Here is a 72,089-nt window from a genome sequence, read left to right as displayed (position 1 = left end):
GGGAATCAAGGATGATGTAGTTCTTAAGAAATTATTTGTTAAAAAGTGTTAATGTTCTTAATTTTGAAATTTTATATTTTTTTGTGTTTTTGAATTACTTGAAAATCGGTGTCACACGACGCGAGCGGCACCAAAAGATATAAAGAAATATTTTTCATTTTTTAATTTTTTGTATTTTTATAAAAAGTGTGAATGTGTGAAAAGGGAATACAATTAGAAGCAGGGATAAAAAGTGAAATATATATATATATATATATATATATATATATATATATATATATATATATATATATGGTTGTGCAACCCGAAATGTGGTGCAGGAAATAAATACATGGCCCAACCCAAAAATAAGATGTGTGGTGTACATAGGAATGTGAGAGGTGTTGTGAATGAAAAAAAAAAGCCCAAATCAAACAAACAAAAACTAACTAATGTGAGGTGTATTCAGCGGTGTGGCATTAGAACATCAAGGAGGGGGTTTCTTCCTGCACCCCCAATATATCTTCTACACCTCCAAATATTCATGCTCTTCCATTTATGCCCTTGGAAAATTAAATAAAAAAAATTAATTAGGTAGACACAATAATTAAACAATTATGAACTGACAAAGTTAGTTGGTTGCGTGAATTAACTACCTTGCACCCCCTCTTCTTTCACTTTCACTTGCTCTGCAATTCTTTCACTTTCACTTTTTCACTTGCACTTCAAAAGAAGAAATTTCGTTGGTGGTTGAGGTGTGAATTTTTCAGTTGAGGGTCCACACGTATTTCATCATTTGCTTCATTTCTTCACAGAAAAAGGTACGCGCATTAGAATATAAGTTTATATTTGATAAGTTTATGTTTGAGGTAAATGTTATAGGTGAAAAAAATAAGAAAAAACTGAGCTGCGTTTTTAATATTTCATGCTACATTTTACGGAAGTCATTTTTCATGCAGCCATTTCAGAAGTCGACTTCCAAAATTGACTTCCGAAACAAAAGTGAACTTGTGCGAAACTCAAGTTATTTTTTCCATATACGGAAGTTGACATCCGGAAGTGTATATGTAAAACAGAAGTCAACTTCCAGAAGACAAGTGAACTTCTACGGAAGTCAAATTATTTTTTCCCTTATACGGAAGTCGAATTTCGGAAATGTATGTGTGAAACGGAAGTCAACTTCCGGAAGTGTATGATTAAAACGGAAGTGACCTTCCAGTGAAGTGAATTTTTTTTAGTGTGACGGAAGTAGACTTCCATTCTTTAAGTGAATTTTTCACAACGGAAGTCGAGTTCCCAAGAGTATTTTTTGTTGTTATGGTCAGTAGCTTTTTGTTATGGTGAGTAAATTTTTTCCACTTCCGTAGTAAGATGGTTTCTCTTCTTTTTCACTTTTTCCACCTGTAGAGAAAGTTATGATCAAAACAAGCAGCAAAGGTCAATGCTGAAAAATCAGCGTTTTTTCGCCAGCGCCTGGTGGCAGTAGGGTAGGGCCAGGCGGGAACGTGACAGTGGAAAATGGTCCTTTAAGATGCGCCGGGCGGTAATGAATACCGTCAGGCGATACTGCAGCTTCTGAAAACAACTTAAAATATCACATTTTTAAGCTAAGATTGAAAGATAAAGGAAACTAAAATGGCAAGTGAGTGCAATAAGCTTCAATATGAAGGTATAGAAATTGAGTTATCAGTGTGTAAGTGGACATAAATTAAATAAAATGAAAAATAGGATGACCAATCTATAACTAGAAATGAATTAAATGATAAAAAGAAGTAGGACCTGTTTGTAACTAGAGATAAATAAAATGAAAATAGAGAAATAAACAAGATTGTTCCTGCAGAGAACAAATAAGATGAGTTAGGCACAAGCGTCACCTTACCATGTAGTCCGCTATCTCCTCAGTTGGCTTCTCCTTGGTTGATACATGTCAGCTTGGACCCAGGGGGGTTACCTGCAGAAGAGTCTCCGAAGCTCAAGTAAGTCAAAACTCTCAGAAGGTCAAATCAGTGATTAATGAATGCGTACCTTTAATTACTGGGGTCCACGCGTATTTATAGAGCATTAATGATGTCTAGTTATCTCGTGGGCTGGACCTTGACTAGGGCTCTAGCTTGGGCTGTGAGTGGGCCTGGGCCCTAATCCAGGCCCTTAAGGCCTATCGAACGCGGGGGCTTCCATTTTACTAAGTCTTCGAGAGCGGTATGATCCGTTTACTTCTTAGCTTGTCAGATGTCATCCTTGGCCGCACACTGTCCTAGGTTGACTGCTTTGCTGTTACCTTAGCCCTTATTCAGTTATGAGTTTGATTTCATGGTGGCTCAAGTCGTGTACTTGTGTTGTTTCCGGCATGTGCGTGAGAGTTGTCATTTATATGGTTAAGTTTACCAGATTCGATATAAGTTAGGCTGACCCGACCTAGGCTGAATACTTGAGATATAAGTGGACATAAATTAAATAAAATGAAAAATAGGATGACCAATCTATAACTAGAAATGAATTAAATGATAAAAAGAAGTAGGACCTATTTGTAACTAGAGATAAATAAAATGAAAATAGAGAAATAAGCAAGACCATTGTGTAACTACACGTAAGTTAGATGAAAAAAATAAGCAAAACCAGTGTGTAACTTGAGATACATTAAATGAAAAAAAAAGTAGGACTACTGTATAACTAGAGATATTATCAAAGTCACACAACACTTATTACTACACATACTTTAATTCGAGGCTTGGGATTGAATCTTACTCGATGAATGCACAAGATTGAGTTTCACACTACATGAGTTCTGCAATCCATTTATGATTATTGCAGGCTTTTGTCAATGTCACACAAAGCACTCCTTACTCAACTGCTTTAATTCAATGGTTGAGATTGAATATTACTCAATGAACGCACATGATTGAATTTGAGATTACATGAGGCATGAAAACCATTTATGACAATTGCAAATGGTGAACAGATTATTAGGCCCACAATTTTTGATTGGGAGGAAATTTGCAACAAATATTTAGGTGTAACACTAATCAAAGGTGAAATATTGATTGGTTCATAGGTAAAACTAAAATGGTTCAGACAAAGTATTGTCCAACTAGGTGATGAACCCACAAAACAAGACTTATACGTCTATTGTCAAGCATACAAACTTGCTTTGATTGGCAGAGTTATCATGCTTGATAAAACAAGTAACAAAGTTCACCTTATGTACTTATTATTCTTGACTAATATGTGCAGAACTAGACAATATAGTTGGATTTATGCTTATTATATAGGGAATTATGCAGGGCAGCAAAAGCCACATAAAAAACAATGGGTGGTTGTGCATCGCTTCTACAATTGTTGGCATGGCATTGCATGCCCTACATCACACCTATTTCCTCTCAACAACCTTTGTACCCCCTATTTTGTAGATGGAGTGGCGGTATAGTTTTGAACTTCAGAAGTGTCCCTCACAATGACCTTTTGGGATATTGGTCCATGATTGACCACATACAATCTAATAAGGTAATGCAAACATGAAAATATTATGTCAAATTCCATGCATACGTGTTAACTATTGGTGCAAAAACAACCATATACTATAGTTTATATCGAATCCATACAAAGAATTTGAAACATTAATCCCACCACAAGCATAAAAGGATGTTGAATTATGGACAACATGCATTCCCATTATTTGTTTTGCAATTTTTGAATGACATGAATCTAATAAAGTGAAGATTCAATTTGGTTTTTTCAAGACACCCTTAATGTGCCTAACAACTTGGACAAACTTTAAAAGTTGGCATACGAGGGCGACCCGACAAACATTGGCAGACTAAACATGCAAAATGGAGTAACATGTGGAACAATCATCAAGAACTAACATTGTCTGGTCATCCAATGCACGAACCATTGTTCCATACTCGAGAATATATAAAATGGTACATGGCAAATTCCATACATTGCTTGTTAGCACCTTAACTATTGTTGGATCCTTGTGCACAACAAAATACACAATCACAAACATTGTTTCCAAATATAGCTAATTATTATCATCCACAATAGCAACAACAAAGAACACAAAAGTCATCGCCACAAACCACATTCATATATGGAAATAATTGTTATAACCCACACGATGCACAATTCATGACACCTTTAGCACAACCTACGATGGAAGACCCAAGATGGTTATTTGCATTGAGTTTAACTGATTTCGTGTAACTTGTTTGCTTCTAATCTTAGCACCCCGCCTTCTGCCAATACTTACATGTAATATATTCATCCAACAAACTTTGATAATAGGGTTGGGAGTACGTATGCTCCATTTCAAAGCACCACACAACCACTGTATTTTCATTTGATGCATATTAGGGTGAAGAACGTGCACAACAAGAGGAACCACCACCTTTAGAGGAAGAAGCACATTGACAGTCCAAACAAAGGAAGAACCCACTCGAAACAAGCAGCGACCCCGACGTGGAACAGGACACCATTATGGGGATTGAATTAGAAACATTAACTTTTAGTGTTTGATGTTGTTATTTAGCCAAGCTATTTTCTATATACAATGAATGCTAAACTTTGTTCGATAAATAAAAAACCTTCTTTCAATATATGTGGATTATATGATTCTATTGCATTCAATGGAAAAAAATACTTGACAAAACAATGCTTAACATATTTTTGTAACATTCACAACAGTCAAATACAGGTGCAAAATTCATAGTGGTGTACTTATTTTCACCCTTAAGTAAGGTTGTTGGTGGTGCTTTTTACTAACTTTCATAACAACTAACTTATTTTTTATGCTTTCTGAAGTGATTATGTTGTGTTCAATGGAAAAAATACTTAATAAAAGAATGCTTATCATATTTTTATAACATTTAAAAAGTGGTCTATTTTAGTAAAAAATTCAAAATGGGAATGATAGAAAAAGTTAGGAGTGCAGATATAAAACTATGGGGCGAAAAGTAAATTGCCTCTACTAAACTTATGAGGGTAGAATAAGAAACCCCTACCCTGAAGCACCATTATCTATAGTGAAGAAAGTCACCATGCTAATCAACTCTTAGAATTAATGGACATAATGAGTTTTGAGCATATATTGCATTTATTCTATAATAACAAAATTTGGTTGCACTGCAATTCACATGAATTGAATTCATGTTCTTTATTATATGTTTATAGATCAATATGTTTCATTCTCAACTTCTTATTTATTAGTTTTTATATGTTATGTCTGACATTTTTCCTAAATGATGGCGATAGAGGATATTTTAGAAAAGTTGTATTCTTAAAATCTTATCTTACCCATCTAACTAATAGAAATTTTAAAGATTTTTCCAATATCAATGCATTCATTTCATGCTAAATTTGATGATCTATTTATAAAATTTGAGAATTTTTTAACACAACCCTTCAATTGTATGGTAGTTTTAATGACTTATAGGATAACCCTTCACAAGTTTAATTTACATCATCTGTTTTTCATTTCATTCTACAATATATATTATATTATAATTAATATATGGAAAATGATATAGTGACACACCAATTCTTACCACTTCTCTCATAACCTGACGTGTCATTGCCACTTTCTATTTTATTTTTTTTATTTCAAAATCCACATTGGTTCTCTTTGAATGCTAGTGGGAGGAGATGCATGAAGGGAGAAACCCCGCAAATGTTGATGTTGCAGTGGAAAGCACGTTTTTGTCATCCTCAACCGTGACACACTTTCTATTGAAAAGGTGATCAATCTTCTTTAACCTTTAATTGGATATTCCCTGAACTACAATGTAAAGCTTAGTCTTCAATGAAATTGTTGTCATTATAATGTTTTTTGCAGCATCATTTAGAAAGGGAGTAGTATATTGATACCTGATACGATCCTATCCAGGAAAGAGTATGATCGTTTCTGAATTTGAATTCTCAAGTGGCACGACACGAATAAATTAAAGAAGAACGCAAAATAAGAGAGAGATGGAGGACGTGACAATCTAGTAGATTGATAAGTCAAGTGTAGATTCACCACAGATGTTAATCTTTGATAAGAACCGGAGGCCTAAGCCAAGAATAAAGAGAACCCTCTCTTTAATGAAATAAAATTCAATATATGATTAAAAATTTCCACATCAGTTTTTGTACCTCTATTTATAGGCACATAAGTTTAAGAAAACCTAAAAACCCTACAAGAAGGCCCAAGCCCAAAACATAAAAGCATAAACTAATTTATAAAAGAAAGCTCAAAGCCCAAAAACAAAGAATATAGCTAATTTCTAAAAGAAAACCCAAAGGTTCATCTTCAAGTTCTTCTTGTATGGAATCTTAGGATAGTCCTCTATCATTCCCTCCTTCTTGAAAAGAATTTATCCTCAAATTTGTACCACTTGAAGTTTAGGAGATAGTCTTCTATCATACCATCCTTCTTAAAGAGAAATTGTCGTCAAATTTGTCTCACTTGAAGATTCTTTATCATTCTCCCTTGTTTGTAGAGAATTCGACCCGAATTCTGAAAGGTCCACCCGGGTCAAATACACACCTTATAATGATATACATGATGGCTTTGTAGTCATTGCAATCCTCCCTAATCTATCTTACATGGGTACTAGAATTACTAGAACAACACATGAACTCAAACTTTCCCAAACCGATCCTTTTCTCATAAGTTGTTCCACTTGCTTCTGTAACTCTTTAGTTTCTTCTGGTTTACTCCTATAGGTTGGCCTATTAGGAAGGGATACACCCTGAATGAGATCTATATTATACTCAATACCTCTTTTAGGAGGTAAACCATGAGGGATGTCTTTAGGAAAGACATAATCATACTTCTTTAGACCATACTTAAAGACAAATAAGCTTGCACAGAAGAGAGACAAATATTGTTAGGCATAAGAAAATATAAGGGTTGTTTCTTAATCAGCGCTCTATTTATCTTTTTCTTTCTCAAGAAAAGGCTTTTATCACTCTTTATTTTTTTACCTTCCTTTTTCTTGCCTTTTTCTGGAATTTTCTCTCTTCCTTCTTTTCTCTCTTGCTCTCTTTTCACTTTCATCTTAATTTGATCCTCACAAACCTCTTTAGGAGATAAAGGTGTTAGGGACACCTTCTGCCCCTTAAACAGGAAAAAATACTTATTGGTTAGAGCATCATGGGTTACTATTCTATCATATTGCCAAGGCCTCCCCAACAACAAGTGACTCGCCTCCATAGGTACCACATCTCATACTACCTCATCAACATATTTACCTATAGAGAAAGCATGTTTAGTTGCTTATCTACCACCAATTCTCCATCCTTACTCAACCATTGCAAAGTATAAAGACTAGGGTGCATAGATGTCACTAAACCAAGCTTTTCCACTAGCCGTTTACTTGCTACATTTGTACAACTTTCCACCATCAATGATGAGTGAACACACCTTTCCCATAACAATACATCTAGAATGGAAAATATTTCTTCTTTAGGTGTCATCTAACTCCTTATTCATACTACCCAACAATCTTCTAAGCATCAAGAGATCTCCCTCCAAAGGTGGTACTTCACACTCTCTTTCCTCCCCGTCACTGCTAGATGATTCATATGATTCCCTTGCAGAATGCTCACCAATGTACTCATCATTTTCCAACAACATCACAGTTCTTCTATTGGGACATTCGGCTACTATATGTCCTCTACCTAAACATTTAAAACATTTTTTTGAAGTAGAACGTGAAGAATCATCATTATTAAATTGAGAAGTTACTTTACCATTTGAAGACTCCTTCTCCCTAGATTGAGGAATGGCAGATGTAACTTCCTTCCTCTTATATTTCTCCTTATCTCTCCATGAGGAGGATGACTTCCTGTAGGCGTTTCTTCTCTTAAGTTGTTGTTCCACTTTAGTGGCTTGGTGAATAAGATCTTCCAAAGTCTCATAATGGTGCATTTCCACCACAACTTGAATCTCCCTATTTAATCCATTCAAGAATCTAGCCATTGTAGCCATAGGTGGTTCTTCCACTTCAACTTTCATCAAGATTACCTCCATCTCTTGAACATACTCTTCAACACTCTTATTTCCTTGTGTAAGTCTTTGTAATTTGTTGAAGATCTCCTCTTTATAATAAGGAGGCATAAATCTTTCCTTCATAGCTACCTCTAATTGCTCCCATGTAGAGATTGGCAATCGCCTTCTTCTAGCTATGTCCATGGTGATTTGATTCCACCAATCCATAGCATAACCTTCAAACTCCAAGGAAGCCATAAGAACCTTATCATCATCTTCATAATCGTAAGAGTTGAAGATTTGGTGAAGCTTCATTTCCCATGTCAGGTAGGCTTCCGAGTCATTAGCTCCATTAAATTTAGGAGTTATAATCTTCCTCCACATCCTATCTCTTCGAGGTGTGTGGTTCCCAAACTCCTCTCGTCTTTGGCCTCGCTTTGGTCTAAAATCATGCTCCTCTTCATCATTATCCCTCCTAAGCATGTGGTTCCTAAATGCCTCTCGTCTTTGGCCCCTCCTTGGTCTAAACACATGCTCCTCGTCATCATTATGAGAAGAATGGCCTGAATCATCATGTCTACTTCTTCTTCTCTCCACCCCCTCCAATATCACGCTCACATCTTCATTAGACTTTTGGAGCCTTTCAAACTGTTATTGATTTTGTTGTTGCATTTGATTCATTTGTAATGTGAGCTTATCAAGTATAACCATAATTATCGCAGTCTTAGGTGATAAAGGATCACTATTCTGGGAAGAAGACATGTCCTGTAAAATATATGTTAGTAATAAGTTTTTTTTTTATGGACCTCGCCACTCTTCTAAGTGTTTCACTAAGTTTTCCACTTGTGTATCACACTTATAGGCTTTTTCTTAAATGTACTTTCTTGCCTTTTATCCCTCAAATTTCCTTTAGGGCTTGGCAAAGAACTCCAGTAGCTTAAGCAAAGAGTGACTAAACAAAGTGAAAAGCATTGCGAGATCTAAGTCCTGACTCAAGAGGTTAAAGAAAATACAAAACTCTGGATAAAACTTCAAGGAATTTTAAAACTCAAAATAAGAAAATTAAAATTAGAAAATAATAGGACTACTAAAGAGAATTAAAGGAGACAATACAGAGACTCTAAGAGAAAGACTTATGGAAAGTAAATATCAATAAATCACAAATAAAATTGCAATAAAAGCTTGTGTTGAACTCCACCTCTCTTTTTTTTTATCCTTTTTTTTCAATATATATTTGTTTCCTTTTGACTGTGATTCATAATTTTTTTTTGTAGTTCAACACAAAAACAAACTGAACAATTTATCCTTTAAACCCTCAGACTCATGTAAATCAATGTAAGTACACTTGTAAATCTCAAACACAAAAACAAAAAATTTCCACAAATCAAATGTAGAAATACACAATTTAAATGGAGAATAGAAAAAAAAATATGACAAATTAACAATTCAACCAACAAACAAAATTCAAAACAAAGCACATAACACACAAACATTCAAAAATTTTAATTTTTTTTATATGATAGACAGAAAAATAAGACAGAAGAGAAAATTCAAATCAGAACTTTGCTCTAGATACCAAATGATACAATCCTATCCAGGAAAGAGTTCGATCATTTCTGAATTTGAATCCTCAAGTGAGACGACACGAATAAATCAGAAAAGAACGTGGAATAAGACAGAGATGGAGGATGCCACAATCTAGCATATTGATAAGTCAAGTGAAGATTCGCCACAAAGATGTTAATTTTTGATAAGAACCGGAGGCGTAAGCCAAGAACAAAGAGAATCCTCTCTTTAATAAAATAAAATTCAATGTATGACTAAAAGTGTCCACATCAGTTTTTGGTGCCTCTATTTATAGGCACATAAGTTTAAGAAAACCTGAAAACCCTACAAAAAGGCCTAAGCCCAAAACATAAAAGCATAAACTAATTTATAAAAGAAAGCTCAAACCCCACAAACATAGAACATAACTAATTTCTAAAAGAAAATCCAAAGGTTCATCTTCAAGTTCTTCTTGTGTGAAATCTTGAGATAATCCTCTATCAATACAATTTGTCTTTCTTTTTATATATATTACCTTATGTATAGGTTGGAACAACCCAATTGTCCATTTTCAATATATTTATTTTTTGCTGAAAAAAAAGAAGGATGAACAAGTTTATATAAAACAGATTTGTTCAAGGAAGGTCATAGCTAAAACTATCTATACCATGTTGACCTCAAAAAATTTCCCCTCGTATTGCTAACCATGACATTATTTAATAAATAAAAAACAACATTGTAATATTGATATAATCAACCAATCAACTAGCCAAGAAAGTCAGAATAAATGAATAATTAAAAGCAAATTCCCATCACCACCCGTCACTGTTCACTTCCACCATCACCACTGCAGACGGAACATGAAGAAAAACTCGTTTCGAAAAACACATTCTAAAACGTGCTTAACCTGTATCAAAAAGTTTGTTTCAAAAATTCTATTCCAAAAAGTTTGTTCAAAATGCATTTCATATATATTTCGAAAATTCTATTCTGAAAATCTAATTTTGAAAATTGTATTCCAAAAGATTTTCAAGATATGTAATACACAAATAACTTTTACAGAAGAGAGATTCTTTTGAAAATTTGAAGCGTACAAATTGTGGAGTAAATTCTCGGTCCTTACACTATTTCTAGCCCATAAAACAATAATCAGTAGCCATAAGCCCTAAACCCATTTCATAAATTAAGAAGTCAATAAATTCAGTAAATAATTCATGATTTTTTTTCTTAGTGTGATATTTCTAGAAACTTTAGACTTGAGATAGATAAGTCAATGAGTCTTACCTTTTAATATATTTGAAAAGACATAACTATGTCCACACGTAAAATAGACTTACAAAAAATTCAAATACTGAGGTAAACTAACTAAAAAAGAATTAAATATAAAAATCAATGAAGTTATTATTGAAAGAATGAAGAGCCAAGTACAATCACAAGTACAACAACTTCCATAACAATAATCATGTTCAAGACATTTATAAACTTCTAGGTATCAAATGGAGGTTAATGGAAGTTTTTATTTTTCAAGACGTTAGCCATCATATTTTACATTAGGTTTAAGTATGTTTTTAGTCCTTGAAATTTGACTTAAATTTGAAATTTATTCTTGTTTGAAATTTCGATACATTTTAATTCCTAAACTTTAAGAATGAATGAATATAGTATTTTTAACTCAATTACATTAATGTTTTTTTAGGTGTCAAACGCATTTCCTAACAGATATTGAACCAGGAATATGTCAAACAGTGTAAACAACTTTAATACTAACTTGAAACACGTTCGACACGTAAAAAAAACGTAATTAGGTTAAAAAAACTAATTTATTCATATTTAAAGTTTAGGAACTAAAATGTATCAAAGTTTCAGACATTAACGAATTACAATTTTAAGTCAAAGTTCAGGGAGTAAAAACATACTTACATTATTATATATAAGACATAGTAAACATTTTGTAAAACCAATAATATATTTATAAAATATTTACTTCTCTTACGTAATGATAATAAATGAAATAAACTCTCTTAGAACATATCTCTTCAACATTTTATCCTTTCTTTTTCCTTAGTTGTTCCCTTCCTTTTAATTTCATATGACATTTTATGCTCATCTTTACCTATATTTATCATTTATACGGCGTGATTCATGTTAATTCAATTAAGTGGGCTATTTGTATGTTTCGTGTATTTAGATCCACGGCAACAACTATGTGAATAACTTTAAGCCATCAAATTTGATAAAATTCAAAGCTGAGATTTAGTTGAGATTTCGTTAAAAGTTGTTTCAAATAGTTGTGATATTGTATTAAGTAAATTTTAAATCTAACTCAATTTTACAAAATCAAATAAAAAAGTCTTACAAAACTTTACAAAAGCGACTAATAAAGTTTTACAAAATCGACTGTAAAATGAAATTTACATCCACTTATATAATATAAATCTGTCTTATTTCAAATTAATGTAAGATGTACAAAAATTTCTAAGTGTTTCTAATCAACTTCTCCAGAGACCCTACAACTAGTGTAAATGGATCCCAACGCCTCATTAAGTATGCCCCCATAACCTGAACAGGATTAGAACTTGGATATGACTGTTCAACTGGATTGAGACATGCTGAAAACTGAGCCAAGCTCAATGGTCAAGTGATTTCAGATTAGACCAAACCTAATCGCATCCAAACCAACTCAACATTTGCTGGTGGTTGGTTTGAGCAGGTCCGGAGTTCAACCATATCACTGTAGACGCCAACATAGGGAAAGAAAAAGAAAGGGAAATAAGAGTAAATTTAGATATATGTCTGAGGCTTTTTCACCTAAAACGATCTAAGTTTCAGTTAAAATACAAATCACCTTACAGTAGTGGTAAAATGACTTGCACTCTAAAGTCAACATTTTAAATTCGAAGAATTTTCAGCCAGATGGTTCTCAGTAGTCAAATCATGCAAAAAAAAAAAAATACTGGAATGAGGAATAACCAAAATTGTCATGCCATATTATTTCCTAACATATATACGAATACAGTGTCATTCAAGAGTAGTATGCAGTAAAGACTCAAAAACACGTATCCATTGAAAGACAATAAGAGAAACACAAAAACACAATTACTGCAGTAACATCCGCATCACCTTCATAAACATTAATGTTTGTCCTCCTTATGAATGTCTTTAGGAGGAACCTTTGATTCAAGTTCTTTGGGAGTGGACTTCTCCATTGACCTATAAAGATGACACAAAAATTATGTTACAACATAAGCATTGAGACACTCTTACTAGTACAACAATTACACGTTTAAAGCATTATTTTATTAGGCAAATGCGTAGGGTTTTTTCTATGAATTCTCTAACCTTAAGATCAAACATGGCAATCTCGGCCTCCACATATTTTTTTATCATCTTACCCACAAATCAATGACTCATTAAGGCAAACATATGCTTCAGGAATCATTCCATACAGGTTCTTTCTTTAATATTTAAACATCATATTATAGAAAGTACAATATATATTATTAGTACTCCTATTATTGTATATACCTAAGATGTGCTAGTTTGGGATCTATTAATACTTACCCTACAACTTCAAATAACAGATACAGACGCATACCATGCTCATTTTTCTCATTTTGCCTATTCCTGCTAATTGGGTTTTTAAAGAGTTATTGCTTAAGAGACTGTTATCTTTTGGTATTTCAATCTCAACCATACTGTTTTCTCGTAAATTGATTATTCACACTTCACCTACCTCATGATAGAATTACATCTCACACAAGTGCGTGCACACCGAAATAGCCACTCTGCATTGGAATTACTAGATTATACTTTCAGTAACTAATCACTTCTTACTCCAAGATCACTCATGCAAGATTTAACAATCATAGCTACTTTTAAATTACATCACAATGATTTTTTAATTTAAAATTTGTACTTTTCAAATGTTTGGGTATGGTATCCTTTCACTCTAGTATGACCGACACGTTTATGGGGCTCTTTGATCAAGATTTCCTCACTCTCACTAGACTAAATATGCCCAAGTAAGTGGCCCATACCAACATAAAATATGTGTACATCACCCAAAACAACTTTTGACAGCATATCAATCAGAAAACTATAACATCCATCCCTTACATGACTACCTTATACAAATAAACTTAAACAATACCTCACTTGTGCTTTCACATTAACCTCTCAATTCAGAGATAGAGAGAGAGAGGGTGAAGATCAGAGAAGGATACAGAACAAAAGTCAGCTATTTTCAGCACAACACCAGCAACATAAATCTGTCCAACAATACAAACTTTCTAGTGCTACATTGTATGCATTACACACACTAGTTACAAGCTCTAATTGCATGCAAGAAAAACAAGTGCCTTGCAGAGTTACTAGGTTCACATTACTCTCTGATAAGTGTTACAAAAATGGATATGCAGTGCATCACTTTGAAAAGTATGCAGTACAAGTGAGGTATATTAGCTAGTACTCTGTTGGGGTTTATATTAAGCTTTTGTACTTGCCTCACAATCCAATTTCAGAAGTTTGTGAATAAGTGAGTACGTTCGAATAAGTTTCTCCATAAGAATTTTTAGGAGAGAAATAAGAAGCAAAAAAATGAAATGAGCTCACTTGTGCACAAGTTCACAATAAGAATTTAGAGAAATTATATGAAAAACTTGATCAGCTCACTTATGGAAATTAGTTTTTATTAGTTCAATATTAGATGGCTGATTCGATGAGCCTAATTAGTGGATGGACCCAATAGACTTAGTCTATCATATAAATAGGTTTATGTTGACCTTTAAAATCACTTTACATTTTGAAGGAAGTAAGAGCTTTGGTGATAGAAATTCACTATAAGTTCTTGAATAGAACCCTTGATTCTTATCTTTGAACTACTAATTCAAAGTGACAAATCTTCCTCAACTTATCAATCTTAATTGTGGCATCTTCATTTCTAATCCCTCCCGTGTTTTCCATAGTTAAGTTAGGCTTAAAATCTACTTTCTAAAATGTTCTTACATGTCCATAGAATCACAATCAAAGCTTTTCTACCTAAAATGTAAAGAGTCCATCATGGCAAGAAGATGAAATCTAAAGAACGATGAATATATTGAAAAATGAAAAACGATTACAATAGCAAGCGCATGACACAATACCATATAAAATGAATTAATTATTTTCACGTAAATCCTCTTTAGGTGAAAATCATGTTCGAGACACAATCAGACAGAAGGGAATCGAAACTAAAGTCACCACGTTGAGAGAAACTAATCCCTTATACTAGACACCATCTCGGGTTAGTTCAGTTCAGCATCTAAAATCAGCAGCATCATCATTGCAAAGCACAAATGAACGTTCCTAGTTGCCATCAATTCCATGCTCTCTATCCTTGCTAACACACTAGCCCCAAAGCACATCCATACTAATTAATATGCTTGCATAAAAAAAAAAACACCAAACCCCTAAAATGTTTTACTCAACGATTTACGATTTTCAATCTCAGATAAAATTTCACTCCCCCAAAACCCAAATTCCAATCCAGTCTCTCTTTTACGAGTACCCAAAAAAACTGCAACTTTAATTAAAACTAAGAAGAAGAAAGAGAGTAAAAAGTACTAACTTGGAAGAGGCGGCAGATTCTTCTTCAAGCCAGTTGCGAATGTGCTTGACGTTGCGGCGGAAGATGGAGGCAGATTGCTTGACGTCACTCCTGAGGAGAAGCACAACGGCGCTTACACCCGCCACGGTCAGCACGAAATTCGTCAACCCCATGCCTTCGCTTTGCACTCAACACAAGGGCTTTCTTTTCTTTGGGGGAATTCCGGCGGCTTTTATGCTTCGCAGGTTATAACCACCTATCCAAAGGTTACACCATTTTATTGTTCCTTCACTTTGAACCATTTGATTCAAAATAGCACATTTCGGTAAATTAGTTCCTATTTTGCGTCATCTTATGGCCAAAAATTGAATTATTAATTTTATAATAATATCAAAAAGAGTTTATAACTTTTATTGAATTCATTGTTAATCTAAGATGTTGTTATACTATCAATTAATTAAAAATATTTGTTGATATGAGTTTTAAGGCAATTACTACAAAAATACACAAACTTATTATTATTATTATTGTTTAAAAGATTTGTGATGATTTTTAATTCAATGATAGAGAAAACATTTATAGCAATATGTACATTTTGAAATTTATTAGTTTATTATAATCATTTATAATATTTTTCTATTGTTATAAAAGTGTAGCAACAATTCAATTAAATATGTATTAGTGTAACTAGGTTATATCTATACCTATATTGGGATTCTTCTTTTTAGTGTTTATATTTATTTCTTTTAATTTCATTTTTTAAATAAATATTCTTTTAACTAAAGTAATTATTTTATTAATTTTATTTTCTTAAGTCATTGTTTTCTTAAATTATCGTTTTTTATACTGTTCTTTTAAACTTTATCATTTTCTAATTATAAATCTATCTATGAAATAAATAAAAATTATTTACAATAAAATTAGAAAAATTATTTTAATTTTATAATTATAATAATAATTATTATTATTTTATTATTTTTATTATCATAAAAAGTTTGAACACATGTGTAATGTATATGTTTTTACTAGCCATTTAATAATGTTTTTAAGTAAAAAAAGTTATAGTTAAATTTATTCTTAAATTTAAAGTTCTTTCTAAATTGATTATAGGAAAAGATAATTGGAAAAAAAATCCTATAAACTCATTTTACAAAAAAAATTAATAATTCAATATTAAATTAAAATATAAATTAAATTTTATGATAAAAAAATATAGTAAACAATTGTAGAATAGTTTTTTTTAAATTGATTATTGAAAAAAAATACTTCGACAACATTGTTTTCTCATGAAATCATTTTACAACCATTTTTAATAATTCAAAATTAAATTAAAATACAAATTATATTATTTAGTAAAATAGTAAAGAAAGAAATTGTGAGCTATTATTGATTATAAATATATATATTCAACTTTCTTTTTAGATAGCATTGTAAGGGTTAATTAGTGTAATTAAGATATTGTTTGTTTAGTAGTTTGGCGTTTCGTCACAATTTTATTTTTAAAAGACTTCTCGAAGGAGAAATGTGTATTTAGAACGTCTTAGACCTCAACTCCTAAGTATCTAGGACTTGAACATACCAAACAAGCCCTCCGGTCGAGACTTAAGGCAAATGAGGGTTCACCTTTGATGACTCCATGATTCATCATGAAGCAATGGAGGACCTTCCAAGGAGAGTGACTAAAAGCATGACTAAAGGGAGACCTCTAACCCTCTTTATCTTTATTTACATTTCATTATGTTGAATTTCTTTGAGTTGACTTATTTTGGCTTGACTATGGTTGACTTGTTGATCATAATTGACTTGACTTAATTTGACTTGTTGACTCTTTGGTTGTTTGTTTTGTAAGGTTCTTGAATCACTCAAGAAGCCTACACAGCACAACAAGAAACTTTCTTGCAGATCTGGAATCATACCAAACACACCATAAATGCACAAAAAGAATCAAACCTCAATGGTGGCTCTCCTTAGCCAACCAATAACCTTCTTCAATGCACACACCAAGAGCAATCACCGCTCCAATATTTCAAAGATGATCATAAACATCACCAAAATTGAGTTGTTCAGAGAGAATGAGATTTCCTGATTTTCCAAAGTGATTTTGCGTGCATAAGTGAATCTCTCTCATTCTCACTTAAAAAATTAGGCTATATAGTTTGCAACTAACATATTGAGCAAATTGAAATTTCTCCTCAATCAGTTGATTTCACTTACTTTAGTGAAATCAGCTTATCGATTGATATTTCAGCCAATTAACATATTGAGCAGATTGAAATTTCTCCTTAATATGTTACTTACAAAACTATAATCTCAAGTTGTTTAACATGTTAAAAACTATTTTAACATATTGAATAGCTATAAACAAACACAAGACTTCTATTCTGAAGTCAATAAGTCTCCAAGACCAAACACATCTTCAAGCTCCAAGTACGTTCATGTAGCTAGTTCAAACAATGCTTCAAGCTTGATCAGATCTTTAATCCTTCATCAAGTCTCTATTGATTAAATCTTCAATCCTTCATCATATATATATATATATATATATATATGCAACAAATATTCATTTGTGTTAACACTTTAGACCTAGTATCTAGAAGCATAGTTTGTCTTTTTATGTATACATCTGCTGGCTTGGTATTATTGCTAAGAGACTCCCCACCCTCACCTATATAAGGGGCTTTTCAAGACTCTTGAAATAATTGAATATTTTTTAGTAAAATACTATATTTTACCACCTTTTTGCGATAGTTCTCCTTGTGAGTGTCTTCTTCCTCAAGCCTTATCATGAGACTTGCATCCAAGTGGCGGCATCCCCACTTGTCTTGGCTTGGTGAGCCTTTGTGCCCCTCTAAGTGGTGTGCGTCCCTTAAGCTTCCCTTTCCCTTTCATGTCTTCTATCATTTAATTTATATTTACCTCATTTTAGTTCCTTATTCTTCATGTTTTATGCGCATATTATGATGCTCTTTGTATTCTTGTTTTAATTTTCCCTTAAGTGGTTTGTCTTCTTCTCTTTAACTCCTTGAAGTCAACCTTCACATCTAGATAACAATGTTATCTTAATTTCTAGTCAGGATCTTCCTAGAGTTTTCTTAATCACCACAACACCATATATATATATATATATATATATATATATATATATATATATATATATATATATATTTCTAATTCTAAAATGGGCCTTTGTCATTTTGTATATAGAGCATATGTTATACTTGATATATGGTTTTTACCTTGTGCTAACTTTACTTGTGCTTATTTTTTTCTCAGTGGAGCTACGGTCATCCTTGGATCAAATTGGTGTTAACACAATTGTCCACTTGACATTGAGGTTAGAGTATCAAAATCCTACACTTTACATGGTTGATGTTGTGCTTCGATGAAAACATGTTATTCTTGTGTTGTTTAGACCATTAACGTGAGCTATGTTGGTAGTTGCTATTTAAAATTTTCAATTTCCATGTCTTGAGATTATTTAAATGTCCTTAGCTAATTGATTTTGAGTCATATGTCTTATGCCAACTTGAAGTTTTCGTTTCTTGTTTCCCAAGTATTTGAAGTTGCAAGATCAAAATGACTACTTTGTGTGTATATGCCTTGTAATTGATTGGTTGACCTAAAACCATGAGCTAAGTGTTCAAAAACATCTAGACATCCTTACTTAACTTGTGCTAAGATATAATCTCAAAATAGAAAAAAAAAATTCAAGCTCAATTTGCAAAAAGTCGAGAGTTGTATTACCTTGAATGTTAAAAAAAAAAAGGCTAAGTATGAACTATTATAATTCTAGCTTGCATGACTTGAGTGTTTGATGTGTATGGAAAATTAGTTCCATCATTAATTGGACCTAGTCTTCTTTGGTATATGCATGATTAATTTGGCTTTGTGAATGCATAATTAAATACTTTCTGTAGAGTCTTCTTTCCATGCTTTGTTTGTGTTAGTCTTATTGTTAGTTTTGTCACATGATTTTCTTTCTCTGAAGTGTAGCTTTCTTGTTTTGGTACTTTTCTTGCTTGTCTTTAGGATCATATAAAGGAAAGTTTCAAATGAAAACTTTTGTGATAAACATGGTATAAAACATAACTTCTCCTAGAACTCCTCAATAAAATGGCGTGGTTGAGAGAAAAATAGATGATGAGTTCATATTTATGCCCACATTTAATGTTTAATTCTGGGTATTTAATTGAATTTTTGTGTTTAAGAGAATGTCTTAATTAACAATTCTAATGATTGGTTTTATTGAACTCGTGTGATAAAAATGTATTAAAAAGTGATTGTAGTTGCATAAAATATTCTTGGATATTGTAACGTTTGTTGATACAACTGAAGTTAAATTTGGTTCATTAAAGGTGTGAAACTGAATTGTTCAAAGTTACAAAATCAAGCCAAAATCACACCATATCATCAATCCACCACCTTCAAATCTGGTCAAACTTGGTCAAAGTAGTCAACTTTGGACAATTTCTGGTCAAAGTTGGTCAAATGGTCAAACAAGAGGGGTAGGTGTGATGATGAATTTTTTTTTTATATATTATACTTAAAAAAAATTTATACATAATTTTACAATAACATATAACATACTTAAAATATTCACATATACATATATTTATATATTTTACAGTATTGTATGCATCTTAAATTTACATCATTTGATACACATTATATTTTTTACATTAGAAGAGGAAGAATGATTATTTATTTACAGTTTCCCCCTCGTAGGTTAACCTTTAAACATGTGGAGGAAAAAAAGTTATGGATAAGATTCACTTGGACTGTTTGGGGTAGATAAAAACACTAGTGTAATTTTTACTTTTTAACTTGAGTGATATGCCTCGGTTTTAAAGAAACCGAGACCTATAAAATCGCGGTGCTATTTTGAAATTTTTGCGAACTTATATGCCTTGGTTGCTAGAGAACCGAGGCCTATACATGGTATATGCCTCAGTTGTTTTAGAACCGAGGCATATAAGTTTGTTAAAATTTCAAAATTGCCATTCTTTTTTTTATTATTTTATTCTACATAGAGGTTTATGCCTCGGTTGCTAGAGAATCGAGGCCTGTACATGCTATATGCCTAGGTTGTTTTAGAACCGAGGCATATAAGTTTGCTAAAATTTCAAAGTTATCATTCTTTTATTATTTTATTTTGCGCCAAGGTTTATGCCTCAGTTGTTTAAATAACTAAGGCCTAAAACTCTGTCTAGGATTAAATTTTGAAGAGTTGTAGAGACTTCATTTCTTCATTGTGCCACTTCTTCTTCTTCATTGTGCCACTTCTTCGTCTTCACTGCGCCGATTCTTCTTCTTCACTCCTCCTCATTTGTGTCGTTCTCCGTTGTTCTCCATCGTTCTTCCCAACCTCTATTCTCCGCCGCGTAAACGTAGAACTCTGCCACACCGCCACTCAACGTCTAACTTTGGTGAGCGTTTATTTCAAATTTACTTGTGTTTTTGGTGAAGTTTATGTCGTTCTTAGGTTCTTTTTTGTAAAGTTTAAGTTTTTTTTTTGCAGTTATTGGTGTCTAGGTACCCTTGGTGGAATTGATTAGCTTTGAAAACCAGGTCCAATATTGCATGCTCCTCCATCACCATTGTTGTTCAGCTTTCCTAGGTTCTTTTTTTTTTATTTTTTATTATTGGTTTTATATTGAAGTTTATGCCTCGATTGATAACCGAGCCAAAAACCCACCCCTTTCTACCTCGCGCAAATATGTCTCGGTTATTGAACCGAGGTATAATAGCTAAAACAACCGGTGCCAAAACTCTTTCCTGCAATCGTGAAAGTGACTCCAATTTGTTCATCTAGGATAACCGGTGCATTTGGAGCATTTATGAATTTGAAGGTGGAATTTTTAGTGCCTTGGAATGTTATCGAATTATTTACCGCATTGGTTTGCCATGTGTTTCCCGAAAATACTACTACTATATTGGCAAGGAATGGGTCGAGCATGTTAGAGGCAGCCATCTAAGATGAGATTATAATATATAATTTCTTTTATACACAATCATAAAATAAGGAAGTGAGACATATATCACATCAAAATATAGTGTATCTCAATAAAATAAAATATAATGAAAACTCTTTCAAATTCATGAAATTAGGTTTTCATAATATTTTATAAATATTTTGATTGATTTTGTAGTGACTAGTCAGGATAAATGAGCCTCATCATGGCCAACAAGGTAACCCAAGAACATCTCATCTTGAATAAATCTACTCATTTAAATCTTCAAGGTCATACCTCCAACTACAATAATTAAATCTTTATTTATCGCAATTTTTATTTTGATATTAAGCCATATAATTATGTAAATAAATAAATAGGATTAATGCATAACTAAAAATAAATAAAATAAATAAAGAGGACAAGTACGTGACTGAAGATAAATATAAATAAATAAATGAGAGTAAATATAAATTAAATAAATAGAGATAAATATAAATACATAAATAACAATGTGAACTAAAATATAAATTAAAATGAGGTTAGAGACAACTCACTTAAGGTAAATATAGAAATAAAAATAATTATGAATACATGAAAAATAATGAAAGAAAGAGAATAAGGTAATAAATTTCTCCTTCCCTTACCTCAATTATTATGATATATCTCAAAAATTTGTAGTTACTCTGTGAACGATTTTGCCTTCTTCTTTTTTTCCTGCACTGTCAATCTCCACACTTTTCACACTCACAAACTCCTCTTCTCTTTTTTTGTTCTTACTGTCTTCATTTCCGCTCCTCCCTTTCATTTACCACCCCTATTTATAATACATGTGTAATTATTGCATTCAGTTAGAAAACATTGTATATTATTTTTTCTTTTCTATCCTGTATTGTATTAAATCTCACATAACATTTATTATCCATCTTCTCCAATACAAGTACGTGGAGGAGAGGATTGTGGTGAAGATTCTTCTTTTTTGCATTCTATACAATTGAAATAGTGTTTCTTTTTTACCATTATATATCAATATATGAGTTTATCTATTATTATATATCTATGTTTATCTGTAACTGTAATTAATTTATATATTTTATATAATTATATATACACATTTACGTAAACTTATATATTTTATTATTTATATATATATATATATATATATATATATATATATATATATATATATATATATATATATATATATACCAAAGCTATACATGAAACTCTATAATTCCCACTAAATACTTTGAACGAGTGTATATAGTGCACTAAATTGATTCTTGGGAGATGAAAAGACATATATTAAAAAGTCTTTATCAATTAGCAGTAGTTGCTATTCGAACAAAATAAGCATAGTCCAAAAGAAATTTAGTACTAGGATTGTAGCCTATGAACCCCTTCATCCTTTCTTTCCTGATTCTTCCGATATTTAATTAATTCAGATCTTATATATTTTATTATAACTGAAAAAAAATTATTTTATTGTAGTTTATAGATAAAAGTATTATAACTTATTTTATTATTTGAAGTATATTATTTTGTGGTAATATTTTTAGGTTAAATTATTCTTTTGATCCCTCTATTTGTCAAGTAATATTAGTTTGGTTCTCAAATTTTTCGTTGTCTCAATTTGGTCATCATTTTCTTAAAAATGATTCAATTAAGTCCTTACCGTTAGTTTTATCCGACGGTGTTAAAGTCGACGCATTTCTGGTTTTTTTGAATTTTTTTATTTTTATATTTTTTTTAATTTTTTACATGTGTCACTTCATAGTTGTGCCACGTGTCAAAATGACTTAATTTGGTCCCTATATTTTTTTTATTTTCAATTTAGTCCATTTTTTTTGTAAAAATGAAGTAATATTGTCCCTCCTTAAATTTACACTCAATTTACTTTTTTATAAATCTTATAGTGATATTTTTACTAAAATTAACGTTTTTGTTAAATTTTTCTATAAATATTTTAAATTAACTTTAAATTATATATAAAACATTAGACTTTGGTTTTGTTTTGAACTTGAAATTTAGTTCCTAAACTTATGTGTGACAAGTTATTTGATTTTTAATCTTCACTAAGTTTGTATAATATGATACACTAAGTTTGTTAATTTTTGAAATTAAGTTTGGGGTTTAACTTTGTTTAATAAAAAAACTAAAAAAAAAGACTTGTTTAAATATGTTTCTACAAATATTTAATAAAAATGTCAATTTTATTAAGAATATCATCATAAGTTGTATACAAAAATTAAATTGAGCGTCAATTTAAGGAGGGACAATATTGCTTCATTTTTACAAATATTAGGACTAAATTGAAACTAAAAACAAATATAGGGACCAAATTGAATCATTTTGACACGTGGTACAATTGTGAAGTGACACGTGTAAAAAATTCAAAAAAATTAAAAATTCAAAAGAATTCAAAAAAATAAATTAAGAAATTAAAAAACAAAAATAAAAAATTAATACGTGGCATTGACTTTAACTCCATTTAGTCAAAATTAGCGGCAAGAACCAAATTGAGACAACGAAAAACTTGAGGACCAAACTGATATTACTTGACAAATAGATGGACCAAAAGAGTAATTTAACCATATTTTTTATTGTAATCATTTTAATTGTAAATACTTAATTAATTTTGATTCCCTGAATATTCATAATTTCTATATTTATATATTTAAAAGTTCTTAATTTACACTAGATATAATATACATAAAAAGTAATGCATAAAAATTGTGTTAATATACTGAAAATATTGTGGTTGAAATTTTGAGATGTTACAGAAGGATTGGAAATTGGACAAAAATTAAGTTGCTAAATAATTAATTAAAGATTTTTAATTTATTATCTTTGGTATATTTCAAATTATTAACAAATAATATCTTCCAAATATTTTAGAAACTGATAAAATCTGTTAATTATTTGAGAGATATTATATCAATAGATAAAATATTTCAGTAACACAAAATATAAGACTCAAGTCCAATCATGGCCTATATAAAGAGACAAGGGGGAAGTAGAAAAGACAAGCACTACTACAAATTCTCATATTACATGGGAATTTTCTTGCAAATTTGTTAAAAAAATTTGCAAGAAAAGGCTTTTTCCTGCTATTTTTTCTAAGAATTTTAATTGGCAGTAATTCCTTCGTGGGTAATTATTTCCTACAAAATTATAAAATTCGCAAGTATTTCTTACAAAATTTTTTGCGAAAGGTGTTTTATACAAAATATTTTGCAAAAAAATTGACAGCAATTTCCTGCAAATTTCTTTTTCATAACAAAATTTATAAGTATTTTCTACAAAAAAAATTTCAAAACAAAATTGGCAGGAAATATAAGTTTTTTTAGTAGTGAAGCTCGACACTTTGGAGTTTAGGAACCCTTAAGGGAGGCAAATTTTGTGGTCTCTCTCTCTATGTCTATTTTCTTTTATCTAAATGTTATTTTGATTCAATGGAATGTTAAGCTCTTTAGGTTGGTTCCATTGTAATTTCATTATCTATTATGAGGTTAGAATGAAAAAAATTCTTTGTTCTTTTTATTATTGCTGTGGTTTTCATTCATCTATGTCTTTTGTCTTTGAATCACGTAAAAAGTTATGATTTTTACATGATAGCTAATTAGCGAAGTGTTTAAATCTATATGCATGCCACACATGAGTTGAAGGGTTCTTAAGTTTAATTGAGACTTTACTTTAATTTTGTTTAGAAACTTTCATGTGATTAAATGAGTTTTTACCAATAATTGAGTCTTTACTTTGGTTAAAGGTATTTACTCTAACTAAAATTAGTCGAGACTTTACTTTGATTAATTAAGTTTTTTTTTATTTGGTAAGGAGATAAAATAATAGACATGATTAGGCATAGTAAAATTTGATTGAAACTGTACTTTGGTTGACTTTACTGTGGATAATCTAAAAGTTCTCACTTTTAATTGAGACTGTACTTTGGTTAAAAGTGAGAACGCCAAAAAATTAATTGAAACTTTACTTTGATTAATTTTCAAATTTACAATAATAATTAATTGAGCAATAACCTTTAGATAACCAATTATGAATCTATCTTAAGAAAGCAATGGAATCAATCTATTTTCTTTATCATTGTTTTTATTTATATCTTTTTATCTTTATCTTCTTCTATTATTTTTTTTTTAATTTTATTTGACTAACTCTTTTGTATAGTTTTTATAAGAATTAATTTGGTATAAATCAATTCCGTGTTCGTTGGGAGACGACTAGGGGTTGACTTTACTCATACTAATCTTATGACTACTTTCTTAATAATACTGAAGTTGTTACATACAAGTTGTATTAATTTGATCGCTTCACGACAACGTTATGAAATTTGAATAGATCAGTTGAAGAACTTGTTATAACCATGTTGGTTGTTATTGGGCAAGGAGTCCATAGTATGGTGATTGCGTGCGTGTCATGGTCCGAGCGAGGAAGGCTTGGATGTTTTGCTACAGGTGAGGAGTCTATGGGGCAGGACTATGAGCGGGATAGGCTCGTAGAGTTGGACCACAAAAGGGTTAGTTTCGTGGGAGCACAGTAAAGTCCCAATACCTAGATTCATGCATATGACTCATGAAGGATTATGAGATCAGGGATGGGTAATTTGAAAGAATAAAACGATTATGTAAGATTTATTTTTTTTTGGGATGGGTGTCATATTTATTATATATATATATATATATATATATATATATATATATATATATATATATATATATATATATATATATATATATATATATATATATATATATGCATAGCTGACCCTATTTGTTTGTGTGTGGCGATGATCGGATAACTTGTTATTCGGGAGCAAATGATTTGACAGGTGGGTCAGGAGATGCTTGAGTTCAGAGAGCGGGATTATATAGGGACTTTGAAGACTTTTAATATTTTGATATTTCCATGGTTTCAAACAGTTGCTATTTTTGTTATTTTATGGTTTGTAATAAATGTTAACCGCGAATAATTGTAAAGTATACGACTCCATGGTTAAGAACATTCAACAACCTATGCTCTTGTTCAGCAGTGAGGGAGGTGGAATTGATGACGGGCAGTTTCTCCTCTTCCTCCAAGTAGACATACTTGAGGTTGTCTGGTAGGGGTTTCAACTCTGAAGTGCTAGATGTTGGCTGAATATCAAGAACTAGAGGGGATGGAGAAATGGGTTCCATAGCATGTACCTCAACATAACAATTAGATGCATATGTACTTCTTGGAACATGGTTAGTGCATCATGAACGTGTAACATCAAAATCATATGGTACAACACCCAGAGAGTCAAACTCAGAATCAACATCAAAATCAGAATCAGAATCAGAATTATAATATGAATCAAATTCAACATCAATGCATGCAAATTCAGACAATTCAGACACAGATGCATATTTCATGCAATGAAAATGGTAGAAATCAGAAATATGTCCACCATCAATGATATCAACGTGAAAAATAGAGTGATCCTTAGAAGGATGTTTCATGGCATCCAGTATATTAAAACGCACAACAATATCATTAAACTCCATGGATAAAGTGCTAGCATGGACATCAATCTTGGTTTGGGCTGTCTTTAAAAATGGTCTTCGTAAAATGAAGGGGTAGAACCACGGGAAAATCCCTCTTTCATATCAAGAATGTAAAAATCAGCAGGAAAAATCAGTTCACCAATCCGAACAAAGACATCCTTAATGAAACCGGTAGGGTGGGAACCACTTCTATTTGCCAATTGAATGACCACACCCGTCGGTTGCAATGGTCCAAGAGATAGAGAATTAAAAATAGACAGAGGCATGACATTAATCGAAGCACCCAGATCAAGCATAACATTCTCAAACTTATTATTACCAATAATGCAAGGAACACAAAATGAACTTGGGTCTTTACACTTTTAAGGGATTTGAGGAACAAATTTACCTATCAGTACAGATAAGTTTCTCCCTATGTTGATCCTCTCATTGCCACTTCAACCTCCTATTATGGGTGTACAGGTCCTTCAAGAACTTGACATATCTTGGAATTTGTTTGATGGTATCCAAAAGAGGTATGTTCACCTCTACCTTCTTGAATGTTTCTAAAATTTTCTTGTAAATGTCTTCTATTTTCTTGCTTGGAATGACTTTTGGTGGGAATGGAAAAGGGATAGAAGGCCCAATAGTGGTAGAAGATATACTGGGGAAGGTACATCAGATGTGGAAGGACGGGCTACATGAGCATCATCATGCTTTCTCTCATGTGTAGCAGTAGGGTCAACTTCCTTTTGAGGTGCAGGCTCAGGAGTGGAACTTCAATCTTTTTCCCATATCTCAATGTGATGGTACTCACATTTCTCGAATTTTTCACCGTTTGTGATGGCAACTTATAAGAATTTTGAGTATGTGCTTGATTAAGTTGCGTAGCCATTTGCCCCATTTGATTTGTCAAACTCTGGATTGAGGCTCTAGTCTCCTGCTGGAATTGCATACATATTCTGAAGTGTCATCATTCTGACCAACTCTTCCAATGAAGTAGAAGAAGAAGGTGCATGTGCAGTAGGAACTAGTGTGGGTACAAGTGGAATAGGAGCAGCCTGTTGTTGCAATGTTGGGCAAGAGTCTGTGAAATGATCAACGGATGTACAAAGGCCACAAACTCTTGTTGTTGGAGTTCTTTGATTGGAAGCAAGTTGGTTGACCAGTGTGGTAAGAGCATCAATCTTAGTCTTCAACTTCTTGGTGTATTTGGTTGCCCCTATATCATGAACTCCTCTAACAACTATGGCATCACTCCTTGTGCCAAATTGCTGAGAATTAGAAGCCATGTTCTTGATTAGTTGCCTAGTTGCAACTAGGGTCATGTTACCAAGAGCGCCACCACTTGCAGCATCAATCATGTTTCTATCCATATGGTGCAGGCCTTTATAAAAATATTGTAGAAGGAGATGTTTAGAGATTTGGCAGTGGCGACAACTTGAACAAAGATTCTTTAACCTCTCCCAGTATTCGTAGAGGCTCTCCCTAGATTGTTGCTTGATGCCAGAAATTTCCTTCCTTATGGTTGTTGTCTTGGAAGCAGGGAAGAATTTGGCCAGGAACAATCTCTTCAAGTCATCCTAGCTCGTGATGGACCTGGGTGCAAGGTAGTACAACCAGTCTTTTGCATTGCCCTCCAAGGAATGAGGAAAAGCTTTCAAGTAGACATGGTCTTCTTGGACATCTGTAGGCGTCATGGTGGAACACACGACATGGAACTGCTTCAAGTGTTTGCACGGGTCCTCCTCACCTGCAAGGCCATGAAACTTTGGCAACAAGTGTATTAATCTATTTTTTAAAACATAAGGAACTTCCTCCTCATGATACTGAATGCACAATGAGTCATAAGTGAATTCAGGTGCAGTCAGCTCACTCATTGTCCTCTCATGAGGTGGAGGTTGAGCCATATTATTAGTATGAAAATCAAAGCGATCAGAATGCACAGTATGCTCAGAATGCAAAGAATGCACAAAATGAGGAGTTTTAGGAGTATAGGGAGAATCAAAAGAATAAGAAAAAGTCACAGAATATGCAGGATGCACAAATGGATTCCTATTATGCCTAACTCCTCTGTGGAAGTTCCTATCAATCTCAAGATCAATGGGTTGTAAGTCACTTGGATTTCCCTTAGTCATGCACCAAAATACATTAATTCTAATGGTATCGGCATAACAAAGGGTAAAACTACAAGTATAGTCAAACGAATTCCAAATGACTTGAAAATTGGTAGGATTGTCCCTTGAGTGATAAAAAAGTACCACAAAAACAATCAGCTCAAAACTCAAAGTGTAAGTACTTTTAAAATGTTTTGAAAAGTGGAAAAAATGAAGAAAAATCATAAAAAATATTGATGAAAAATAGAAAACGGCATTTTCTGGGGAATATGAGTTTGATAACTAGACAAGAAGATTTTGGAAAGGTAGGAAATTAAATTTCACCCCAAATGCATATAAAATAATAGTGATTCTGATAACCAGAGCAAAAGTTATGGTTCTTTGAAGTTTGACTAAAAATCAGTCCAAATTTTTTTGAATCTCTCAAATCACACCATACCAGCTGCTCCAATCATTTTTTCCATCAAGTTCAAGGTCTTAGAAGTGGGAAGAAAAAATTTCAAGTTAAAACAAGCACCGTAGCTACCAGAACAAAATTCCACAAGTTAAATGCTAGAATTCGACACTATTCATGTGTCGCGACACTATTCACTCTACCACACAAACAACACGCACACTCACGGAAACACCACTAGAATGGAAACAGGCATCGAACAAAACTATAACATCACAATTAACATTCACACATGACTCACCAAAACATCAAACACACTTAATCCCACAATTTACGAAACGACACACACATAAAACACAACTCAACTCAACACTAGAAATACTATGAACGGAAACGTTGGTCCCCGACAACGACGCCAAATTTGATCGAGGTCGTACTTGATCAAATAAAACAGATTAAATGCAGTTTGGAGAGTTAGGAGTGAGAGGAGTGGAATGTTCTTCTTCAGATTGGACATGGCGTTGTTGGTGACGAGGCATAATGATTGTAGGTCTGGCAACATATGCTTTATGGTCAATGCATTCAGAAAAAGAGCAAATAGATGATGCAATAACTATTAAGAGTAGGTTGCACCTGATGACGTGAGCATTGCTTTGACCAAGATAACTTTTGAATCTATTTTAATCAAATATAAGTGAAATCAACACATAGATTCGAAAAATCAACACACTAAAAGTTCATCAGATATTAATTCTCTGCACAGAAAATCTGGTTAAGTGAAATGAACCCATATATTTGAAAAATCAATAGACTAAAATTCCTAAAATTAAACTTCCTGTATCCAGATGTTGTTTAAGTGAAATTAATGCATAGAATTGTAAAATCAACATACTAAAAATTTGTAAGATTGAACTTTATATATCCAGATGATGTTTAAGATTGAACTTCATGCACACATTAGCTTATTTAAAAGAAATCAATGCATTGATTTATAAGATTAATATGCTAAAAATTCATCAGAATACATTTTTCATATCCAATATGTCTAGTTAAGTTCTTAGCTTGTTAAATCTATCACGAGCTAATGGTTTTATGAATAAATTAGTTAGTTTATTTTTTGTTTTAACAAACTTAATTTCACAATCACCTTTTTGTATATGATCTCTAATGAAGTGATGTCTTAGTTAAATTAATTGCACTAGTGTTATCACAATACAAGGGTACCTTTACCAACTTCACTCCATTTTCCAAGAGATTATGTTTTAGCAAATTATTTGAGCACAACCATTACCAACTACTATATACTCTGCCTCAATTTTGGAGAATGTCATTCAAGCTTGCTTCTTGCTATTCCGTGATATTAAGCTTGAGCCAAGTAAGTGACATGTTCCACTTGTACTTTTCCTATCCAATTTGCACTATGTATAATTAGGATCTGAAAATCCACCAAGAGTTATCTTAGAATCACTTGGATATCATAATCCAAAATTGAGTCCCATTTAGATACTTAAGAATCCTTTTTGAAGCTTTATAATGTGACTCCTTTGAATTGGATTGAAATCTTACACACAAGCATACAATACTAAGTTAAATGTTTGGACTACTTGCTATTAGATAGAGCAAAGAACTATTCAACCCTCTATATTTGGTTGAGTCAACTTGTTGCCTAACCTTATATGAATCCATAACACAGTTTGTAGCAATTAGAGTGACAACTTCTTTGCAATTCTTGACTGAGTTGTTTGAGTTGTAGCCCTAGAAAGTAGGTTAGCTCATCCATCATAGACATTTCAAATTCACCCTATATAGTTCCAACAAACTCTTCCCACATAAAGTTATTATTTAATACAAATTTTTTTGCGAAAAGTGTTTTATAAAAAATATTTAAAAAAAAAAATTGGCAGCAATTTCCTGCAATTTTTTTTTCATAACAAAATTTATAAGTATTTCTTACAAAAAAAAAATTCAAAAAAAAAAATTGGCTTGAAATATCAATTTTTTTAGTAGTGTTTACTCCATCTAACATAATGTTTGTTCAAAATCATTTATCTTGTATAGCAAACCGTGGTAAATACCCTTAATGGAGTTAAAAGTCCCATAAACGTTAAACATAACTCCAACTAAAAACATTTATTTTTGTAGTGATAATTAAACAATTCTAAACATAGGAAGTTTATACCTACCAGGAAAAAAATGAAGAATAATCCTAGATGAAATAATACCATACCATATATAATGAATTTTTTTTAATCCTAAAGAAGTCAATTTTTGCCCACATTAATTTTCCTTCCTAAAAACATTAGAGTATTTAAACGTTATTCTTTTACATATCTCCAAACATTTGTTCCATGAGACCAACAAACAATTTGAAAAAAAAAAATGTGACAAAAAATATAATCCCTTTTCAACCAAACATATTTCAAACTAGCCTCGTAAGGAAGTCTTCATTAATGATATTTTCTATTTTTTTTTCTTTCTTTTTACATTCTGTGTTTTTCTTTTCTTTCGTTTCTCTGGACACACACACATTTATGAATGTTTGAGTTTTTTTGTTTTTCAGTTTTAGGAATGTTCCTACATTGTTCTAGGTTTCATATACAACTTAAATTATAATTTGCCCTTATTTCAATCCTTTTTTATTACAAGAGTGTAGCGCAAATTTGTTTTATACAGGTTTAGAGACTTTAGGTGCGATATGGAAATACTTTAGTAATGGCTATTTCAATATCTTTTATTATTATTATTATCTATAAATGGAATTAGGAGCAATTAGGTAGTCTATCATAGTATATGTATGAACTTCATCATACACAAAAAGTGTAATACATGGTTAACTTTTATGTGTTGCTTTCTGTAGAGTTTGAGCTTGTTATAATATTTTATATCATTTGGTTTTAAATCTAATAATTAGGTGAATGCTTGAAGAAATTATTGATTTGTTAGCATAGCATATTCATTTTTTAGAAACTGATTTTGTACCAACTTTTTGACCACGAAATCAATTGCTTAAAAGAGTGAGTATATTAGTTAGTAAGCTAGTTTCTAAATTGTCATTAAACTAGTCATTAGAAAACTACCTATAATTACTATAAACATTAATTGTTTAATTGATCAATGATAAAATCATTCACTGAATCGGATACGACAAAATAGTAATTAAATGGGTCACTGCAAAACTAGTCACCAAATAAGCAATTATTAAATTAGTTGTTGAATTGGTTTTATAAAGTTTGTTTCAAATTCGTCTATATATTCTCCAAAGTTAATTATCAACGTTATAGCTACTTATTAATTTTGGTATCTAAGTTGGTCTTTAGATTTTTCATTGACTATATTTTACTTAATTTATGTCTGAATTTTAAATCTTTTATTTAGTGTTTTCTCATAGTAATAAATCTAATGGGAAATAAAATCAATTAAGGAATTATTGTCATTACCTTTTAGTCAAAAGGTCAGGAGGGCAACACTATACACCTGAAGTGTTGTCAATAAGACATATACGAACACTCCAAACAATAAAAACTTTTTAGCTACTTTTTAAATATGACATATTTTAATTATAAATAATTAAAATCATCTCTCAAGATGACAAGGTACTTTCCATTTTCAAGAAAATATTAATTTTCAACAATTTTCATAAAACATAATACTAGCTAGTATCATTATAATTAAAAGTGAACTATATTTAAAAAAAGAAAACAGTGACTTCATAAATAACTCAGAAAAATTCAAAGTATTGTAGGAAATAACGAAAATAGGAAAACCACGCACCTTACAAAGAAAATAATTAATCGATAAAACTTAGTTGTTGAAAGGATGAACAAATGAAGAAGAATCGTGTGATCCTTATATTGCAGTGGTAAAAGAACATTTTTCTTGATAAAAATTATTTTTCATCCATAATTTTATTGAATGAAAATAAAAAGATAAAAATATTCTGAAATTAGTTTTAAATGTTACATAATCAACCGTTTTAAATGTTACATTGATCACATTTTTGTATAAAATCAATTAATTTCTTTGGTCTAGATTATTTTCTTTTCCAATGATTCCATAAACCTTATAATTGGTTTGAATCAGGCTTTCTAATTCCACGTGGTGGAAACATGGTAATTGAAGACAAGTTAGGGTTTCTTTTTCCCTTTATGGTGACAGGTTAACTACAAAGTAATCAAACAACCATGGGTCCTTGCCATTAATGCACACATAAAAAGAACGAGAAACAGCTTGGAGGAACAAAACAACAGCACATTGCTTCAAATATAAGCACTGTTGACCATTTTAACTCTATTCTCATAATCTCACTACACACAAAAATAACTTTTCATCTGTATATGATACTAAATCGGATCCCAAACATCAATTCATGTTTGTGCCACCAAATTAGACACACTCATTCCTTAAAGTTCATGGTTCTTCTACATTTGACAAAAGAAACATACTTTTCTTTTTCCTCTTACGAGAATGTGGGTATGTGTTTTGGGAGACCAAAGAATGAAGAACACAATTATTTTAAATCCATCATGCAAGCCCAGACATTCTAATCGGAGGAGTGTTATAAGAAAATATTGATATTTTCAGATTATTTATCTTTATTTTAATTTACACGTTCACATTTATAAAAATTGATGAAAAATAATAAATTTATAATATGTCTCTCAAATGGTAGTCAAAAGAATTGAACCCATAACCTCTTTCACTTTTTTTCCAACTTTTACTACTAGACCATCTTATACCTTCTAGTCTTTTTGTTCTTAGTAAGGGATATATTTTATCTTCAAATGTTAATTAATATTATTTAATTCTTTGTATTTTTCTTAATCAATTTCAAAAAGGTCAAATATATATATATTTTTTATTTTCGTTTAATATTCTTAATAGTTTTATTGATCAATCCTCCTATCCTTATAAATGAGACTTGCTGAGTGATAAAAAAAATCAATAATAATTGTAATATTAACATTTGAAAATAGAAATAAAATCAGATAAGAAGAGTACAAGGGAATTTACCTTTAAAATTTACACAATTTTTTTCATTTCTGTTAAACTTTAATTAATTACAAAAGTATTCAAAAATATATTAGTAACATTTGTCTATTAATTATGCCTAACAGTGTGATATTATTAAGGGAAATAAAGAAAGAGGCCCAATTCCAATTGTCGTTTTAATGATGACAGGAAAAATTGATTGAACAGCTTATTCAGTGGACCACATATTAGGAACTTGGCCCGATTAAATGCACTAAACACTCTTCAATGAACTTTTCTTCATTTCAACGCCCAACTCAGTATTGTGTTGTGCTTATGTCATCACTCTCATACAATTCCTTTTAGTCATCTAAACCTAAACCATTTGATTTTTTTTTTCATTGTGGAATTTAAAATAGCTTTTTATCTTCAAATTAAAAATTTATAATTCAATTTATTTTAATTTTAAAATTACCTCTTTTATTTATTAAAATATCTAAATTCAATAAAATTAGTCTTTTTCATCACATTTTTATACTTATGATATTGATGTTGGATAGCACGACATTCCTTGTTACAGTCTAAATTGAATAAGTGCAGTATACTTTTTTTTAAGGGAATTAAAATTCTTTTTCAGCTTTGCTTTTCAATATTTATATTATTTAAGAAATCAACTAAAATTGAGTAATACAATTTTTATTATCCTAACCAAAGGTGTCAACTTTACTCATTGTTCTTCTCTCACCTGATACACGTGTGTCATAAAATATTAAACATGTCTCTACATAGATTACTTCGCCTGTTATATTTAAAAATACTTTTATACAATTTTTTTCTTCTAACACTTACTTCTTAAAGAAATAAAATAAAAAGAACGCCACATTATTCTTTGTTACATATTTGAATTGAAGTATAAAGAACATGTTGTATAAACTTTTATTTTTTTTCAATATCTCATGAAATTAAAAATAAACCTTACTATCTTATAAAATAATTTTGTAATGTTAAATTAAATTCAAATACTATTTCTAATATGGTATTGAAGTATATTATGATAAATTTTTTGAATTCATGTGCAACTTGATATTGAGTTGTTGTTGTTGAACAACTCTCAAATATCCAATTCACTCTCAAGGTCCATTGAAGATTTGACTAAAGATTAAATTTATATAATTAAGGTGTTAATATCACTTTCCAAACCAGTTTTATAGGATTAATTTGTACTTAAATTTCACATATAATATTTTTGGAATATATATATATATATATATATATATATATATATATATATATATATATATATATATATATATATATATATATATATATATATATATATATCTTAATTTATTTTATCACTTTAAAAAAATATATTGCGAATGATGTAAAGGAAACATAATGTAAGTAATGTACCACTTATAAGTACTCAAACTTATAGTATGAATTGCTTGTTTGATTTTCTTGTGCTGCGGAAAAACCACGTACAAAACAAAACCCACCATGTCGTGCAAAAGAAGTGATTTAAGTGATGAAGATGAAGATAAAGTGAAAGGAACAATATAACACAAACAATGAATTGATGATGCGATAATGACACTGAAGATGATCACAATTATTTATTTATAGAAACTAAAAATTATAAAATGAAAACTTCTGGGTCCATCTTGCTGTCTTTCCAACTACATTAGGTAGAACAGAAGATACACAAAGTTTCTAAGCAGACCCAAAAACCTGATTTATCCAATTAAAAATTATGTGATTTTATGTTCTGCTGCCTTTTTCTTCTATATAAGCTTAATATTCTCACCCCGTAACTCAATTCTCTAACATCTCATTAATTTTCGTCTTTACCTCAAGTAGCGTTTTTTTTTTTTTTTTTTAATTTGTCCATTTTATTTATCGTGCAGCAATTTCATGGTCTGGATCATTAATTCTATGGTTTCTGTGAATACAGATATTTGAAATCGTTGCAGAAATCGTGATCTGCCGCTTGGATTAGAAGCTGCAAGGCATAAAAATGGTGTATGCTGTGGTGGTATACATATTTAACTACGTGCCCATTTTATATTTTGGCGAAAGGTATTCTCTTTTGATTATCATGGATTTGTGAGTTTTAACCATTTGATCATTTTGATGTTGGCTTGGCTCAATCAAATCAAAGTTCTTAGAGATTGGATGAGTTCTTTAGTCTGATTGAGCCGTGCCAATATCACTCAGATTCATCTTCTATTAATGTTCTAATATGATAGGTTATATTTTTATGTATCTTCCATTAACATCATCAGAATCCCAGTAACTTTTGTGGCTTTAATGTATATATATATATATGCAAATTAACTTTGTATATGTTTTATAGTAGATGGAGATGAAAAATTCTTATATCTTAAAAAGAAAATTCATAAATTCATTATTTTAAATTTTAGGTTAATGATGATGTTAATTTGTTATGTTAGTTAAACTAGTGTTATTAGTATTATATTTCTTCAATAAACCTCGTCGATATATGAATAACTTTGAGATAAATATTAGATAGAAATAAGAAAATTTAATACAAAAAGAATTTATAAATTCACATATTAAGATTTTAGATTAATAGTAATATCAAGTAAGTTGAACTTATATATTTTTATTGTTGGATATCTCCGATAAATCTCATTGACAAATGCATAACTTTGAAATCACACGCTAAGTGTTATATGGGTTAGTAGTGCAATAATATACTATAGATAAGGTACTAAGGGGTATACAACCATAGGTTTAGTATCAGGCCTGAGAATAGGGATGAACTCAATTACGTGTGGGAAATAAGCCCAACATATAAAGAAAGTATTGTTTTCACATGTTCTATATTTTTGAACAAGATTGTATCTAAGCATTTTGTTTTAAACGATAGCATTTTTAAGGGTTTTTCTTAACCTTCTATCTCTTTCAATCTAATATTTTTATAATAGTTTTTAAAATAAGTTTCAATACTTTTTAAATTACCTATAACTAAAATTATCTCTATGTGGTGATATAAATTAAATATCAAAATTCTAAATTCTCATTTATGTTCAAAACTATTTATTTATTGTGAATTTGAAATATGGTTTATATATTAAAAATAAGTTTATTAATTTTAGTTATATAAAAATATTATATTATTTTTTCAATGTTTATTCATATTGCAAATAATATCTTCTTTTTTGAAATATTATTTTGATCTCCTTTCGACTAACTGTGTAAATTAATGTTGAAATTTTACTTAACGATGTTAACTAATGTTCAGAATTTAAGTGTAATAACTAACGTGTCCCGTTTTTCTTTTGTTATAAAGTTAATTTTGTTTTTATCATAAAGTATGTTTTTCATTATTATGAATATTGCATAGTAATTAAGTTCACGCGTCGATATTCACTATTTATATGCAACATACTAATTTTATTAAAAGAAAAAGAAAAAATAATATAGGATTGAAAATAGGAAAAATATAAAAGAGAAGGTTGAATTGTGTTTTTTAGAATTTTTTTTTAAGATTTCTCGCAAATATCACTTGTAGGGAATATTTATACAATAATTTTATATTAATTAGCAATAAGTTGAAGGTCTTTGTGTCTAACAAAGTGTATCACGTGAAAGTGGATCAGGACGGGGAAGTTGTGGAGAGGGGGTTGTTGTGGAGGGTGTGTAGTTATTGCAGAATTTTGTATGGAGAGTTTGCATTTTCTCCATGCGGACGTAATCGGCGGCACGTAGTTTCAACTCATGCATGAAGGCAGGTGGATGAAGGTAGACGTTGTTGGCGAAGGGGTCGGGTTTAAGAGTGAGGGCCATGCACTGAAGTATCATCTCTTGGTTTAGGTGTGGTGTGCGAATGGCAGCCTTACTGAATCGATTAGTGAAAGCCTGGAGCGTCTCGTCTTGTTCTTGTCTGAAGCCGAGAAGTGAGATTGTTGTAGTTTGGTGCGGGCGGCTACCGGTGAAGTGAGTGGTGAACATGTGGGAGAGGGTGTCGAAGCAGTCAATGGAGTATGGCGGGAGGGTGGTAAACCATTCGAGGGCAGGGCCTTTAAGGGTGGTAGGAAAGGCCTTGCAAAAAACGACATCATGGGAAATGTAGAGGGCGACGTGGGTGATGTAGACCTTGAGGTGTTCGTCTGGGTCGATTTCACCAGTGTAACGTTCCAGTGTGAAAGGTTCCCACTGGGTGGGGAGGGGAGTGTTGGCGATGAAATCGGTAAAAGGGTGACAGCGCCTTGGTTGGGCAGATGGTAGTGTGTGAGGAGGGATGGGATGGTGAACGAGGGTGGGAAAAGTGGACGTGAAGTTGTGAGGGGGAATATGGGTAGTAGAGAGGGTGTGAGGCTTGTAGGGTGGGATATGAGTGGTGTGTAGAGTGGTGGGCATGTTGTAGGGTGGGATGTGGGTGGTGGGCAGGGTGGCGGCGGGGGTGGGAGCCGTAGTATTTCCTGGAAGGGTGGAATGGAAGTGCGTATGATGGGTTGAGAGGATGGGAGTTTGTTGGGTGGTGGTGAAGGTATGCGGGGTAGGATTGTACTCGCTTTCTTCTTCAGTGGGCTGAAAAGCTAGGGACCCTGCGGCATCAATCTTTCGCCTTAGGCGAGAGTTCTCCTGTCGTAGTGCTTCCATTTCATCAGCATTGCGCTTCTTCAAGTCAGTCAGTTCCTGTTACATCTTGGCTTGACCGTCTAGGATGGCGGCCAAATCCGGGGTGATGTTAGCAGGTCCTGAGGGGCCTGCTTCAGCTTGTTTGTTAACTCTTGCTCTGTTGCAGGTAGAAACCATTTTCGGAAAAAGCGGGTTAGTTTGTAAGGTATTTTCTCGTGCCCCACGGTGGGAACCAATTGTTCCTACAGAGAACAAATAAGATATGTTAGACACAAGCACTACCTTACTCTAGTCCGCAATCTTCTCAGTAGGCTTCCTCCCGGCTGATACATGTCGCCTATGGATATCTCGGTGTGATCGGTTTGGACCCGAAGGGGGTTACCTGCAGAAGAGACTCTAAAGCTCAAGTAAGCAAAATCTCTTACAAAGTCAAATCTTGTGATTAGGAGAGTAATGAATGCGTACCTTTAATTCGTGGGGTCCATGCATATTTATAGATTGTTAATTATGTCTGGCCACGTCATGGACTGGGCCCCTGTTTGGGCTATAGGTGGGCTTGGGCCCTAGCCCAGGTCCCTTAGTTCGATTGTTTGTGGGTCTTATGAGTCTTACTGAAATGCTATGATTTTGTCAAGTTTTTGTTTAGTTTCCCAGAACTGTCGGTCTAGACCGATTACTCTTTACCGGTCCAGACCGGTTATAGCAGCTTAGGTCGCTATTATTCTTCTGTCGGCTTAGGCCGGTTACTTTATTTGCTCAGCGTATATATGGTGATTGTTTATTATTATTATTTGGTTAGGCCGACTAGGTGTGGTACACCAGTCCCTCAGCCTTTGCCGGTATAGATATGACGGTGAAGGATGATAAGTGTTGGCGTGTTTAGCGAGGCCGGCTAGGTGTGGTACATTCTTATTTAAAATCATTTTGATTGTGCCTATTCTTCAAAAGCCTCTTCTTCTACAATAATTAGTTTAGATAAAAAAAATATCATGCAATATAAAGAGATAAGGAAGAAGAAAGAATAGAACAATATTTTTATACATAATTCGTGTGACCATGTAGACTATGTTTAGTTTTATACAACAAATTTAGTTTTATTAAGCAAACTAATTTTATAAAGTGCAAACCAAGTAGTTGTGTTTGTAGCCATTCTTGAATAACTCCTTGAGTATTGTTTGGGCTCGAAATCATTTTTGACACTAGTACAAAAAATTTGATTTTATGATGACCTATTATGGAGATTATAATCCACCCACCATAATAACTGAAGTAATGAAAAAGTTATAAATATGATTTGACTTTTTATGCCTGTTATCACTAGAACTGACATAGAAAGTGAAAGCAGTAATAAAGTAAATGACTTTCTATGTTTATATCTAAAACCAATACAGAAAGTGAGAGCATATATTATTTTAAATTTAAAATACACATACTATGTCGATTCTTCACTATAATTAGTATAAAATCTTTAATTTTCTTCTCCCCCTTCTTTTCTTTCATTCTCGCTTTTGCAACTCTCTCGCTCTCACGGATGTTGTGTTTAGGGCTCTTATAATCTCTTCCTTCTATTCCTTTTCCTCCTTTTCTCTCTCTATTTAGATCTATTCCCTTTTCAAGGTTTCCCTCTTCTTCCATTTATTAGGGTTTCCTTTTCTTCATACACTCTACATTCTCTCCTTTTATTATTCAATTTTAACTCCCAATTAGTTTTATCTCCATCTCTCCCTCCTTTTTCACCATTCCCCCTTTTCCTTATCTTTAGTTCAACAACCATCACACCGAACAACAATGCCCAATCCTTCGTCACCTCCAAAGGTATACACATAATCCACATCGAGTTAAGGTGTTTTTTCTTACAAATTCTTTATATTTTCTTATGAATTATTTATTATTCTTGTTCTTGTTATCGTTATCGTTATCGTTTTCATGCATATGGTTGTCGAGGATGGTGTTATCTTCCTACACTAACAAGAAATCGCAAGGTGGGACTCATCGCATAAAGACTCGGGGCACAAGGAAGAAGGTTATGGAAACAACAACTTCGAGTGGTAGCGTTGATGATAATGCAAGTTGGTGGTGAGTTGGTTTCGAAGATGGATAATGAAAAGAATATTGATTATGTGGAGGATGATGATGACAAAGAAGAAGTGTCATACAAGCTTATTAAATATCAACATAGAAATCGACATAGAAACTTTCTACGCCAATTGTGTCCATAATCGACATATATTACAAATACTCTGATTTTCTTTTAATATTCTTTGCTCCCTTAAACTTGATCTACTTTTCTAAATAAGCATATTGCCACTTCTTCTATTTATTCATCATCAAACCTTCCTTTTTGTGATAATGTATGCTTCTTATATTGAAGCGTGCTTTTTTATACATTTTTAGAATAGTTAGTATTAGTTATACTAAGGTATAATTATTTTAAATCCTATGTTCTAACCATGATTTGTTCAATTGGGATAAAATGAGCTTTAAATGAAATTATGCATTAAAATAAACCTTTTAAGCTATGTTAGATGATAATTGTTATAGGCATATAATATGTACTAGACACTGTAGTTAGGAAAGTCTAAATATAGCATCTATGAGCAATGTGTCGATGATCGTGTATAACTGCACAAATGTTTCTTAAGCATTCTAATGTGTGTTTTGTGTAACTAAAGTGAAAGCAAGCTCATAATCATCTAAAGATGATACACTAATTAATCATCTAATGATCCTATAAACGATGGAATTGTGAATAAATTGGAGATTTTCTGATGACCAAGAAAAGTTAAGATCATAAGCTTGAAGAAGAGATAAAGTGTTCTTAAAAATTAAGAAAACTTGATAAAAGACAAGTCGTCTAGGTAGTGTGTTTCTAAAGTCGTCTAGTCAAGGTATCTTTTGATGAGTGTATTGCTGAAGTTGTCTGGTAAGTACATTGTTGGATTTGTCTAACACACTTCACTTGACTTGTCTACAAAAGTGTTTCACGTCTAATAAACTTGCCAAAGTACTCATCTAATGGTATCATTTGATGAGCTCGTTTACTAAGAGTTGTTTGATGGTTTTATCTGACATGTATCATCTAGAGGACCTCGTCTATACATATCGTCTAACGTGTTGGGGCCATTGGATCATATGATGAGTTGGATTTTCTGCACACGAAAATTGTTGTTTTGATTTATATTTTACGTGATATTCATTGAAATTTGTAACACCAAAAATTGTGTTTATAGTAGGATATTCAAAAATATGAAATATGATCCTTAATTCCTTGAATCTCTATGCAAAAATCTGCATGAAACCAGCTATCGTGCATTTTCAAATCAGTAATTGAAGTAGTTTCTTTGGATCGATTAAACAAAGCTCTAAGTTTGCAGTTTTGAGAAATAGATTTGACTACCAGAAACTACTATAAAAGGTGGCGTCCATTGAAACTTCCATTATCGATCAATCACCTCCCCCATCACCATTCATCCCAACACTTAATGTTTCGGGTGGTCTTCCACATGGAAGACTAAACCTTCTTTGGTTAAACCTCTTGTAATTTCATAGTTAATTCAAAGGTTATATGTGATAAACATGTTGTTTTACTTTATTCAAGCAATTTATTTTTATCTATTCTTTCTGAATTCTGATTTCTATTCTTATTAGGATTGTCTTAGAACACTTGTTAACAATTTTATATTACACTTTAATTATAATTCTTGACAATTTTTCTTAACTTTGATAAGCTTTTGTTTAAGTAAAGAGTAAATCTTTACATGTAGGCACCAGGAACATGTGTAATGTAAGATAACACTTAATTTGTATACTCTTGGAACAAGTAAAGTGTTAATAGGTTCTTAGTTGTAGATGTTTGGAACTAGATCAATTAATTTACACTTATTTAGTTAATTCAAACACATATATTGGTTTGCTTAATTAAAAGATAGATTATTACTTTAATCATACACATTTGGAGTGAGTGAAGTATAAATAGAATCTCAATCATAAATGCTTGGAATGAATAAAAATCTTAGCGAGTTAATTGAAGCTTATTTTGGTTAACTTGGTATCTCTGTTAATATATTAAATAAATGATAGTCATATGATCACTAATGAAGAATTCAACTAAGGGAAAGCTAAAGAATTAACATGTTTTTTGTATTTGTTTGTATTCTTTCATGCTTGTAAATCCTCCCTCTTTAATGTTTTTTGCTTTTAACATTTTATTGTAAATTCTTACAAGTGTTTTTTTCTAGTGAAATTGTTAATCAAATTTGTTGAAAGAGAACTTGAGTTAATTTAACCTTACCTTCTAAAGTAAAAGGATAGAAAGAAACGAAGTCTTTATGGGTAAGTCTTAACAATTCACAGACTAGGGAATGTAAGTTTGGAAGATGAAAAGGAAGATCGTGGCTAAGCCCCTTTTTCCAAAAACAAGTTGAGGGTGGTAGGCATTAAGTTGGATGTCTTTGTAATGGAAACCTAACACCAAGATGTCTTAGGTAAGATATCAAGTCCATATATTGACTACTTCAAACTTAACAACAAGATTGGAGGTTAGACATCTAAGGATGAACAAAGGTCGACCATAAAGGTCATTAGAACTTTTAGTGGATTGAATACAAAAAGGCATAAACATGATAGGAACTAGCTTTGCCTTTGTCAATTTCTAGGGGACATCAATAAGCAAATATGATCCCATTAATAGGATGGTTATAAGGACATGGTTCTCGCAAAGACATGGTTGGTTCAAAAATTGAAACCAATGAAAGGTGGATGAAACACAAGGGACTAAAAAAAGAAGTATATACGTGGGCCAAAAGTAGTTTTGCCAAATAGATTGAAGGAGACCCTATATGGAGAAGATAGGCCAAGTTAAAGAAATGAGTGGAAATTTTGGATTGAACAAGGACAAAACACTTTGGCATATAACAAGTACACTAGAAAGGCTAATGTTCTTCAAGACTTACAAGGATCGAAGGGCCATCGATAAAATGTTTGACTAAGAAATGACCTTTGACTTTTTTGTCCCATCAAATTTTAGACTCAATGGTGGCATCAAGGGGGAATGTAGCTAGAAGTATTGAGAGGACTTTCAAAGATATAAGTGATTTAACAAATCTTGGATTATTCTTCCAAGATAAGAACAAGCACGGAGATTTTCCCATTGAGTTTGATAATATTTGTCGAAGAGAGTGGAGTAAATGAGGCGTTTTGGGAAGAGGAAGTCATAGTAGTATTTTGAGAAGTAAAGATGTGAATCTTAGTGTTGTTGAAGAATGTGAACGCAAAGAAGATTGGGGAGAAAGAAGGCAAGAGTGCAAGAAATCAGGAGTGCATAGATTGGGTGTATAAAGAAGAAAAAGGGAGGATAAGAAATATTATAAAAAGAGTTTTGAAAGAGTTAGAACTAAAAATATGAATGGGCTTAAGCCCATTAAGGAATATAATATTGTATTGTTACTTTGGTAATAATTTGATGGTTATACTCAAGTAGGCGTGAGTAGCACATTAAATGCAAAGGTTGTGAAGAGACATGTGACATTTCTAACAATCAATGTGAAAGTGTGCAAGGAAAAGAATGTGGAAAGCCGAGTTAAAGATTTGGGTCGAGTGTCACGAGAATATATTCATGGGGGACACAAACAATATTCTCTTGAGGGACATCTTTTGAGGGCATAAAGGGAATAGATAGGAAAATCGACATCCTAAGATCAAAAGGAGTGAACAAGTGGGAAGAGATGTTAAGATATCACAAAGTTGTTAAGACACCGAGGAAAGCCTGGTCGAGACATATAGATATCAAGAGAAAAACATGATCAAGGCAAGAAGACATCGAAAAAAGAGTAATCGAGAACATAGATTGAAGATGGATCAAAAGACAAAGTTACATGCAAAAATTGTTGCAAAACGTGGAATGTCTAATACTATGTGACTAGTTTAAGGTAGATACTTAACTTTTGTATTTATTTTCTTTTACTTTATTATATCAAATAATTAGATGATTCAAATGTAAACAAAGGTTGACAAATTGTGAAAATAATTTCAAACAATTTGATAACACCACAAATAGAAAAAATGACTAATTCAATATTGATTGTATTAATTTGGGTCACCACTTTCGTTTATTTACTTTGCAAGTTCTTGTTCTATTGGTAATTTACTTTATTACAATGTAAAGACCTTCATCTCCACTCTTTTCTTCATCTATCATTCTTTATTTTATGTGTTTTTATTCGTCCACCATTTCATCCTTTTAAAAAATATCAAAAATATAATTGTTGAAAAGAAATGCATGAATTCATTGATTTAAAGATATTTATGACTCTGAGTCATGATATAAGTGAATTGTTTGTTAATTTCGTTTTAAGAATAAATATATAAATACTAAAATACTCTATGTAGATTTTCTAAATTATAGTTATTCTTGTTCATGTTTGCATTCTCTTTATTTATTTATTGATTTATTCTACATATCTATTCTCAAAATCGTATATGATTGTTAAGAGATAAACATGACAATTTAATAAACATACCACGTCATCATAATAATTAAATGATGGCTTTTATGAGGAAACATAATATAAAACAAAACAAGTCTTCAACGCAATAATAACAAATATAAGATCTTTTGATTTTTCTATGAGAAGAAATTGTACGTATGATATTTTATACATTTGATTTGTATTAAATAATAGTATATATATATATATATTTATATATATATATATATATATATATATATATATATATATATATCTAAAAATTATGTTCTATTTTACTTTAGAAAGTCATTGTACTTTATTACCATGATCAACACTAAAAGAAGAACCCAAGGCTCTTGTTCAAAACTGCACACTATCATGAAAAAGTGGCGACTAACAAAAATAGTAAAAATTGCATTTGAAAGCCATAATCACCACTTGACAAAACTTACACAGATTTGAACACCTTGGGACTTGCAATCTCAACGAGGTGTAGTTACCATACCAATCCTAGAAATATATTATAAGTTTAAGCAATAGTCTCAAATTTAAACCATGAACATAGTAATATTAAATATTTTGAAAAAAAAAAACGTTTTTTAATGGAGGATACCCATGTATTATTTTTACAGTAGTTTATTTATGTTTATCTATTTTGTTGTTTTTCTCTTAGAATTTTCTAAATTAATTTTGAACACCTTTAGGCTCAACTTCAAAATGACCATTTGATATTTTAGACAATTCTTTAAAGACTTTACACAGTATTTTCTTTTCAAAGTGCTTTTAAACAATCTTTATATTGACTATTATTTTGGTAAAAATATTTTTAAATATTATTCAGAAATATTTCTGGAGAGAAAAATATAAAAGCCGAAATTAATTTCTTATAAATTAAAGTTAATTAATACACAAATTTAAAATAAAATTTGGCATAAAGGAGAGAACTTAAAATTTAAATTTGAACATATTTTTAATCTTCCAAGTTGACATATTTATTTATTGTCCGTAAAAAGACTTTACAATATTCAACTCTATGAGAAATACAATTATTCTTTTAGTTCTTTAAAAAATATCCGAAACCAAATGCATTTCTTGTAATATAATTCATGACTCCATGCGAAGAAGATAGGAGATAACTTTAGCATTCTTTTCCTCAGCCAAAAAGAAACAAATCAAAAAATAGAAAGTGACATGTCTAATGGTACATCATATTTTACAATAGATTAATTAATTGTAAGTGATAATTAGTGACACATTTTTTTGTTTATTATATAAGCAGTAATGCTAAAAGTTCCTTTGTCTAAGACTATAATTTTATAGATTTTCTTAAAGAATTAAAACACGCAAATGTTTCTCAAGAGGATTAACTTTTTACGGATTTTTCTAAAAGCTAGAAAATACAAATTATCTAATTAAAGGAGTACAAATATATTTAAGTTTTGACTGAATTTACACGTATATCATTAGTAGGTATTCTCAATTAGGTTATTATTAAATTTCTTTTATCTAATAACTACTTCAAATTCCTATTTTTTTTTCTCTAATTAGATGATATAACTATTATCTTAGTTTATCGTTTTGTTTATTTGTCTCCACATAATATATAATTTTTTTTAATTAATTTTTTTTTCATTTCTTTACATTATTTTTTCTATTCAAAACAAACATTCATGACAATAGAATTCAAATAATCACTACAACAAAAACAATTTTTACTAGAGGTTATTTATGGCATTTTATGGGGTTTTAGCCCCGTAAAAGGAGTTTCCGGCGGTTTGTTTTTCCCCTAGAAAAATCATTAACGGATTATGGAGGGTTTTGATTAATCCCTGGTAAAACAGCACTTATTGGCGGTTTTGAAACCCCTGCTATTTGCCTGCGATTTCAAACTCCTAGTAATTATTGGCGGTTTTAAAACCCCTAGTAATTATCGGCGGTTTTAAAACCTCTGGTAATTACCCGTGGTTTTAAAATCTCCGGTAATTACCGACGGTTTAAAACCCCTAGTAATTATTGCGATTTTGTAACTGTCGTACCTATTCCTTGTTTGTAGTTTTAAATTCTTTATACTGTATAATAATATTGAAAGTTCATTTTTACCTGCAATGCAATTCATTATTTATTGATGTTTTTACTTTTTAAATTTCCTTAATTTTATTTATTATACTTTTTGAATGCATATAATTCATAAAACATATGATAAGAAAATTTTTTAACATTTAGATATTTGTTTATAACTAGATATAACATTCATAAAAACAAAGAATGTAATCTACAAGTTCAAAGTAAATAATAAAGTTTTAACGTTCAAACTAGTGAAATATTAAAACTAGTGAAATATTACAATATGTTTTTTATAAAGTCGAATAAAATTAAAGTCTAATTAGATATAATAAAGAAAGGTGAGTTAGATATAATCATACGAGAAGCTTACTCTTTAAGGATAAAGAGGGACAGAGAGGATAAGCTTATCTTAGCCTGGTATTCAGGCACAATCATCATAGGTACATTTTGGGTTACAACTCCAACAAATTAGACAATATTGGGATGTCGTACCCTTTCTAATAATGTGAGCTCATGTTTGAAAGCATTTCTGCTATTGATATTGTGAAAAATTAGAGCCAAGATTAAATAAGAAAGTACAGAAAAAAAAACTGCAGTTCGAGCCATCTTCGAGACCAAAAATCAAAGTGAAAAGTAGTGACATATGCAGTTAGACAGGATCCGTATAATTGTCCTTGTCAAGTATCTTCAATGCAACCTTTGTGCCATTTAGCTACATATATGTTCCCTGCAAATAAATGGATCAAGCAACAGTGAAGAACTATACAACAAGTTTAAGACACATCATTGTTTAACTTTATAAATGTCAGATGTTAGATGTTTATAGCTTTGTGAACTCGATCACACAACACAAAGCATCATTAGGTACCAACAATTAAAAATGAAAGATCGGGGAAAAAGAATAAAAAATCATACCTCTAAAATTTTGATCCAAGTCGTGCATAGATTCAAACAGGAAGAACAACATAGCGATAACACCATACCTCTAAAAATGCATTTGCAAACCAAAACCACTAAGCTTATGTTTAGTAGTAACATGAGTCCCAATATTAATAGCAACAACTAGTGATGCTTAAATTTAACATGATATTAATCTATAAATAGTCAAAGAAGGGAAAACAGATTTTGGTTCCAAACTTGGTTAAGAAAAAAAATATACCTTGATGTCTGGGTTTTTCTGCTTGAGGAATTTTCCAGCCCCTGTTATTGATCCTCTAGTTCCTATCCCTACAACCAAAGCATCAATTTTCTCTTCCGAGTCTCTGCAAATCTCAGGGCTCATTATATCATAATGAATGTACATGCAGAAAATGAAAATGTTTTAGAATATCTTATAATTAGTCTACAACTATGGCAAGCTCTGCCAATACCATTTAAAACACAGGGTTCAAAAATTAGCACGACAATTCACAAACTAAATTTGATACAAACAGATATAATAAAAATCAGTTATGTATCCCTCTACTACCTCAACACATGCAAGGAAATTTACCTAAAGTTAATTATATCACATTTTAGTAAAAACAATTGTACACGAAACAAATAAAAGAGAGGAAAGACGAAGAGGGAGGAAAAAAGGGAAGGAACGAAAATCAAGAGTATACAACAAAATTAAAAGAGAGGTAAGACGAAAAGTGAGGAAAGAGGAAAAGTAAAAATGAAAGAAAAATTAAAATCTGAAATTTGGTGCAATTTTTTTAAACCCTGGAAACTTACCAGGGGTTTAGGACAAACCCCAATTATGTATAATTTTTGCAAGAGGTTATAATAACCCCAGATAATAAACCTCAACTATAATTAATATTTTTTTAGTGAATATGACAATAATATATATGAAAGAATAACATAAATTTTATCATTAATAATAATATATTAAAAAAAATAAAAGTTACCTTTAGTTATAGTGCTCCTCTACACTCTTTCAATAACTTAAAATCTTCAATAATTGATTGCAATATTCCTTTCAATATAGAATACCATAGTGTTGGCTAAAAATTCAGCCTCCATCTTTTAGTGACGAATACTCTAACCATGAAGGAAATAAGCTAAATCATGTGTACAGAAATCTTCTTGGATGATCATCTTTACCAGACAACGGATAAATTTTCTAGATGCATTTGATATGGACTCCATTTTATATAAGCTCTTCGTACCTCATCAATTTGATTTGGTGGGTATTGTCAAATTTAAAGACACTTCCCCAGATTACGTTCTAAAGCATTTTCAAATTCATTATATGTAACTTTAGGAACCACAGAGAGTTGTTTTTCCATTTTCTTCATTTTTGGATTCTCATGAAGTTTCTCAATTTTAGATGACGTAGATGTATTTTTTTCATCTTCATCGCAAGTCATTACAAAAAATTGTTAAATATGACGATTATTTGGAGTATAAAATGGTGGTTATGGCTGCCATATTTTCGCGTATGGCGGGTACAAGTACCGCTATATATCCTGCCGCCACAATGAATAATATGGCGGTCTTGGGCAAAACGTCACAACACCCGCCATTAAATATACTGTGAAATAATGGCAATTTTGACCGTCATATTTTGTGTGCAAATAATGGCAGTCAAAACCATCGTAATTTGTTTATTTTAAAGGAATTCTAATGCAAAATACGACAACTAGAATGTCATTATAATCACTATATTGACACGTTATACGACGTTTCAACTGCCATAATTTGAATTTGAATTTGTTTTTAAATAATTTTTTATTTAACCTGCTTTCCATGATTGTGTGACCTACTTTTCATTATTATTTAACTTGTTTTCCATAAAATAAAAAAAAAGTAAAAAATCACATCGACAACATTTTAATCATTAATATTACCATGTATAATAAATCATTAATAATTTATTAAAAACAATAGTCGAAATGATTCACTGTATAACAGTTATATTACCATGTATAATAAATAAACTATATAATATATAAACAAAAGATACCCAGTCAAAGTCTCCATTTCTTCTTCTTCTCTGTAGCTCACTAGTGCTACTAGTGTTTCACTTGGAACATGCAATATATATTTATTTAATGCTAGTTATATCAAATTAACTAACAATAGAAATTCTAGTGTATAATATGCAAGTAAATGGACAATTCTAGACACATAAAGCATTTTGAACAATCCAAACAAAAAAAGCAAAAGGTTGCAGTTTGAGAATCATGTTGAATGAGTTTTTCGTTCTTATTATAGGTTGAGAAAAAAGTTTTTTAACAACCTAAACCAAACTAATTCAACATGTTCAGTTATTGATAATACACATTCAAAAATACATTATACCACTCAATCATATTACAAAATCAATCCAAATAGCCAATTCATATTTCATGTAGTTAGCAAGAGTAACTGATTCTAAAAGCCTTTGCTTCACCCCAATGATTCAAAGAACCATTTGTTCCAATCACAACACCAATTGATCCCAATGATAAAACCAAATTAAAATTAAACAATACACAAGTTAATAGATACTAAATCACGCAACTCAAAACGCATACCGAAGAAGCTTCACCAAAGATTCAATTTCCCAAAGCTTCACCAAAGGTTGAAGAATTCAGTTCTACCAAAGAAGTTTCACCTCCACCCAAATACAAATTCGCAATTGCAGGGGAGGAGTGTTTTGCAATGCTGAGCTTCGCAATCAAAGGGAAAATAGTCTACCCTGTTTCGCAATGATGAAACAAATCTATATTCCAGGGTGGTCCTTTGGATCAGAAACAAGGTTCTGACAAGTGGGGTTGCAAGGATAGTTGCAATCTACTTCATTGAAAGGTCCTCGACCATAAAACCAGTATCCTACTGCCTTGGCAATTGACTGCATAGTATCATGCATACAAGTTAGTTTTTCAACTGCATAAAGAAGCAAGTAATGATAATATCAATACTCATAACACACAAAAATCCTTATATTCGACAAATAGAAGAAAGTAATGCAGCATCTTACTGTATTGGCAAGATGTGGTGAGTCACTTTTAAACCATGTTTCCTGTGATTCTATTTGACAATGGTCAAAGCAAGAATCTATAAACATTCCTCTAGATGGAGAGTCTCCAACCACACTCACTACCTTCTCGAATTCCTTCTTGAAGCCTGAAAATAGAGCACAGTGATAATAGAGGCATGACAATATTGATAATGCTTTCAAGGATTGATTAGAACACAATGAAATTATTTTATGTGTTACATTTCTTATTACATAGAAGTTATCAAGAACAAAAACTGTTCACCTTGCACTATACTTAGTTAATCATGTGAGCACTTGCTTAAATCAAGCTTCCCGGTGTAGAACAAGTTCCCACTGGTCTGCACGCCGTTTTCCACCATCCCAAACGTCGCGTCCCTCCTCACCTCGAACCCTCTGCCGTCAACCACCTGCAGGCCCCGTACACATTGTATAGTAGCTGTGTTGCCACAACCTGCTTGAACCCGACCACCTCGTACCTCAGGTAGCTCCCGCTGAACTGGACTCGCGTCGGAGCAGCCGCGTCGTTGCATAGGCGACCCAGATGTCCGTAATCTATTCCACACAATTGTGGCAATCGGAGCCGGTGAGGTCTCCTCGACATTAGTACGCGTCGGTGAGCTCGTTCTGCGTAGTCGCGGCGAAACCCTTTTGGCTGAGGGTGGGGATGATTGAGTGGATTTTGTAGGGTTTTGTCGTCGCTCTGTCTTGTCTCCTACAAACACTATATTAAAGTTCAATTTTTATTTGGTAATAAAAAAAATAATTAAATGAGAGATGAATAAAAGAGTATTGTGAGGGAAAGATAGCACCATCAAAAATATGTCTGCCAAGAGAGATGTATAATAGGAGCATAATGGTGTTTGTAAATGTTATATTTTACATACAAAATGTGGCAGTTATAAAATCGTCGTATTATGAAAAAAATTATGGTAGTTTTTTATAATCATCATATTAAAACCGTCATATTTATCTCAATTTTTTTATAGTCCTTCCTCTTGAAAAAAATATCAATTCTTTTATACTTTACCATAATTTTTCTAATATAAATTTGTCACCTCTCACCTATTTACAAAAGGATAAAATTATGAAAACCCCAAATTAAATCTTATAAGCAAGACTCAATATTTTAAGAAAACTAATAACTTCTAAATTATTGGCTTCTCTTACCTTAGAGTAGATTACTAATCTTGCTCTTCTCTTACACAACTTCAAAGCCTAAAATAGCTCTATCTACACAAAGAAAAGCCACATACAAGAGGAAAACATATTACTTCAAAACAAAAAAGGATAAAAAATGAACTTACTCAAGAAGAAATTGTTCGGTTCAAAATGTTCATTAACTCCTCAATTTTGCCATAGTGCAATTTGATTTTGAAAATAATATGGAATTGATGGTGAAAATAAAAGGAGAGAAAGACATGGAGGCACGGAAGCGAGAGAAATTAGGCTTAAATATACATTTCGTCCCTACTTTTGTTGTTTTTATTTAATTTGGTCTTCATTTTCGTTTTATGTTCAATTACGTCCTCATTTTCGTCAAATTTTGGTCAATTTGATCCCTTTTACTAACGATATTTAAATAGTTAACGTTTTTGAATAGTCATGCCACGTGTCAACTTCTATTTTTTTTTAAATTTTTTTTAATTTCCAAAAAATTGTCCACGTGTCAAGTCAAAATTGTGCCATGTGTCAATATCAATGCCACGTGTCAATTTGTAGTTGTATTATTTATTTTTGTTCAATTTAGTCATGTTATTTTTGTTCAATTCAGTCCCTATATTCGTTATTTTTATGTAATTTAGTCCAAATTTTTGTTAAAATGTAACAATTTTTTCTTTTTCAAGTTGAGACCAAATTTATTTTTTTATAAATATTATATATATATATATATATATTAAATTAACATTATAAGTAATTGTATTTTATTTAACAATTAAATATAAAAATTTTATTCAATTTATAATTAAATTTAATGATTATAATTGAATTTCAAAAATAATTAATAAAAATTTCAATTTTAGAAAAAATATATATATAGAAAATAAAATAATATATAAAAACTAAAGTAAAAAAAAAAATATCGTTGGGGGAGTCATCTCTCCCCTATCAAACACGCATGGTCCGCCATTGGATGTGATGTGATGTGATGTTCTATGATTAGTATAAGAATAATATTGTGGTGAATGTAAAATGACTTTGGGTTAGATAGGAACAATAATGGTGATGAAGACAATTGTTTGACCACTTTAATAAATGATGCAAAAGTTATAGAAAAATATGACAACTCAATATAAGTAATCATATTTATAAATTTGCATGACGATCTTGTTATTTTAAATGACTTTGTGTTAGATAGGAACAATAATGGTGATGAAGACAATTGTTTGATCACTTTAATAAATGATGCAGAAGTTATAGAAAAATATGACAACTCAATATAAGTAATCATATTAATAAATTTGCATGTCGATCTTGTTATTTAATATAAGGAAAATTATATGACTCCTATTTTTTATTCTTTTTCTTTATTCCCTGACGTAACTTAGTATGAGTCATTGATTCTTTTACAGGAAAAGATAATAGTACATTAATCAATAGTCCACACTCTAAGTCACGTCAAGGAGTGAAAGATGTGAGTTAAAAAATGAGAGTCATAATATCATTGTCCTTAATACAATTTCAAGAGATGAATTAAAAGATATTTGTAGTTTTACATGAACATATAACAATATCATTTTTAAATTAATTACAAAATTTATATAACAATATAATTTTTATATTAATTACGAAATCTTATATTTTTAACTCTAAGAAACAAGTAAAATTACGGAGTAAAATAACATTCATATAACTCAATTAACATGAAAATGGATTATAGAAAGTCAATTAAATATAAAATTTTGAGTATTTAATAAATAAAAAATTAATAAAAATTCAATTAAAAATATTTACATTCATAAAAAAAGTTAAAACTTAATTAAGCTTTCAAATTTATTCGTAAGTTAAAGTTTTTTTTACTCTTTTTATATGAGATATTTGTAAGGCCTAATTATTTTTTTGCCCTAATTTAAGGGCCTACCCTAATCAGTTGGGCCTAAGGCTGGGCCATAGGGTGCCCAAAACCCCTAAACCAGCCCTAACCCTCTCATCCTGCCCATTCTCAGAAAATTATTCCTCTTCTCTCTCTCACAGCTGAAACATAGAGCTTTAGTAGGGTTTGGCCCCATTCTTTGTCAAGTTAGCTCGACTCCATTTTATTCCACGTAAGTTGGTTCTCAACCCGTACCTTTCTCTTTCCTAGCTCTATTTCCGTGATTCCAACTAGGGTTCACCTTCGTAACCTCGTTTTAAATATGTTCCACTGTTTCTAGCTCACGAATATGCTCCTGAAGCTGTAGTGCTCATTAGTTTGGGTGTCTGTATCTTTTGCTAGCATTTTCTAAGTAAGGGAAGCTAGGGTTTCATGCTTTTAATGTATCTTGCTTGTTTTCCAACTGTGTTTCGTGCTTTTGGTGATTGTATGGTGTTTACAATGGTATGAAAATATATTGTGCATTGCTATTGATGAATCTCTGTGTTGGCATGCGTCAACAGTGGAGGAAATTTGGTATTCTCGCCTAAACGAGTGGGTCTCGCCTAAGCGAGAGTATCAGAAACCTTCCCAGGTGCTTGTGCAAGCTGTCGCTCAGGCGACAAGCTCCAATTTTGAGCGAGAAGCCATCTTGCTCAGGAAAGGAGGTATCGCCTAAGCGAGAAAATGTGAAAGCCCATTGTTCCACTGCTCGAGTTCTCGCCTAGGCAAAAAAAGCTCGCTTGAGCGAGGGCTTCTAGGCAATTCATGCTCAAATGCTGTTTTCTCCTCTGTTTTTTGTTGATGGTCACATGTTTGATTGAATTACTCTATTAAAGCATGAATTGTGTGAATATGCATGTATTAAATGGTTTGTGGGTTGAAATTGATGAGTTTGGTATGATTATGCGTATGAAACATGATTGGATGGTTTGTTGAATATGGGCATGAGATTGATATGCATGATAAATCTATGGTTGGTTGGTGAAGCATGACTATGGTATGAGTTGGACGTAATTCCATGAACCTTTTGGTGAGATCTCATGGTGGTGCCTTGTGGGATGGACGTAATTCCATGAATCTCTTGGTGAGAGCTCATGGTGGTGCCTCATGTAATGGACGTAATTCTATGACCCTCTTAGTGAGAGCTCATGGTGGTGCCTTATGTAGTAGACGTAATTCCACGAACCTCTTAGTAAGGTTTCATGGTGGTGCCTCAGCATATATAATTAGGAAAAGATTCAAGTAAGGATTGCATCTTGAAGCTCTAAAGAGTTAGTTAGTCTCACGTAGAGCGTACTAATTCAAGTGGTGAGGATAATGGCCTTAGATGTTTGAAGGCTAACCTTGTGTGTGGTAGGGTGAAACTGGGCAATGACTCTGTAGAGCAGTAGAAGCCACCACAAGTGCAAGCATCTAGTGAATCCGACTGATTATATGTATCCGGATAATTGAGTTTTAGAGTCTTGTTTGTTTACTATCACATGATTGTGTTTGCTTATCTTGTTGCATGTTTATGATCTGTTTTTAAGTGTCTGTGTGCCATAACATGTTAAACTAAATTATACTCTAGCTTACCCTTTCTGTTTGCTTGCGTGTTTTGTGTGTGGTTTTCTCCTTTTACGATGATCATCAATTTATTGATTTGAGCAAATGTGGGAACCCCTAGTGGTCATCAGGATGATGGAAACTCCGTAGCGTAGCTAATCTTGGGTTAGATTCCCTTGCTCCGAGTACTCTTTAAGGCACTGTGGCCTATGTACTGTCTTTGTTCTATGAGCATGTATTTTGGATAATTGTAAGGAGTGACACTTATACTCCATGGCATTGCTCTTTTATTATATCCTATGTGATGTTTCATTTAATTAAACTTATTTATTAAATGAGACGTTATATTATTCGTATTGGTTTAGTAAAATCAAAATTAAACATCTGATATGTTTTTACATACGTTTTTAGTTTTTAGATCGATTTTGGCAATCTGTATCCTTAATTGTTGAGGTCGAACAAGATGATATATACGAATCCTTCATAACAAAGAAAAAGTGGAAGAGGTGACCGTGGCATTGATGGATGACAATTTCCAACATTTGTCTCATTAACATTTTAGGGTTTATCTATCTAATATGATGAGGTCGGAAGATTCTTCCTCTTCCCCAATATGCTTCAAACCACATCTACTCTTCCATGCACGACAACTTCGGACAACTTCCAACATTTGTCTCATTATTTTTTTTTAGGGTTTGTCCTTTACCAAATACCGATAAGGGACGAAAGCGTTGCCTCTTTTCCAATATGGTTCAACACGCACATTTATTCTTTGATGCAAACCTATATTGTACAATAGTCTAAGCAATTAACCTGAAAACAGAGATGGTTTAGTTTAAGAAAATATTTTACGTTTTGAGTTGTAGTTTTACATATGTCACTTTGTTTCATCTCTATAAAAGTTCTTACAAAAAAAAAAGAGTTAAAATTTTTATCGTTTTCATTATATATACTTCTATATATAAAAAATAAAGTAAAAGATATTTTTATATGGTTAAAAAGAAAACAGAAAATATATTTACTCTAAGTATATGAACCTAAAGATTGCTTGTTAAGCAGTGGCAGATTATTATGGTGGCAGGGGCATGGCCCCCCAAAAATTTTAATTTTTTTTTTTACAATAGGTATTTTTATTTTTTTATTATAGATATTAGGTATTTTGATTTTATTTTGTTATAAATATCAAATCAAATATTTTATTTCTTTTATAAATATAATAATTAATACTAATAAATAATAAAATATAAAATCAAATATAATAAAAAATAAAGATTAAAAAGATTTACCAAGATATTTTTTATTATTTGTTTTCATTATAAGTTGTATTTTTCATAAATTGTTCTCATATTTTATTTTCATCTGTTTTCTTTTGTTTCTGAAAAAAAAAGATCTATTATTTTTTCTCTTATTTCTCCTTTATTCTCTCCCATCCCCGAGAAAGAAAAGAAGAAGGTAATTCTTTAGTCTTCCTTGATAGTGAAATATTAGTTTAATAATTTATTTAATGAGCCTCTTTTATATTAATTTTTTATTTTATGAACATAGAAGAAAAAATGATTATATTGTGTGTTTTTTATAATTGAATTTTAAGTGTGGTTTGATTATCATCGAATTTTCTTTTGGTATTTATGTCTCTCAATTTTTTATTAGATTATGATAAATCATTTTTTAGTATTATTTTTTTTAAATAGGTATATTGATGAAGAATAAAAGAATAGATTCATTTTTTAAAAGTGATAAAAGGGAAGTTACCCGTGACGATGAAAACAGGACAAATTCAACTCTTCCAAAATATTCTGAAGCATGATACTAATGATCCAATTGTTCAATCAGAGGAGCCCCTTTTTAAGGTTCAAAGAATTATAGGTAAGGAGTTTCATATTAATTCTTTGGAACGTGATCTAGGAAAACGTCTTCAAATATGGGAATATTCTCAACCACATTGGAGATAGTCCTTGCTCACCGCATAACAAAGGCAATGAAAGCTTGTGAAGACTTGTTGAATCAATCTATGCACATTAATAACATTATAAATATTCAAAGTTCAGAACAAGTCTGCAAGAATCGTTTACGACTCAAAACCTCTATTGACACAATTCGTTGGCTAGCATTTCAAGCTTATGTATTTAGAGGCCACGAGGAAACAACAGAGTCAAGTAATAGAGGTAACTTTTCGTGAAATGATTAAACTTCTAGCATCATATAATGATAAAGTGGCACAAGTTGTGTTAGAAAATGCTCCGCATAATGCTAAGTATACTTCTCATCATATTCAGAAAGAAATCTTGCACATTTTCTCTAGAAAAGTAAGAAGTCACATTCGAGAAGAAATTGGAGATTCTAAATTTTGCATAATTGTTGATGAAGCACATGATGAATCTAAAAAAGAGAAAATGGATATTGTTTTAAGATTCGTAGATAAGGATGGTAATATAAAAGAACGATTTTTTGATATTGTGCATGTTAAGGATACAACAGCCGCTACTTTAAAAAAAGAATTGAGTGTTGTTCTCTCTAGGCATAATCTTGATGTTTCCAATATCCGCGGTCAAGGGTATGATGGTGCTAGTAATATGAGGGGAGAATGGAATGGATTGCAAGCATTATTTCTCAATGATAATCCTTATGCTTATTATGTGCATTGTTATGCTCACAAACTACAACTTGCTTTGGTGGCTGCTTCAAGAGAGGTCATTCCAGTTCATCAATTTTTTTCAAATTTGGCTTTTATTGTAAATGTTGTGTGTTCCTCTAGTAAACGTCATGATGATTTACAAGCTATTGAATTAGATGGAATAACACAATTGTTAGAAATTGGTGAGCTTGAAACTGGTAAAGGAAAAAATCAAATTAGAACTTTAAAACGAGTTGGTGATACTCGTTGGAGCTCACATTTTTATTCCATTTGTAGTATGATGAAGCTATATAATGCATCTTGTCTGGTTCTTCAAAAAATTATTGTTGATGGATCAACTTATTCTCAAAGGGGTGATGTTGATGCTACATTTAATATGTTGTCTTCATTTGAGTTCATATTAATTTTACACATGATGAAAGAGATTATGGGAATTACTGGCAGTCTTTGCCAAGCTTTGCAGAAACAGTCTCAGGATATACTGAATGCTATGCAATTGGTTTGTTCTACTAAAATATTGATTCAAAAGTTGAGGGAGGATGGTTGGAAAAATCTATTGAAAGGTGTAGTATTCTTTTGTGAACAACATGACATTGATATTCCTGATTTTAATTCTACTTATGTTGCACGTCATGGCCGTTCTCGACATAAAAAGATCATGTCACTATGGAACATCATTTTAGGATGAATATATTTCTGGTTATAGTGGACAAGCAGTTGTAAAAATTTAATGACAGGTTTAGTGAGCAAACAATGGAACTTTTAACTCTAAGGAATGCTTTAGTTCCTAAGGATGCTTATAAAGCTTTTAACATTGAGGATATATACACTCTTGTGAACAAATATTATCCTTTAGATTTTAGTGAGCAAGAGAAGATTAGTTTAAAATTTCAACTTCAACATTTTATTATTGATGCTCCTAACCATCCAGATTTGAAGAATTTATCAACCATGCTTGAATTATGTCAATTTTTGGCAAGAACAAGAAAGTTAAGGACATTCTACTTGATTGATCGTTTAATTCGTCTTATTTTAACTCTTCCTGTTTCTATAGCTACAACAGAAAGATCATTTTCTCCAATGAAGATTATCAAAACAAGATTGCGGAATAAAATGGAAGATGAATTTCTTACCGACAATATGATTATTTACATTGTAAAAGAAATAGCTGAAAATTTTAGTTTTGATTCAATTATTGATGAGTTCAAGGATCTGAAGGAACGAAGGGCAATCTTTTAGATATTTGTGATTTCTTTTTTAGTTATCGTTATACTAAGTTATGTATTCATTTTTATTGTGTTAGTGACAATAAGGAAATGTATAAATTTTGGATGTATTATTTTGGCTACCCCAACAATGTTGGTTAAAATCCACCACTGTTGTTAAGGCTAGTTTTACTTGGTATACACATGCAAAATGCCAGTTGCATTAGAGTTTTACGTTCAATTCTGCAATTAATTATCACTTTTTCAATATATATATATATATATATATATATATATATATATATATATATATATATATATATATATATATATATTACGAATGTTAAAAAAATCCGTACCTTCGGGTATCCGCGGATAAAACTCACAGCAAGTAGGAAATGAATATTGTAAATGGGTACTCACGGATAACGGGTACGGGTATTTTTTACTCGTATGTTAATGGGATGAGTACGAGTATCATAGTATCCGCACCCGTGGATACCTTTACCTGCTATACTCAAATTTAAAGAAAAAAAAATATGATGAAAACATTAACACATTGATTTTGGATGGGTTATTTTTTATTAATTGATTTTAAAAAATCTTCATTTATTATAAATTTCATTCAACACTATTTAAATAGGTTATTTGCAATTTGTTTTTAATTTATGAATATTTTGTATGGTATTTTTATTTGAATTTATGGTTAAAATATGTTGTTAAATATTAAATTTTTCTTTTGTAAATACCTGTGGGTACCCTTGGATATTAAAAAAATGTGCGGATACCCACATAACGGATACCTCGCACGAATATAGATAAGGTATGGGGGAGCTACTACCTATTCTCTATCCACCCCATTGGCATCCCTAATATATATATATATATATATATATATATATATATATATATATATATATATATATATATATATATCTTTTTAGTTGGGAGAAAATATACTTGGTATAGACCTGATGAAATTTCAAAAAGTCGCCTAGATAGAATTTTTGTCTAAAATGAATGGTTAAAGCAATGGCCTAGAAGTAAAAAAAAACATATTTTGGATAGGATGGTATCAGATCATTATGTTTTTGTACTCAACTAGGAACAAATTTACTAGGGCGTAAAACGCTTTAGAAATCTAGATGCTTGACATAATATTAGTGGTTTTAATAAGTGTGGGAAACAAAATGGGGCAACTATAATGTGTACAACGATGAATTATCTAAATTAAAAAGGATAAGCTCAACAAATTGAAAATGAATCTCAAGGTTCGAAATAAATGTGTTTCGATATGCTAATCTACAAAAGCAACACATCATTAATAAAATAAGTGAGTTGGATAAGTTAAATGATGATGACACTCTAGAGAAGGCCCAAAGAATAGAGAGAAGGGAGTTATTCGATGAACTCAATCTAGTATGCCATAGAGAAGAAGCAATGTGGAAAAAAAAGTCAATACCCAAATGGATAGGGAAAGGTGATTCTAATTCTAAATATTTTCATTCCATAGTGAATTGGAGAAGAAAGAAAAATGAGATAAAATGTGTGGGTATCATAGGGCAATGGTGTGAGAAACCAGATGTGGTAAAATGGATAGTAATGGACTATTTTAAAGAAAGGATAATTAACTTAACACCACTTAAATTAGGTAAGGGAAAGTGGAGCTTTAAAAGATAATATAGAGCAGGATAATGAAATGGTAACCAAGATTATTATAGAGGAGGAAATTAGACAATTTTTATGGTAGTGTGAGCACATTAAGAGCCCTGGACCAGATAGGTTCAATGTTTGTTTCATTACAAAGGATTGGGAAACAATGAAAACAAATATTGATCAAGCTATTAATGACTTATAATTACATAATGTCATGCTTCATTCATATCCTTGATACCAAAAATAGATAATCCTATTGGCTTGCATGAATATAGACTTATGTAAACCAAATTGGAGGATGGTCTAGATATAGAAAATGTAAAGATATTTAATGAAGCACTTTAGGTAAATGGAAATGGAGATTAGGTTTAGAAAAAAATGGGGTATGGAAAGAACTATTGGGGTCTAAATATGGATCTTACAAAATCCTAGATGTTAGAAAGACTATCCAAAAAGAATCTAGATGCTAGAAAGACTTAAAAAAGACTTGCGAATCTAGTGAGTATAAAATATGGTTTGAAGACACTAACACAAAATAGACATTTTATGTCTGCGATTTTACGTCTGACCCAATAAAATCAGACATAAGAAATGACCGGTGGCAAACTTGTAAATAAGTTATCAATTACTTACGTCTAGCGCCCTAGGGTCAGACGCAAATTTCATTTTTTACGTATGAAACCACACATCGCACGTAAATTTACGTCTAACGCGCTAGAGTTAGACATATTTATGTCTAATTTGTCTCATGAGACGTAAATTTACGTCTGATTTGTCCTAGCTAGACTTAAATTTATGTTTGACTATAGCATGTCAAACGTAAATGTTAAAACATAAGTCCCTATTCTTCTTCCCCACAACGTCGCAACTGCGTGATAAAGCAAATGTGTGGTTTCACGACTACACTAGTGTTTCATCACGTGATTGATTGTTGAGAGGTTTGTTTCTCTTTCGATTCCATTTTGGTGCACCTCCATTTACGTTGAAACCCCCAATTATTTGCAGACACAACGATGATAATTTGGTCGAAGTGCAACGGTGGAGGATTGTGGTTGGCGATGTCGCAGAGAGTGTTTTCTCTTAGTGTGGTGCCTCTCGTGTGCTTTTTCAGCGGTTGTTTGGAGATGGATGTGCGGTGTAGTTGGCATCTTCATTTCTAGCAAGAGGGAGTGTTGTAGGAAGTGGACCGACTTCGACAAGTGCTCGTTGTGGCTGATGGTTGATCTGCGCGGTGAAACACGATCTGCTCTTGTGGAGGTGGTGGTGCTCCGACGACTACGTCGTGGTTGCGTAGTGACTTCGTGGAGGACCTACGGTGGTTTGGCAGATCTAGCGTGCGAATGGACTGCAGTTATTTTTGCGTTTTGCATGGTGGGCTGAAGATGCAAAAGCATGAAAATTTGTCAAAAAATCATGCGTAAATATTTACGTCTTACATTGTGTACCAAACGTAAATTACGTTTGTTAATGCATAGTTAGATGTAAATTTACGACTATTGTTACTATGTTTGACCTAAACCAGACGAGAAAAGCAAAAAGCGTCGAACATAAAAGACCTTTTTTGTGATAGTGAATGTATATTGGAAAATGGGTTTGGGAACTTGGATTTTGTTTAGGTGAGATAACTCGATGGGGAATAGATCACTTAAGAAGTCCTATCCTAGGTTATATGCAAACTCAAACAATAGTGAATATGGAAAGTGGGACAATGGTAGATGGGAATGGAATAGGTCTTAGAGAAGAGTTTGATTTCAATGGGAGAGGCCTCAAATTGACACATTCTTAGAAGACATTGATAGGATAACTCTTGTTAAAGGAAGAAATGATATTTGGATATGGAACGATGAGAAAGATAAGGTATATATACTTAAGTCAACATATAAAAAGTTGTAAGGTCCATGCGCTATAGACAACCAACATTTCTTTGTGTAGAGTAAATGTTATCCCATCTACTAAGCTCTTTGTGTAGCCATCTATCTCAAATGGAGTACCAACATTGGTTAACTTAAGGCTTAGAGGGGTCATGTTTAACAATGTCACTTGTGTTATCTGCGGCGAGTAGGAAGACACCATAAATAATCTATTGTTTTATATGAACCAATAGATCGCAACAAGTCCTTACTATTAGCAATGACTTCATCTTTCATTACATCATCCTTTCCTTATCCCTCTCCCTTGTTCTCAGTTACTCATCAAATGACAATCAGTTCATATCTTTAAGTTCGATCAATGATAAGGTTCAAAGAAAGGGTGGGCAGAAGTTCGCCTTCCAAGAGAGGAGACAATAGACTCATGGCACTTGTGGCTGTTGAGGGCCATCTAGTTGTTTATTGTTTGTGAGAGCAGGACCTTGAACGGAGCCGAAAGGACCTACACAGTACATGTGAAAGAAGTGCGGGGAAGACCAACCATAAAACTATATAAGGAAAGATAGAAAACTAGCAATACTGAGGAATTTTTATGATAGACAGGTAACTCAAAATCTTAGTCGGGAAGGAAGGCTAATAAGACCTACTTGAAAAGTGACTGCCAAAATATGGAATATGTATTATGAATGGACTAGGAATTCAGGGGTAAACCATAATCAGATTCAAACACACTTTAAACATTTCCATCTAGTAGAGCTAAATCACAAATGGAATATGCTATGGAAGGGGGTAAGGATTGCTATAGTATGGACCCTCTGAAATCATTTGAATAAAATACCTTTTACAAATGCAGTACCAGACCTGAAGAAATATTTAATGTATCCCAAGTGAAAGTTTGCATATAATTGAAATATAAAAATACAAATGTCCATTTTTCTTTCTCTGATTGGTACCCATGTCTCATACTTTGTTTAAGATCTATATGTTAGGAACACATCACAAAATATCTACATGTAATAGGTGTAATATGAGAATAATTGTACAAGACTCTTGGATCTATATCCTAGACTTTGGAGTTTAAAGTGACTTGTTTTTTTGCTTGCAAGTATGGTCGTAACAAACACATTTTTAAACTTTTTATCTTTTTCTTTATATATACTTCTAAATATAAAAAATAAAGTAAAAAAAAATTATAGTTAAAAAGAATAGAAAATACTTACTCTAAGTAAATCACCATAAAGATTGCTTGTTAAGGTTAGTTTTACTTGCAATACACATTCAAAATGCAAAGTAAATTTTACAATCAATTATCACTTTTAGTTACTCTGTTTGTGTGGTATAGGGACAAGTGTTATTCAACCACGTTGTTCATTTGGAGGCTTGGAAGGCCTATAAGGCCAAGTGCAAGGTACAGGGTCGAGTAATACTCGACAATGTTGTTCATTGGGAGCCTGGAGGGACTATAAGGCCAATGCATGGTATAGGGTCAAGTAGTACTCGACCATGTTATTTATTGGAATTCTCATTTGGGGTCTGGGAGCTTATAGGGTTGAGTAGTGCTCGACCATGTGGGATGTCAATGGTGTAGTCAGATGTTTCTTAGTCAGATTGGTTGGAAGAAATACTTGGTACAAAAGACATTATTTAGCAATTAACCCACTTAACGGTATGGTTGTTACAAGAAGCTATTCATTGACCTTTACAAGGGAATATAAACTCTTCAAAAGGTAATTAACGAAGAACAGTTATATTTTTTCAAAGCTTTTTTTAATATTTTTTTATTTAAAACCCGTATGTAAATTGCATATGAAATATATAATTTCATTTATATACGAATTTTACATACGGAAAAGGGAAGAAAAACTTGTCTATTGTTACATATGGAAATAATCCGTATCTAACAAGATTTTATATATGGAAATAAATTTGTATATAAAGCTTAATTTACATACAAATTTTAATCCATATGTAATTATCAAGGATCAAGGCAAAAAAATACAAATTGTAGTTAAGTCAATGTTCTATTTGCCTATAATCCCAAGATTACAAAGAATGTTTGCTTCTATGCAAACTACGCCACATATGACTTGGCATCATAAAAACCAAAGCCAAGGAAAGCTGCGCCACCCATTAGATGGTGAAGCCTAGAAGCACTTTGATTGTAAACATCCTACCTTTACGTCTGATCCACGCAATGTGCAATTGGGTCTATGTTCAGATGGATTTAACCCTTACATTCAGGCTTCATCTTCACCCTATTCTTGTTGGCCAATGATTATTACTCCATAAAATCTTCATCTTCTTCTTCATCTTCACCCTAAGTCATTCACATTAAATTATGGTCGCAAAAGTTTTTGGTTTGACTCACATCGTAGATTCTTACCTAATGACTATCACTTTAGGAGAAATGTTAAAGCCTTTCGAAAAGGCCAAGTTGAAACAAATGGGCCACCTCCTAGATTGACACCATTAGAAGTTTGGAGAAGAGTGAAACATTTTCCAAAATTCATTGAAAGTGGTGTAACAAGGATAGATGAATATGGAGAGTGACATAATTGGACAAAAAGAAGCATTTTTTGGGATCTTCCATATTGGAAAGATAATTTGTTAAGGCATAATCTTGATGTAATGCACATAGAAAAACATTTCTTTGAGAACATATTCAATACTGTTATGAATGTGATGGGAAAGACAAAGGACAGTGAAAAGGCAAGAAGGGATTTAAGATGGTATTGCAAGCGAAAAGACTTAATGTTGAAGGTTCAAGATAATAGGAAAATAGTAAAGCCTAAAGTGAATTACACTTTAACCACAGATGAAGCTGAATTAGTTTGTCGGTGGATAAAGGAGTTCAAGATGCCAGATGGTTATAGTTCTAACTTGGCTAGATGTGCTGATGTTGAAAAGGGAAGAATTCATGGGATAAAAAGTCATTATCGCCATGTATTCATGGACACATTACTTCCTATTGCATTTAGTACTTTGCCTATTCATGTTTTAAATTCTCTAACTGAAATTAGCCGTTTTTTTCAAAGATTTGTGCTCTACAACATTAAAAGAGAAATCCCTAAGAAGAATGAAGGAAAATATTGCAATTATTCTTTGCAAATTAGAGAGAATATTCCCTCCTGGATTGTTTGATTCCATGGAACATCTCCCTATTCATTTCCTCCATGAAGCATTGCTTGGTAGACCAATGCAATACAAATGGATATATCCATTTGAAAGGTACTAAATGACTTCCCTATTCAGATTTATAACTAATTTTGTCACCAATTTTTTTCATCATGATCTATTTTATTTTATTTGTATAAATTCATGGGTGATTCAAAACGATTAATAAAAAATAAAGCCAGAGTTGAAGGTTTTATTTGTGCATCTTATGTACACCGTGGGACAACATACTTTTGTTCCCATTACTTTAACAACTTCATGTTACCACCATGCAATTTAAGGAATGAAGTTAAATGTCAAAGAGATGTGTCAACGTTGTCTGTTTTTCAACAACACAGTCGTCACGCAAGGGGAGAGAATCGATTCATTAGTTAACTGATGCTGAGTTCAAATCTGCTTATGTTCATGTGTTAATCAATTGCACCAAAGTCAAACCATATCTTGAGTATGTTATAACCTCCTTTTTGAACAACTTTGTCGTCAATTATATATAAGCCTAAAAAAATTTACCATTGGAATTTATTTTCGCCAACTCATTCCTTATGTGCTTGCAAATACCTAAGACTAGTGCTTCTGCTCGTATCCATTTAGAGTTTCCTGATTGGTTCATATATCAAGTATGTATTGTACCATTACTTATACAACAAATGGATTTTAATGTTTGTTAATTCTACATCTATCTTTGTATATATGGAGGTTTATAATGACCCATTAAGTGTTATGAACCAAGACTTAAGGGATTTGTCAGATTGGACCATGAAATATGTCAAAGAATGACACACGTACTTCGTGAATGGGTACAAGTTCCATTCTAACGCGTGGAGCAAAGGTAAAAAGACTATAAATAGTGGTGTTTATGTCAAGGGCATTACTGAAGGAGATGAAGATGATTTTTATGGGATCATTCATAGAATATATGGGATCATTTGTATAATACTTCTAATAAACTGAAGAAAGTTGTATTTTTTTTGTGTGAATGGTTTGATCCCTCTAGAAAAGGTACAAGAGTGGATCCTAAATATAACATTGTGGATATTCACATGACTTCAAGGTACCAACAATTTGATCCATTTATTTTGGCATACAATGTTAGACAAGTATATTATGTACAATATCCACAATCTTGAAAAGACAATCGTGGTTAGTGTGTTGTAATTAAAACCAAGTCGAGAGGTCGCATCAAATCAAATGAGGTGGAAGACGATGTCCCTTACCAAGTTGATGAAATGTTACATGCCAATGAAGTAATTGAAGTAGAACATGTAAGTAATTGAAGTAAAACGTGTATCTAGATTTCATCACATAGAAGGTCATGATGAAGAGTTGGAACAAGAACAAGAGGAGGATGACGATGAAGAAGAAGAAGAGGAAGAAGAAGAAGAAGAGGAATAAGAGTTAAATGACGAAGAAGATGAAACAGAAGAAGAAGTGGAGAAGAGGAGGAGGACGATGAGGATGACAATGATTCTAATCATTAATTTTGTTTTTGTTGTGTTGTAATTGAACTTAATGATAATGTCTGCTTTTTTTCATTTCATTAGAACTTGTAAACTGTAATGTGTATTGGTATATTGTCACATCCTGTGTTCTAATTAACAATTTATTAAGTTGTTGGTGTATTTACTTGTTATCATACACCGTTTTAATTTAATTGCCACTTAGATTGTAAACTGCATATGCCATGTCATCGGGAGATCAACCTCGACCCCCTCCCAGTTGACAAGGGGAAAGACATAGCAAAACCAAGAAAGAGATGTAATAATTATGTGCTTCAGATTCCACTCAGCCTCACCACACCTATCCCAGGCTTACATATGCCATCTTTATCATCTCCAGCTCCACCCATTGGGTTACAAAACCCTACTTCTATCCCGACAATTCAATGCCGTCCTCATCTTCTCAACCTCCACCCACAGGGTTACATACCCTTACTATTGCTCCCAGACCCCTTTCTGTACCACCCTGACATATACCATCCTCATCTTCCTCAACTCCACACACAGGGACGCATACCGCTTCTACAGACATTGTAGCATCCCCTTCACCTCATATTGTACCTTCCCCAGCCTCCATTGGTGGCCCATCTTCTCCTATTGGTGAGCATTGTACACCATCCCCAAGAGCAGGTGATATACTTGCACCAGGATCTATAGGTGATCCTGATTCAGGAGTAGATCACGAGCCTCCTCTACATGACTGCTCAATGATTGAACCTGTCGGTCGAGGGTAATATTTCAATTTAGTTATTCTAATTGTTTATATTATATAACTTCTTTCATCTTGTGACAATTTTCCATGTCTAGAGTTGCTTCACAGGCTATCAAGCAACAATTTTTTAATCATTGGCCGTCATGGGGAGCAATACCTAAAAAAGACAAGGATCATTTCTGGCAACGTTTCAAGGTAATGTGCTGTAACTTTTGTACATGTAAATTAAGTTGTTAACTACTATTCACTACTTAATATAATTATAATGATTTAAATGTTATAATTGTGTTGTTATAGAGGAGAGTTCAATAGGCACCAGAGCATGAAAATGAAATTAAGAGAAATTTAAATAGCAGAGCTTCTCATCGTCTATCTGAACTGTTTAGAGATGCCATAATGGCTAGAGAAAGGCCGGAATGGATCCCTAACGATGTGTGGACCAGACTGCTAGAACATTGGAATTCTCCAAGCTATCGTAGCCAATGTATTGCAACAAAAAAGAATAGGGCCTTTGAAATGAGTGGGGCCCTACACATAGGTGGATCCATTACCACACACGAGCATGCACTTCGTATGGTATACATATTAACTGTTTCTAATATCTTCCATTTGAACTACATTTTTAAAGTTTGACATCAAATGAAATTTAATATTATAAAATATGTTTTGTTGCAGCCACGTGAGTTGGGACGACATGTGTTCCTTGATGAAGTATTTCAGCAAACACATATTTGGAAGGGTACTAGCGAGTATATGGATGAGAGGTCTAGGAAGACAAATGTAAGCCTTTTTCAATTTGAAAATATTAGTTACTCTTAAACTTAATATATATATATATATATATATATATATATATATATATATATATATATATATACACACACACACACACCACCATATAATGATAAATGTTCAGTTTTTACTTACAGGAAGAATTTCGGATTAGGCTTTCCCAAGTCAGATCTAAGGTATCCTCATATGGTGCTGATGGAACACAGGAGCAATCCTCTACTGATCCCACACAAGACGAGAATATCAGGACTAGGTGTTGGATTGAGATGGTTGAAGGAAAAAAGAAAGGAAGACTTTATGAGGATGGCCAACTTGTATCAAAATATACGGGTTCAAATGAAAGCCTAAACCAACTACCAGCTTCTTCCTCTTCTAATATTAGGCAACAACTTTCACGAAGCCTAGAGGAAAATGAGCAATTGAGGTATAAGTTTCGATCCTTTCAATCACTAGTCCTGCAATATCTCCCTCCTGATGCTTAAGCTCATCTTCAGCAGCCATAACCACAAGCACAACCTTAAGAGCCAAACCCTACTCAAAAGAACTCTGAAATTCCTCAACCATAGTCTTAGCAACAAAATAATGAAGAGGACGATAATGAAGAATCTTCTCCAGATTATGAAGATTATTAGATCTTCATTTCCTTAAGAAAAACATCCAGCATGTACTTAATAAACTTGTGTTTTATTATGTTTTTACTTGGTATCGTGGTCATGTATATATTACTTGAAAAAAAGTGATATGTTATGCTAAATATTATTTGGTATGTTTTGTGCAATAAATGTCATGTGTGATGGAATTTCATGAGTATATAATGAAATGTTGGAATTGTTTGGAATGTTGGAATTGTCTGGAATTGTGTTAGATTTTTTTGTATGCAGGTAATTGGGAAATGTTAAATAAACAAATGTCATCAACACACCAAAGGAATTCCATACTTTAATTCCATATCACATGGCCACCACCATGTCATCCATGGTCTACGTCTTTAGACGAATATCTTAAGATGTCTTGCTGCCACACCTACAAGCCACAACTTGTAGAGCATGTGCGAGAAACCAACTATAGACCATACTATGTAACGCCAGGTGGAGTTCCTAATACGAACATAGTTCGTAATATCCCAGGACTACGAAATTCGTTAGCCACATACTGAGGAGGGCAATCTATTTAGACCCATCAGTATGAGCCACAATTCGCACACTCACACCGGCAACACTCGCCAACCCGAGTCACAACTCAAGAGTTCCTTGTGTTCATCTGTCATCCCGAGCCACAACTTAAGAGATGTCATTCCGAGCCACAACTCAAGGAATGCCACCTAGTTAACCCCTATCCCGAGCCACAACTTAAAGGATACGTTCTGAGCCACAACTCAAGGAATTCCAGCAAGCCGACCTTCGAGTTATCACCAAAGCCTTGTAGACCACACACATCCAAAGCAAGAAAGACACAGCTTCTGCCTCTGTAATATCGCTTGGCGCTACTCTTGAGCAGCCATGTGAGATACGCTTCCAAACCGCCTAGTGGGGGACACGTGCCGCCAAGCGTCATACACCTCAAAGCCCACTGATCTGCAGACATCGGCTGGCGAGACCACCCCCACCGCCAAGCGCCACTCACTTCCAAAGCCCATCGTTTGTAGCTATCGCAGGCGGATCAAACCCTACCGCCAGGCGCTACACCAATACTCGCACAGTACTGGATTTTGTTCTAATCCAAGCATAGTTGCTCACACACCAACTCATCCTTGCCACTCATCCAAAGTGTCACAATTCTAATTCGTTTCTAACCACACCATTCTCAATTATAATAACTCATACATTGTACACTCATTCCTTAAATGTCCACACGTATACAATCTGAAGTGTTCACACTTATACGTTCATTTTTTAATTGATACAAACTGCCCTCTTCCTTTCAACAAAACCACTCCACTGATTCAACCTTACCGTCCACATCTATCTCATATCCAACTCTAGCTGCTCCGCTTAGTAGATCTACTCTTAATTTTACTAAATCTCTTCATCCAGTAGTACTTAAATTTTATAAGACTCCCTCTACTACAAGTTATTTAAGATCGTGATCCTTCCAAGTCCCCATTAACACTCATATTAATTCACATTATTTATTCCTAAGTAATCATCACCATAGACCTTGTTCAAATCATTCCTCAATCCTACCTTCAACACTAATCTGATTCACAAAGACCCCAAACTTTCCCAATGCACCATGCAGCCACGCAATTTTCTTAATCTGCACTGGCGCCTGGCGACAAGACCCATGCCGCCAAGCGGTGCATACATTTATGGAAAAATCCAAAAATTCTTTGCACTTGCGAAGACTCCCAGACATTTCCCTCACCATTCATTGGCTATTTCCTCAACATAAACTATAATCATCGAGTACAGTTATAACAACACACATCGTAATCATAGAAATTCAGATGCTTATTAATCATATAACACCAATAGCCCCAAATTTCTCGAACCATAAACTAGTCTTTATACAATTACACCAATTAACTTCCAATCTCAACATGATTCTAGTATATGACATCCCATAATCATTCAACAAATGTAGCTTCTCCATTTCCAAATCAGAATCAACCCAGAATTTTCCCCAAAACACTAAAAATCGAGACAAAATTAGTTCGCGTCGCTTGGCGGGTGTTCATCATAGCCAGGCCGTTCATCAAAACCTAGAACACTAGGTTGCTCAACTTGTGTTGCCTCACACAATGCTCACCGCTAGGCGGTTCCTTATAGGAAACCCAGGAAACACACAAAAATGCTATG

General features: G+C 32.2%; 1 protein-coding gene, 1 long non-coding RNA gene and 1 pseudogene across 2 annotated transcripts; 1 reads left to right on the top strand and 2 right to left on the bottom strand.

The window, feature by feature from the left end:
- Positions 1-12,459: 12,459 nt before the first annotated feature.
- Positions 12,460-15,388, bottom strand: LOC114175192 (uncharacterized). The gene is made up of 2 exons (XM_028059959.2): positions 15,099-15,388; positions 12,460-12,703 (listed from the first exon to the last, which is right to left on the bottom strand). Exons 1-2 carry the CDS (start codon positions 15,248-15,250, stop codon positions 12,625-12,627), a joined length of 231 nt encoding a protein of 76 aa, XP_027915760.1. The 5' UTR covers positions 15,251-15,388; the 3' UTR covers positions 12,460-12,624.
- Positions 15,389-50,465: 35,077 nt separating this feature from the next.
- LOC114194359 (uncharacterized) lies at positions 50,466-51,869 on the bottom strand. The gene is made up of 3 exons (XR_003606383.2): positions 51,398-51,869; positions 51,115-51,260; positions 50,466-50,985 (listed from the first exon to the last, which is right to left on the bottom strand). It is a non-coding gene; the product is annotated as an uncharacterized LOC114194359 (long non-coding RNA).
- Positions 51,870-57,933: 6,064 nt separating this feature from the next.
- On the top strand, positions 57,934-59,627 carry LOC114189261 (uncharacterized; annotated as a pseudogene).
- The last annotated feature ends 12,462 nt before the right edge of the window (positions 59,628-72,089 follow it).

This window comes from Vigna unguiculata, chromosome 1 (genome assembly GCF_037176805.1).
Source record: "Vigna unguiculata cultivar grain cowpea cultivar isolate G323 ecotype 2 chromosome 1, ASM3717680v1, whole genome shotgun sequence".
NCBI classification, from domain to species: domain Eukaryota; kingdom Viridiplantae; phylum Streptophyta; class Magnoliopsida; order Fabales; family Fabaceae; genus Vigna; species Vigna unguiculata.
Note: the sequence above shows the minus strand (reverse complement) of the source record. Positions and strands in the feature narration are given on the sequence as shown.

Excerpts from the sequence above, each read along its gene's own strand:
- LOC114175192 (XM_028059959.2), bottom strand. The coding sequence starts at position 15,250 with ATGGGGTTGACGAATTTCGTGCTGACCGTGGCGGGTGTAAGCGCCGTT. Across the intron at positions 12,704-15,098 it reads GAATCTGCCGCCTCTTCCAA|GTCAATGGAGAAGTCCACTC; the intron begins GTTAGTACTTTT and ends TCATCTTTATAG.